The sequence below is a fragment of the Cryptomeria japonica genome, chromosome 7 (assembly GCF_030272615.1).
Source record: "Cryptomeria japonica chromosome 7, Sugi_1.0, whole genome shotgun sequence".
Classification (NCBI taxonomy): Eukaryota; Viridiplantae; Streptophyta; class Pinopsida; order Cupressales; family Cupressaceae; genus Cryptomeria; species Cryptomeria japonica.
This window is the reverse complement of record NC_081411.1, coordinates 579,504,714-579,576,802: the sequence shown is the minus strand read 5'-3', so window position 1 is coordinate 579,576,802 and position 72,089 is coordinate 579,504,714.

Below are 72,089 nucleotides of genomic sequence, written 5' to 3'. Positions count from 1 at the left end.
AAAACATGAAATGGGTCTGCAATATATATGCACTAAGCTCCTTAAATGATTATTCTTAATTACTATAGGAAAGGTAGGAATGGAAATCATAAAAGGCTAAATGAAAGCTTTACAAAACTCTGCTGAAAAGATTTAATAAAAATAACAGGAATCACACTGTTCTGCCTTGGCTGCAAGAATAGTCAAAAGATCTATTTCCAATGGCTACAAGAACAGTCCAATCATGAACTTCTACTACAACTAAGTTAAAACTAACTTTAATAATCATAAACATAGGATCACTCACAAAGTGGGCCCCCTTGGATGAGTGATATCAAACTCTCAACAAAGAACTATTAGTAGATCAAAATAATATATCTTTATTCATTTTTCTTGAAAGATGATTACATATTCTAAAAGAAAAAAATTCAGAATGCATGACAAAAACTTTGCTCAATCCCTTTCCATTTTGTCTAACTTAGAAAAGAAGGAAGAGCTTATTATAAAGAAAAGACAAACTATAATGGACAACTCCAGTTACGCCTAGAAGAAGAGGCGGATAGCTGTTAGATGAAGGGGATAACAAAGAGCTTGGCTGCAGGAACTGTGGATCTAAAACCAAACCACAGTCTTTGCACGCCAAAGAGATATTTTGCAAATTAAACATGCACCAGAGTTAAACTCCCATGGTGAAATACAACTGCTCCGATTATGTCATAGATTACACTCGCTTGAATCTCTTTCAATTTGACCTCCAGCTATCTGAACGTGATTCTCCAGTCCTTAGGCGCGAAGGAAAATTCTCCACCATGGCATCAATTATTATCTACACTAAAATAGAAACAATATACAAGGACATGCATATGCATCTTACTTAACTAATACATTCATTAACTAATATATGAAATCATCCTAAATAATCTGCATATCACAGGGACAAACCATTTGGCTGTAGGAATAAACTGGCATGGCTACAGGAATTAACAGACAAGGTTGAAACATGATTTCTTAAGTTTAGTTTTAAAACATGGATTACATATATTCAATTCACAATATTTTACTATCACAATGCAACCCAAAAGATACCAAAAACCTAAGAGTCCTGATAAAAATCATGTGAATACACCAACTTATCATGCCCCCAACTTTAAGGGTTTGCTGCTCCTACAGAAAAAGGAGAATTTATGATTTTTGCTGAAACTCTGAAATCACCAACAATGTCCTGTCCAGTTCCCTTGGAAGGCAAATTCCAATAAAATCCCTTCATCTTCTCCAACCTGGACCATCTAGTTGTTTCTTCCACATCTACATCATAATTTTGTTCTGTCGGTTGACATGCCAAAAGTGGCCACATAAGGATAGGAGGCTGAAAGATTAATGGCAACCAATTATTGGATTTCTCCCTACCTAGCTATATGTACTTGGAGGCTCTCTATATAGCTGCATGAAAATTTTGTAATGAGTAGGGTTCTCCCAGTTTTAAATGATTTGGTAGATGATTCCAGTGTTGAGTTAGTCCTTCTAGTGTTGTTGTCCTATGGGTATGAACCAATTGCTCATATGCTTGATAGACTTCCTCTCTCATTGGAAGTACTATCTTACTAACATTATCTCTTTTTAGCAACTTTTTCCAATCATAATACAGAACCCTAGGTGCTTCTGATTCCCTCCTTAATGGCAATGGATAGTCAAGTTCCAATTTTTCAAACTCCCTGGCTTGTGGTCCTATAATCATTTCATTTTGTATCCAAGACATTAGAGCTCTGAGATGGATATCCCCAATGTACAACAAAGGATTCCATTCTCTGTCCTGGGGTACAACATAATTATGTAAATATAATTCACATAATAGGTTCCTTACAGAATGTGGGGAGGTTTGATAAGCATGATAGAATTCCTCAAGTGTTTTCAAGGATGGATTAAGATCCCTTACTATGCGGTTTAATCTGAAATTCAAATACCGTTCTTTCAAGTGCACTGCATAAATTCTTGGGGGAGCCCTACACTGCATTATCTCAGAAATCATACCATAAATCTCTTCTACCTTAGTCTCCAATTCTTTAATTCTATTATCTTTTTTCTCAATCTCTTTTTTCTACTTATTAATTATCCCTTGCAACCTATCCTTCTCTATTTCCCATTGCCTAAAGAATGTTAAAGCAATTGATAAACTAGTTAGGGATGAAGGAGTTCTTATGGGTCCTACCTTAGACCGTGGGATTTCTTCAATAACTTCCTCATTCTGGATTGGCATATCTCCCACGTTTTCTTCAGGTTGTCGTGGAACATCATCAATAATCTCCTCACATTGCAATGCCACTAAAGCCAGATTTGCAAGCTTATCCATTACAATTTCTTCTTGAATTTCTTCTTCTACAAGGTTTTCTTGAATTTCCTCTTCTGTAGGGTTTTCTTGAATTTCCTCTTCTGTAGGGTTTTCTTCTTTTGAAGTTTCTACTGCAATCACCTCTGTTGAATTACTCACTAGTTGAGTCTTCTATGTCCTCCTTCTCATTCTCCTCACATACACTTTTGAAACAGACGTAGGAGTTTTTTTTTTTGTTCGACTCCTCTTCGCTGTAGGAGGGATATGCACTTCCTGCAACCGAATAACAAATTCTTCATCTGACTCCTCCTTTTCCAATTCTTTTCCTTCCCTCTGCAAAATAGGTGAACCTCCTTGAAGAGAGGTAGAGGGTTGTCCTTCAATTGACTTTGCTTCAATATTTTCTTCTAAAATAATTGCAGCTCCTTCAACAACTAGCAAACCCTCATCTTCACCAGAAAGACCTTCTGGAACTATCTCTTCTTGAACCGATGGATTATTTTCAATAGGGGCTTCATCTACCCTAAATTGTAGAATATCTTCAAACACACCCCATTCCATCTGTGAAACATCTCTCAGGGACCATTGTACCAGCAACTTCACCAGTCCATGATGGCTAATAGAGCGATTTCCATATTTTTTAGTCTCCTTAGCACTTATAGAAATGAGATGATACAAGAAATTTGGGACATTAACTCACTGGTCATGACGCAGATGACTAAGTAACTTGAAGTGAGGTGAATGGAGATTTGAATACCGTCCTTCACAGGTAATATATTTCATAATATACAGAGCTACCTGAGGCCAATGTGCTGGCAAAGAAACCCTTCTAGTCCCTTGCCTATCCACCATTAAGGGTCTATCAATAGGAACTGTGAACTTTGCCCTGACACTCCTTGCATCCTTCGATTCTAGAAAGAGTTCTCCTTCCTGTAGCAACCCTATGACCTCTACAATTCACTGCTCTATAGCAATTACCCTCAACCCCTTAACTGTAGCTTCTCCTTCATCAAAAAAATGCATAAAGTCTGCAGCTATTTGGTCATTGAAATCCCTGATTCTTAAGAAATAATCCAGCCAGCCATGGTTTTGGAAATAATGCACACAGACAATATCCTACAGCAACCCTTCATGGACAGTTGGTTCATGGCGAATCAGATCACCATCCATCTTTTACTCTGATAATTTCGCAGCTTCACCAAAATGTTTAACAGATTCACAAAAGCTAAAATCTACATATCTTAAATTTGGCAGCAGAAGTTATTATTCACTCGCGTGAAATAATAATCATCATAAGTAATGTCAATTCGAAAATCAGTTCGAGATAATAAATCTTACTGGGAAAAAGGACCATAAAGTACCCCCCCCCAACTTAACCTAGCACATGTCCACACAGGCTGACGAGATTTTAGGTTTGGAGTGGATTAAAATAGAATTAAAATCATAATGACCTAATAAATGCATAATTAAAATAAAGTACAATATACACATACCTGCAATTGGATGAAAATGATGGCAAAATGAAATGAAGTGATAGGTAAGAAAGTGGGATGGAGTGTAGTGGATGGAACTTTATGTACGGAGAACAATATTCCTCATGGAAATATTTTATTATGATACAGTCAATAAGTTCACTGTAGAGGCTATAGGAACATCACCTTTATCAACACGCTCAAATGCAACAGGAAGGTCATGAATTGATACTGAAGCATTGATATTTGCTGCAGGAACTTGTATTTCATTTTGAAGAGCAAACTGCTGCAAGAACTCTTCTCTAGTAGTTGGCTTGTGATAAAGTCGTAGCCGGTGTCCATTCACTAAGAGTTTAAATCGAACAGGATCTATTATGTTCAACCGAACTGCTCCATTGCGAAAAACTTCTTCTACCTCATAAGGACCCAACCACCTTGTTTGGAGTTTTCCCATAGCATCCTTATATCTAGAATCATACAAGAGTGCCTAGTCACCAACTTTGAATTTATTTTCTCTTATATATTTATCATGCCATCTGGCTCTTTGGTTTTGAATCAACTCTGTCTATTGAACAACTATCTTTCTCCATTCATCAACAGAATTTAACTGTTGAATGTGTTCCTTCTGTTCTTCAAACAATGTCATATTCAGTTGTAGAGTTGTTCTCAAAGTTTTATGCTCAAATTCAATAGGCATCATTGTTGTTTTGCCATAAACCATCTCAAAAGATGTGAATCCAATTGGTGTTTTCCATGTTGTTCTATATGCCCAAATTGCCTCTGAAAGCCAATTAGACCAATCTTTCTTGTGGATAGACATTGTTTTTGTAAGAATAGCCTCAAGCTCTTTGTTGGTAACTTCTACTTGGCCATTAGACTATAAATGACATGGAGTAGATTTCTTGTGTCTTATATTGTATTCATTGACCAAATCTTTTATCAATGTTAATGTAAATTGAGGTCCCTGATCTGAGACAATTTCCTTGGGTACTCCATACCTTGTAAATATTTCTTCATAGAGAAATTCAGCTACCTTATTGTCTCTTGCATGTTGCATAGCTCTAGCTTCTACCCATTTTGTCACATAGTCTGTACATACCAAGATATAAGATTTGCCATTAGAAGGTAGATCAATGGGGCCAACAAAATCTAATCCCCATTTGTCAAATGGTGTAACAGATATTTGAGGGTATAGTGGCATCTCATCAGATTTTGTAGGTCTGCCCATTTGCTGACATATGTCACATTTCCTTGTGTACTGAGCTACATCCTTGTGTAGTGTAGGCCAGTAATAATCAGTATTGAGTACTTTCAGTGTTGTCCTTTTGGCAGAAAAATGACCTCCACATGGCTCATCATGACATGCATGCAAGATGTCATATGTTTCATCCTCTCTAACATATCTTTGCATGACTTGATCGGGTCCAGTATAAAATAGACAATCAGCAATCCATGAAAAGTTAAAACTTTTTTCAACTAGCAACCTTCTTTCCTTAGGAGAAAAAGAAATTGGCATCTTAGCTGCAGCTAAATAGTTAGCAATATCAGCATACTAAGGAGTATGAGCCTGTATGAGAAACAAATACTCATCTGGAAAAGTGTCATCTATCATTGTAGAGTCTTCCTGCAATTAAAGATGTGAAAGATAATCTGCAACAACATTAGACTTCCCTGGCTTATCAACAACTATGATATCAAATTCCTGCATCAACAATAACCAACGAACCAGTCTACCGGTGATGGATGGCTTATTCATAAGATATCTAATTGTAGTATGATCTGTATGCACAAATATTGGATACCCTATAATATAGTGTCTAAACTTGTTAAGGGCATATATGATAGCTAGCATTTCCTTTTTAGTAACTCTATAATTCAATTCAAGTCCCTGCAAATTCTTGTTGATATAATATATTGCATTTTCCAACTTATCAACTTTTTGTCCTAGCACTGCTCCTATAGCATAATCAGATGCATCAGTATGGATTTGGAATGGTAGAGACTAATTAGGTCCTTTTAGAACTGGTGCTTGAGTCAAAGCATGCTTAAGCTTTAAAAAAGCTTCATTACATGCTGAGGTCCATTGAAAATCTGCATCTTTAGTAAGCAATGTATATAAGGGACTTGCAATTTTGCTGAAATCTTTGATGAACCGTCTGTAGTATCTAGCATGGCCAAGAAAAATTCTCACATCTTTCTACTTCATAGGGTTATTAATATGTTGAATAACCTCAATCTTTGCTGGATCCACTTGTATGCCTTGTACAGATATATGATGACCAAGGACTATTCCTTCTTCCATCATAATGAAACACTTTTCACTATTTAGAGACAAGTTGTAGTCTTCACACCACTGCAAAACTTTCTTCAAATTACCCAATGCTTGATCAAATTCAGAACCATAGGTTGTAAAGTCATCCATGTAAATTTCCATTATGTCTTAAAAAATATCAGAAAAAATATTGATGACTGCCCTTTGAAAAGTGGTTGGAGCATTACACAACCCAAAAGGAAGAACATGCATAAGTGCCCCATGGACAAGTAAATGTTGTTTTCTCCTGATCCTCAGGAGCTATTTGTATCTAATTATAGCCACTAAATCCATCCAAAAATGAAAAATATCTCTTACCAGCAAGAGAATCCAAGACCTGATCCACAAATGGCAGTGGAAAATGATCCTTCCTTGTGGCTAAGTTCAAAGCTCTATAATCAACACATACTCTCCATTTGCCTCCCATTTTAGGAACTATCACCAAAGGTGATACCCATTGACTGTCAAAGATAGGATAGATAAACCCAACTTTCAACAATTTCTGCAATTCTTCCTTAACTATCTCCTTCAGGGCAGGATTAACTCTTCTTTGAGGTTGTCTGAGGGGGCAACACTCATCCTTTATGTAAATGTGATGAGTACAAACTGCTGGATCAATTCCATTCATATCCTTGTAATCCCATGCAAAGGCATTTCTATGGAGTTTTAGCAAGTCCACCAGGCTATTTTTTTGAGCATCTGCTATATTCTTGTTGATGTTCAAATATTTATTCAATTCAACCTCTATCTTGATAGTAAGATCAATCTTATTTATATCAGAAACATGAGAATATGATAATTCCTGTGGCAACAAGGTATGTAAGATATTAGTGGTTGCAGGAAAGTCTAACCCTACAATATTCGGAACCAATTCCTACAATTCTTGGTCTTCTATTAATTAGTTTATCAAGACCTTATAAAGGATTGATTCTTCATCATATAACTGCATGAGTGGACTCGATTAATCATCATAAGGTGATTAATAGAGTCAATTTCTTCAGATTCCTCTCCCAAAATAGGCCAAATAGCTTGTTGTTGCTCAAGCTACGGTTTTGCCGGGGAATACAAGGCCAATATTTTTGTGGAACTGCCATCTGAAATAGTCATGTCTCCTCATCTACACCCAATATATTCATCAGCTGTGGCAAGCCATGGCCTTCCCAAAATGATTGGATATCCCCCCAATGTTGCTTTTGGGGATAAAATCATAAAGTCTACAGGATATTCCTAGGAATCTAGAATGACCACTATATCTTCTATCATACCATCAGGTCTTACTGCAGAGCCATCAACAAGTTGAAGAACTGTGGGTGTAGCCCTTAAACTATCTATCTCCAGATGTTTCATTACTTCCCTTGTCATTACATTAATGGCTTCCCCTAGATCAACTAAAACATTTTTTATTTGTATGCCATTAATGACTATACTCACAACGGGACTGCCTGGATCAGAATACTTTGGAATAGCAATTTTTCCTAACATAATATTAGCCAGTTGACCCATAACATGAACTGTTTGTGGATCCTTTTTTCTTTCTGCCAGGTTTCTTTAGGCATGCCTCTCTCATTGCTTTACCATATATTAGAACATCCTTTATTGCTTGTAGCAATGGAATTTTAACAACAAATGTGCTTCAGTTGATCAAGAATATCAAAGCTTTGTTGTTGATCAGTTGAAACATCTTTGTGTTTCAATCTTTGGGGAAATGGTGGTAATATTTGAGTCTGAGGTATTACATCATTAGGATCAGAGATTGGCTTCTCTTCTTGTACCTTAGTAATAACTGTCTGAGAGGCATTAGGTAGTGTTGTTCCAGATCGGAGGTGAATATCATCTAGTGATAAAGAATAGGCTGGGTATTGATTAGCATCTGATGAATAAGCTTGTTGTTGTTGCTAAGATTTGATATTTGGATTAGGCAACAGTTGAGTAGGCAGTTGTGTTGGCTTGGGAGGTGGTGTTGTGGCTATAGGAGGTGGCATTAAAGTAGGAGGTTGTGGCTACTAAGCAAGGGGCTAATATCCAGAAGATTGGGATGACCATGATGGGTTTCCCCTCCATTGAGAGGTAGGTTGCCAATTCCCTTGAAACTGGTTCCCTGCACCCTGAGGTGGATACCAGTTTCCCTGTGGCTGCTGCCACTGGGGTATTTGATTAGAAAATTGTTGTCCTTGGCCTTGTGATCCATATCAATGTGGATAATTACCAAAATTTTGAGAATACTGTGGTTGCCATTGGTTATTTGGTGCATAAGAATTACCACTATAACCAAAAAAGGAAAGTGGATCAGGTGGCATACCTTGTCTCTGAAAATTTGGTCTTCTCTGAGCAACATAGAAGACTTGTTTATCCTCCCCTTGAACTGGTTTGAACTCAGGTACTTCAACATTTGCAACCATCTTACATCTGCAATCTTTCTTCTGCTGCTTACAATGATGACAGAATTCTGCAAGAAATGCATCAACTTCCTCATGCTTCTTCTTGGCTGCCAATGTATCCAACTAAGTAGCCATATTGTTTATAATATCCTCCTTGAAATCTTTTAATAAATGACTAAGTTCCAACCTAGAAACTCCATTTCCATATGATGATGATAGTGCTCCTAGCTTAAATCTCCTATTCTTCTTAGAAGTGGATCTGGAATACTTTTTGCAAATTTGTCCTTTTTCAGCCCAAGTAGACTATGTAATGTCACCTCCCCCCATTAGATCTAAGGAATTGGTGCATTCATCACTGATACCCCTCAAGAATATCAATTTGAGGGAATCTTCATTCAGAGTACTATGCTTGGACTTCTTGACACTAAACAAAAACCTTTCTAGATAATCCTCAAGGCTCTCATCTTTAGTTTGTGTCATTCTAAAGATATCATCCCCATGACGATCAGTGCCTCTACAGTAATCTTTGTATTTTGCAAGAAACAACCATTTCATATCATCCCATGTATTGATTGTGCTACTACCCAAGCTCATAAACCATCTCAAGGATGACTCCTTCAAAGTGGCTGGAAAAATTTTGAGTCTATGAGCATCTATAGTATAGTCAAAACTCCTATAGAGAACATCAAACTCAAATAGAAATGTATCCAGATCCTCAGTAACCAACCCATAGAACTTAGGAAGTGAAGATGCTGGAATGTTCTTGAGGTTAGCATTATCATGCTGGTCAAAGATGGGAAACTCAAATGTTGGACTAGGTGGTGGTGGTGGATTATTTCCACCAGGAGGTGGGTTCCCTTGCATTGGACTTGTGGGGGTTATTACAATAGACAATTCTTCTTCTTGCAGACCAAAAAGGAACTAAAGACTACCTTCTGGAAATTCAGACTTAGGGTGATCCAAATTTTGTGGGACTTGATAAAGCTCAGAAAAAGGGTTTATATCTAGAAAACTATCTTCTACATGAGTAGTATGAGTGGGTAAATATCTACCTCTGGCATCTCTTCTTCTATTATGCATGCAGATTCATGAGATTCAAACAATTAACTAGAAACTAAAATAATCATAAAAGGCTCTTAGTTTGACACCATCCTCGGCAACAGTGCCAAAAATGTCTACCCCAACTATAATGACAATAATAATACCTCTAATTGAAATCTCAATCCAAAGTTTGGACATCCATATGGTAGAGTTTACTATTCTCATGGCTGGTGTTCATTTAGTTGTCAATCCAGGAACGTAAAACTTGAAATGGGTCTGCAATATATATGCACTAAGCTCCTTAAATGATTATTCTTAATTATTGCAGGAAAGGTAGGAATGGAAATCATAAAAGGCTAAATGAAAGCTTTACAAAACTCTACTGAAAAGATCTAATAAAAATAACAGGAATCACACCGTTCTGCCTTGGCTGCAGGAACAGTCAAAGGATCTATTTCTAGTGGCTGCAGGAACAGTCCAATCATGAACTTCTACTACAACTAAGTAAAAACTAACTTTAATAATCATAAACACAGGATCACTCACCAAGTGGGCCCCCTTGGATGAGTGATATCAAACTCTCAGCAAAGAACTATTAGTAGATCAGAATAACATATCTTTATTCATTTTTCTTGAAAGATGATTACATATTCTAAAAGAGAAAAATTCAGAATGTGTGACAAAAACTCTGCTCAATCCCTTTCCATTCTGTCTAACTCAGAAAAGAAGGAAGAGCTTATTATAAAGAAAATACAAACTACAATGGACAACTCCAATTACGCCCAGAAGAAGAGGCAAATAGCTGTCAGATGAAGGGGATAATAGAGAGCTTGGTTGTAGTAACTATGGATCTGAAACCGAACCACAGTCTTTGCACGCCAAAGAGATATTTTGCAAATTAAACATGCACCAGAGTTAAACTCCCATGGTGAAGTACAACTACTCTGATTATGCCATAGATTACGCTCACTTGAATCTCTTTCAATTTGACCTCTAGCTATCTGAACGTGATTCTCTAGTCCTTAGGTGCGAAGGAAAATTCTCCATCGCAGCATCAATTATTATCTGCACTAAAACAAAAACAATAGACAAGGACATGCATATGCATCTTACTTAACTAATACATTCATTAACTCATATATGAAATCATCCTAAATAATCTGCATATCACAGGGACAAACCATTTGGCTGTAGGAATAAACTAGCATGGCTACAGGAATTAACAGACAAGGTTGAAACATGATTTCTTAAGTTTAGTTTTAAAACATGGATTACATATATTCAATTCACAATATTTTACTATCACAATGCAACCCAAAAGATACCAAAAACCTAAGAGTCCTAATAAAAAACATGTCAATACACCGACTTATCAAGCAGGATGGAACACATATCTTGGGTTCTTGAAGATGGTATATGCAGATATATTGAAGCATGTAGAGATTTAATCCTCCGGTGAGTGTATATATGTATGTACAGGCAATTTTGGTGCACACCATATCTTTGGCGTTGTTGTCAAAGGGGGCGAGATGAGGTGAAAAATGTATAGTGTATAGTCTGATTGTATGAATGGAGTGTACAGTCTGGTGTATTACAGGGGGAGCCTTAAACTGCTTGAATTCTTTTATTCTTTCATCCAGTTGTACGGTTTTCAACACAACCATTTTTCACAGGTGTTTCCATCAATGCCAAAGGGGGAGATTGTTGGCAATTGACACTCATCTGGTGATTTCAGGAGACTTTTGGTGGTTGATTATTTATTTAGGGTTGTCATTGATGGTAACTCTTCATAGTGATTCAATTCAGCAGTCATGATCTAGCTTATCCACTAGATGAAGGTAATTGGTAGACAAATAATCGACAAAATAGGGTAAAACAAGGTATTTCAATAATGCTTTGATCTAGAATGATCTCCAGTGATTACGGTGTTTGTGGTGATTATTTTTGTGATCTCGATGTTTGGTAAGACCTTTAGGAAGCATGTGGTTATAATATTTTAGTCTAGTGCTATGGTGTACTTGATATTGAAGCCGACTTGAAGGAGGTTGTTTTTGTGGCAAGACCGGTTATATAAGGTCAATATGGTGGTTGATTTTTGGTGTGTTATGTGTATGGTGATCCATTTTGGTGTGATTGAGCATCGTTTCACATGCGCACTATGCTTTCAAATCAACCAGTAGATGACTGAGACCAAAACAGAGTATTTAACATTGTACTCTATTTCATTGTACTTGGTAAGAGTTCATTTGCATTTTCTCAAATTTCTCAAGCTTTCTAAGAGTTCATTTCATTGTACTTTCCTATTGTTATCTGAAAATACAAAATGAGTACTCAAATTTCTCAAGCTTTCTAAGAGTTCATTTCATTGTACTTTCCTATTGTAATCAAATTTTAAGTTAGTGAAACTTCCCTGAAGTTTGTAGCCTTCCAAGCAATTGTAATTGAGGAGTGAGCCTAAATGTAAGTGCATTCCCCATCTATGCAATATTTATGTACTTATAGCTATAGTATATGAATATTTTGGGTTCCATCCCCACCATGGTTTTTCCCTTTCTGAGTTTCCACGTAAAATTTTTGGTGTTGTGGATTTGTGTATTTATTGTTGCATGTTTATGTTCATAATTGTTATGTATTGTCAACTGGTGGATAAAGAATAAGTTTGTGGTTTTAACTTCCAGTAAATCACTTATTCACCCCCCCTCTCAGCGATCCCTGATTTCAACAAAGGGAAAAAACAATGGTGGGAAACTACCCAAATGAGATAATACCCTATTAGGAGTAAATGTAAATATCACAATGGGGAATGCATATGCATTTAGGCACACTACCTAGAGATCACTGCTCAAATACAAGAAGGGCTACAACCCTGAGGAAGTCTCACTACCTTACAAAGATCAGACAACAATTTGAATTACATGAACTATGAAAATAGCATCTCCATATGACTGGTTACAGTTCCGGTTAAGCACATATACTCAAACTCTACTCTATCACACTTCTTCACACCCTTTTGCACTTCTCCTCTACTACTAAAAGATTAAATCAATGTTAGCACTCATAGATACATCTCTCACACAAATATTACATATACTTATACAAATCATCAACCTATATTTCAAGGTTAGCTAAACCCTCAAAACAAATCACAAAATAATAACCTTACATGCTACAACAATGCATGCAAACCAAAACAATGTCGGCTAAGACATAGTCTAGACCCAAATCAATATCGCAACCAAGAAAACCCACCAAGAATTACACCTCAATCATCTACAACATGCTACAACCACCAATAATGTCGCATAACGTGAAGAACACCATCGAATCAAGAAAATGATCAATAATGCACACAACGATCAATGCGGGTCATCAACATGGATAGGATCTGATCTAGAAACATCCACAAGCAACGTGAATTGCACCAGAAACAACCACAACATTACCTCTTACTAGAATATTTATATTTATTATATTGAACCTCAAGAACACACGTTGAACTAACTATCAAACTGAAAGATTCACTTGCAAACTTCCAATCACAAACTAGCTGAATTGAGAACACATATGAACATCCCAAACACTCTACAAAATCCACACAAAAAGATAGAGCAATTTTGGAGCAATGCGAAGCACAAACCAGAGTACCGAATAACATGAACAACTGAAGAAAAAACCATGCTACTGGATCACACAACTTGACCAAATCATCATGCGGACCACTGAAACTTTTGTTGAATCAACTAGAGATAAATATCTCTAAACCCATTAAATCACGGCAACTCATCTGCAACACATTGACCAAACCAACTCATCCAATCTGACTGCAACACTGGAATATACAGAAGAATATGTTGACATCAATGACAACACATCATTCCAGAAAACTCTTCGTCAATATTCAACAATCTCCCCTTTGGCATTGATGGCAACATATGAATGTGGAAAATAATCAATTCAAAAAAAGAAATCAACAACCAACAATCTCCCCCTGAGATTATGCACACAACTCAACATATCTCTCTCCCCCATAGGTTTTTTCACATGCTTCTCTCCCCCTTTTACATCAATGCGAAAGGAACATACAACACAAATTATTAGTCTCTCACACTTACCAAATGATCGCTCCCCCTTAGGCACATACTCTAACCATTCTGAACATCTGAAACACACCACTGACTACACCCCCTGAGTAGTAGCCTCACTCATCAATCCAGATCATAATACATCTTTGTGAAGTCTACCAAACGGATGCAACTCCATGCATCTTATTTCTCATCAGGAGGGGCAATCACCCCTAGCTTCTCTCTGAGATACTCAAATGTATCTTTAGGGAAAGGCTTCATGAAAATAATTTCAATCTGTTCCTTTGTAGATACATACTCCAATACGACTTCCTTCGCATTTACCTTCTCTCTCACAAAATTAAACTTGATTGATATATTCTTGGTATTAGAATGCAACTCAGAATTCTTAGAAATATTAATAGCACTTGAATTGTCACAGTATGTAGTAGTAGGTACATCAAATGTAACTCTGATATCCTTCAACATATTCTTCATCCAAATCACCTGAGTGCAATTGCTAGCAGTAGTAATATATTCAACTTCTATAGTAGAACAAAGATATAGCATTTTGCTTCTTACTTGCCCATGAAACCAATCTCTTACCCAAGAAAAATGCACCACTAGTAGTACTCTTTCTGTCATCAACATCACCTACCCAATCAACATTAATAAAAGCACTCAAAGTAATGTCATCATCTTTAGGATACCACAAACCAAAATTCATTATCCCTTTCAAATATCTAAAAATTCTTTTCACATAAACAACATGAGATTCCTTGGGATTAGCTTGAAATATAGCAATAAGATACACAACATTCATAATATCTGGTCTAGTCTAAGTTAAATACAACAACCCACCAATCATAGATTTGTATCTAGTCTGATTTGCTTTTGGAGAATCACCATCCTTTGTTAACTTATATCTGGTCACCATAGGTGTACCAACAGGCTTTGCATCATTCAAACCAAACTTCTTCAATAATTCCTTCACATACTTAGATTGAGATATAAATACACCTTTATCCAATTGAGTAATTTTCAATCCCAAAAATAATTTCATCTCAGCTATCATAAACATCTCAAACTCATTTTGCATATCATCAGCAAACTTCTTGCACAAACTATCATTTCCACCAAAAATAATATCATCAATAAAAACTTCAACAATCAAGATGTTATTATTATCAGCCTTGAAGTACATATTATTGTCAACAATACCTTTATTTAATTCATTCTTCATTAAATACTTATCCAATCTTGCATACTAGGCTCTTAGGGCTTGCTTCAATCCATACAATGTTTTCTTCAACTTGGGAGTCTTAGGATTTTCATGATTTTCTTACTCTTGAACTCTTCCTTCTACACTAGATTTTCCCTCATTCTCAAGATTTTTTGGAGCAATCTAAACTTGATTTTGGGTCTACACTTTCTTTGCACTAACACTCTGATCATCTAAATCATATCCAAAGTATCTGGGTTGATACTCATTTCCTTCATCAACCTTCACATTAGCACTTTCAACAATCTTCCTCAATCTCTTGTTATAACATCGGTAGGCCTTACTTTTAGTAGAATAACCAAGAAAGATTCCTTCATCACTTCTAACATCAAACTTCCCTAGATCTTCATCTCTTTTGATATAGCATTTACTACCAAAAATTTTGAAATATAACTGTAGGAGCATGAGCAAACCATAACTCATAAGGATTCTTATCGAAATCACCTTTAGTATGCACCCGATCGAGAGTGTATATAGTAGTACTCATAGCTTCTCTATAATAGATATGTGGAACATTTCCTTCAATCATCATGGTTCTAGCAGCTTCCTAGACTATCTTGTTCTTCCTTTCCACAATACCATTTTGATGAAGGGTCTGCAAAGCAGATAACTGTCTCTTCACAAAAAGAATTGAACTCACCAAAAGTAAATTCACCACCTCTTTCAGATCTCAGACATTGCAGCCTCATACTAGTCTATGTCTCAACCATAGCTTTGAAAATCTTGAACTTCTCCAATGCTTCAAACTTCTCCCTTAAGAAAGTAACCCAAATCATCATTGAATAGTCATAAATCAGCAACATGAAATACCTGTCACCCTACAATATTCTCATTCTAGAGGGACCACACAAATCAGTATGCACAAGATCAAATATTTCATTTGAAAAATATATTGTTTACTTTTGAAATAAACTCTTGTCTTTTTCCCTAACTAACATTCTTTACATACCAGATTAGTAGGCTTCACAATCTTAGGAAGATCTCTTATATCTTGAGTGGAACTTACCTTAACCATGCAGTCAAAATTTGCATGACACATCCTTCTATGTCATAAGCAACTTTCATCAACCTGGGCAACTAAACAACTTTTACCACCAACATTTAAGTGAAAGATATTACCTTTAGTCTTTGTACCTGATGCAATTTCAATTCCAGAGATACTCAAGATCTTACATCTACCATCCTTGAATTGAAAGTCATATCCCTTGTCAACCATCTGTCCAACACTCAAAAGATTATGCTTTAGACCTTCAATATACAAGACATCATCAGTGCTATGCTTATTATCAAGAAAAATAGAACCTTTACCATGGATTATACCATCTTTGTCATCTCCAAATATTACTAAACCACCATCATAATTTTCTATACTCACAAATGTACTTACTCTTATCACAGGTATCATATGATAAGAGAAACCACTGTCAATAACCCATTCATCCTTCTCTTCAACTTTAGCATCTAAAACTTTCTCTTCAACAATGCAACTAGTAGAATCAACAGTCACCAAATCATCTTCCTTGATAGAAATGAACACCCACTCATCTCCTAAATTTCCTTTCTTGGACTCATCATCTGTCACACCTTCATTAGCATAAAAGTAGCACTTCTTGTGATATTTAGGCTTATATAGCTTAAATGTCTTCTTAGAATTTCTATCTCTTTTTGAACATCTTGAGGCAAAATATCATATCTTATTGCATGAAAAACAATTAAGAGGCAACTTTCCTTCATACTTACTAGCACATCTAATGTTCAACACAAGCTCATTCACTTTTTGCATAAAGGAGGTTCTCATCTTCGCCCATCTTCAGCATTTCATACTTTCCGTTCAAGCTCTGCAATTTAGCAACTTTCACATGGCTATCACCTTCATACAAAGACTCTATATTCTTCCATATCTCATGAGCAGTCTGAAAATCCATCACATTAGTTATCTTGGAATCAGACAACACTCAAAAATGCTTCCTTAGCTTTAATATTGAATTCAACTTCCTTAATCTCATCTGGAGTAGTAGGACCATTATGAGGAACATTATACACATTCTTAGTAATATTCCAATAGTCTTCAGTGATCCATCTCAAATGACATTCCATCTGGTTCATCTAGAGAGTGTAATTTATTCCATCAAATCTCAGACTATCCTTCTTAAAAGAAAAGGTTGTCATCTTGGATCTCCTCAAGTGGTCAAGCTTCTTCTGAAGTATCTAGCTTTGATACCAATTGTTGGAAACAATGCAGCAAATTGAGAGGGAGGGGTGAATCAGTTTTCTCACAAACTCTGCACATCTCAAACTTAAATTCATATTTGATAATAAATAGTAAAAACATAAATCAACACCACATCAATAACACACATAACACCAAGATTTCTTACATGGAAAACTCGATTAAGGGAAAAACCATAGTGGGAACCTACCCACAATGCGACAATACCCTATTAGAAGTAAATGTAAATATTACAATGAGAAATGCACATGCATTTTGGCACACTACCTACAAGAAGAGCTACAACCTTGAGGAAGGCTCACTACCTTACAAAGATTGGACAACGATCCGGATTACATAAACTATGAAAATAGTATCTCCATATGCCTGGTTATAGTTGCAGTTAAGAACATATACTCAAACTCTTCTCTATCATACTTCTTCACACTCTTTCGCACTTCTCCTCTACTACTGAAAGATCAAATCAATGTTCGCACTCGTAGATACATCTTTCACATGAATATTACATATATTTATACAGATCATCAACTTATATTTCAAGGTTAGCTAAACCCTCAACACAAATCACAAAATAATAACCTTACATGCTACAACAATGCATGCAAACCAAAAAAATGTCTACTAAGACATAGTCTGGACCCAAATCAATACCGCAACCAAGAAACACCACCAAGAATTGCACCTCGATCATCCACAACACACTACAACCACCAAGAATGTTGCATAACACGAAGAACTCCACTAGATCAAGAAAATGATCAATAACACACACAACGATCAATGTAGACCATCAACATGGATAGGATTTGATCTAGAAACATCCACAAGCAATGTGAATTGCACCAAAACAATTGCAGCATCACCTCTTACTAGAATCTTTATCTTCATTATATCTAACCTCAAGAACACATCATGTTGAACAAAATGTCAAACTAAAATATTCACTTGCGAACTTCCAAATCACAAACCATCTAAATTGAGGACACATATGAACATCCCAAACACTCTACCAAATCTGCACAACAGGATATAGCAATTCAGGAGCAATGTGGAGCACAAATGAGAGTACCGAATAACATGAACAACTGAAGAACAAACCATACTGCCAGATCACACAACTCAATCAAATCATCATGTGAACCACTAAAACTTATGCTGAATCAACTAGAGATAAATATCTCTAAACCCATTAAATGGCAACAACTCATCTGCAACACATTGACCAAACCAACTCATCCAATTTGACTGCAACACTAGAATACACAGAAGAATATGTTGACATCAATGACAACACATCATTCCAACAAACTCTTCTTCATATTCAATACCAAATAAAGTAATTTTGGTTGTGAAAACATAATATCCAACTTTTTCACATGCATACAATCAAATAAGGTTGTTGCATTATTCAGTCTACTAGAGGGTGAGACAACTACCTTTTTTAAGGATTCTTAGAGCATCGTGTGGTGTGTAGTTGAATTTTGATTCATTTTCCAAAAGGATACCTTAGATGGAGTAGTATGAATTTACTCAACAAGATCAGACTTCTTACCAACATGCAATGAAAGACAAGGGGGTGGATGAAAAAAAAGTTAAATAGGAAAAACATTTGAATATTGTTTATTGTTATGAGTGTTATATGTGTAAGCAATTGCATGAGGTTGTTGTTACACTTGTACATTAAGTCTACTACTTTGAGTGAGTTGTTTCACATAGTTTTAGTAGTAATTAGAATGTCTAAGTGTGCCTTTAATACCTTTGAAATTAATCAACAATTTAGTTTTTGGTTGGGGATTTGGGATTTCTCTAACAGTAATAACACTTTTTATTTTGAGGTTGAGAAAAATTAGGATGAAGATGGACAAAACTAGAGGTTTTATATGACCAAAAACATGAATTACATTGACTTGGATTTGATTGAGCTCTTTGTTCACCGAGTATTCATCTCTAAAAGGGAAGGATTGAGAAAAATTCTAATGATGTCATCCTCTTGCTCCAAAATATCCCCATGAGTAAGAAAATATTTAGGAGAGGCATTAGAAAGATTCATCAATAATACTATAAGTAAATAGAGGGTAACGTGATGTTAAGAAAAGTATTAATGATATCATCCTATTACACCAATATATACTCATTGGTAGTACATATATTGGGAGAGGGACACATGATTCATCAATGCTTCATCTCTAGAAGGGAGAACATTGTGAAAGATTCTAGTGATATAATACTCTTGTACCAAAATATCCTCATGAGTAGTTAGGAGAGGAAAATCATGATTCATTAATGCTTCATTTCTAGAAGAGTTATAGATAAAAGGAAGAGGTAAGTCATTATCATATGCATTCAATGGAATATCATGAATGTTTTGAACAAAACTTGAAATCAAACTACAAGAATAAGATAAATTCATTTATCGATAAAAAATATCCAAGGATTAAGTTTTCTTTCTAGACCATAACATAGGCAATTAATTAACTAATTAAGTGATATGTAATAACAATGATATGATTAATTAAACATTATGGAATATACAAGTTGTGATTAATTAGCTAATTGATTAAGTAATTTGATAGAGAAATGTTGTGATTAAATAACTAATGCAATTACATAAGTAATAAATTTTAGAAATGATTACATCTAAATCAAAAATATAAATTAAAAAAATATGGAAGTGTAAGACACATAGGGTTCACCAAAATGATATGTATGGAAATGGTATCCTAGGCCTATGGATGAAAAATAAGATCTCAAATATCCATTGTATATAATTGGAAACATAAAAAGGTTCAACTACAGGGTAAGTGCACCAAGATGGGGGACCAAAAAGATGTCACTTTACTTTTTGGCCCCCATCAGAGCATAGTGCACTAGCCAAATAATGTGTTATCCAAGTATAACCTGTGTGCTTACATTTGTCTGAATGATCAAGCCTTGAGATTAGTGATGAGGGGTAATATAGATAGAGGGGGATAAAGAGAGGTGGATAATGAGACATGGATGGAGAGGTAGAGAGGTGGAGAGAGAGAGAGAGAGAGAGAGAGAGAGAGAGAGAGAGAGAGAGAGAGAGAGAGAGAGAGAGAGAGAGAGAGAGAGAGAGAGAGAGAGAGAGAGAGAGAGAGAGAGAGAGAGAGAGAGAGATGGGAGGGAGAATGAAGAGGAGAGACAAAAGAACAAAGAGAGAGAGAGAGAGAGAGACAGATAGATAGACAGAGAGAGAGAGAGAGATGGGAGGGAGAATGAAGAGGAGAGACAAAAGAACAAAGAGAGAGGATTAAGAAGCGATGGAGGGAGAGGTAGACATTGAGGGAGTGATAGACCTAGGGAAGGAGGACATAGAGATGTGAGGGGATAGAGAAAAGAGAATCGGGGAGATCATATGGGGAGAGGGGTAAGTGGGGGGAGAGAGAGGTGGACAGGGAGGAAGACAACTAGAAAGGGGATAGATAGAGAAGTGAGGAACCTAAAGGGGGAGAGAGAGGTAAGCGACCTAGATGGGTAGAGAAATAAGTGAGATAGATAAAGGAGGATAAAGAGAGGTGGGTAATGATACATGGATAGAGAGTTAGAGAGGTGGAAAGAGAGGGAGGGATAAACCTAGAGAGGGGAGAGGGAGAGGGTGGGATGGAAAGGTGATGACCAAGACAATTGAGAGAGATGGAGAGAGAATAAGAGATAGTGGGGGATGAAGAGAGAGATGGGGATAAGGAAGGAGGGTGAGATAGATAGGGAGGGGTAAGAAAGGGAGGGGTAGACCTAGAGAGGGGAGGGAAAGAGAAGAGGAGAGATAACAAAAGAGAGAGAGAGAGAGTAGGGGGTGAAGGGAGACATAGATATGGAGGGAGTGAGAGACATAGGGAAGGAGGAGATAGGGATTTGAGGAGAGAGAGAGAGAAGATAATTAGAGAGTTTTTAAAGGGATAGGGGTAAGGGGGTATGGAGAGAGAGGTGGAGAGGGACAAAGAGAACTAGAGAGGGAGAAAATAGAGAGGCAGGAGAGCTAGAGGGGTAGAAAGAGGTGAGAGAGCTATATGGGAAGAGAGTGGGGTGAGTTAGATAAAGGGTGATATAGAGAGTTGGGTAATGAGACAAGGATGGTGTAATGCCCAAAAAAATACCCTACAAAAATTAAGCTAACTAACGTACAATAGAGATAATTTAAAAAAAAAACATCATCTAATACAACACATATATCCATTTACTCATATGCATATAATATCCATACATGTGATATAAACATTATTGGAAAGAGACACTGCATAGATGATCAAATGTTGTCATTGATGTAAACTCATGTTAGTAATCCCATATGTAGTTCTTAATTGGTTCATACTAGAAGAGAGATTAAGCTATGGTGAGGTCCGGTGAGTTTGAATAGGACATCCGATAGTGTACAGTGTTTTAGTTGATACTTCATTTTGGTTGAGTTTTTTGTGTTGTGGATCTCAAAGAAGCATTATGGATGTGTAATATACCTTATTCTAGGTTTGTTGCCTCCAGTGGTGATTCTTAAGTAAGTTGGAAGCTCCGATATACAGGTTTTTGGTTAGAATAGTGTTCATCAGTAGTAACGTGTGGATATTTGTTGTAGGGATTGTGAAGAGTAGTTTTGGTGGTTGTAATTTTGTTTGAGGATAATTTTCCGACATGTGGGAAGCATGTGGATAATTCTTTTTGGTTTGCATATGCATTTGAGGTTGGATTGAGCCAACTTGGTATACACATTTCATTTATGTGTTATGCATTTTTGGGCCGACATGTAAAAGATCTAATTTGATGTTGCATATATATAAGAGAAATTGATATGATCATTTTTGGTATTGGTGATTATGCATAGTTTCACATGCGCATATGAAGGATTTGTGCTCTAGTATAATGTATAAAAACTTAACATAGCAGTATAGAAGAGCATAGTAAGATTATGTGTTTTGTGCTTAACCGGAACTATACTCAGGCATTTGTTAATGCTCTTCAATAGTTCAAACCTTATTGTAATCTTTGTAATCATTTTGTAAGGTAGTGAGCGTTTTAGGGTTGTATCCCTATTGTAATTTGAGCAGTGATCTCTAGGCAGTGTGCCTAAATGCATGTGCATTCCCCTTATGTAATATTTTTTATACTTCTAACAGAGTATATTAATGGGTTTTAATCCCACCATAATTTTTCCCTTAACCGATTTTTCCACATATAAATCTTGGTATTATGGTGTTGTGGATATTTTATTTATGTGTTTGCATCTTTCTTTTGTTTAATTACATTATGTGGCTGAAAAATCAAATTAAGAATGTTAAAATTTGCATAACATTGATTCACCCCCCCCCCCCCCCTCTCAGTGTTCCTTGATTCCAACAATTGGTATCAAATCCTAGTTCCTTGAAAGATTCCTAACAACTTGAGGAAGATCCGGGAAAGTGAATCAATCCATTCCAGTAGTCTTAGACAACAACTTATTGTTGCACTTGAAGATCTTGATCAATCACAAGTCAAGGTTCAGAAAGTGAAAGTAAACCTTAGGGATGCTAAGAACTTCACTGAATCATTGAAAGATAAGCTAAACAAGTCAAGATAAAAGAGAAAGGAACTTGTTGATAAGCTAAAGGGGAAAGAAAGTCAAATCATTGATGAAGAAGCCTTGAAGGAAAATATAGATGAATGTGAGAGAGTTGTTAGAGATAATACTATCCAAAAGAATGAGATGGAAGCCATTATGATAAAATTGAAAAAGGAGATTGAGGAAAGGAAGAAGAATGAGGAAAATATTGCTCAGATACTGAAAGACAAATCTGATGAATGTTGCAAACTTGATTGTGAGAATGGACAACTGAAGCTTGACCTACAAGAAGCTAGAGAACATGAGGAATAACTTGGAAAGAAAATCCTACTTCTTAAATTTGATCTTGAAGCTACAAATGAGTATAAGGAGAAGTTTTGTATTAGCTCACCCAAGCTTGATGAGATGCTTGAAAGCAAGAAGAATGCTAATGACATAAGAGGTCTTGGATTTGAGAAAGGTGAAAGCTCCAAATCATCACAACAAAAGAACAATTCAAGAAGGCCTCTGATAAGGCAACCTAATGCTCATAAGTTCAATGGTAACTGTTTTGTTTGCAATAAATCTGGTCACATGGCTTTTCAATGCAGAAATAGGATGATTAATAATGGTCCAATCTTTCTCTAGTCAATGTTTTGAATGCAACAAGTTATGCATGTGGTAGGTTTGGACATGTTTTTAATCAATGTAGATCAAGAGGAAATCAAATGAATTTTAGTCCTAGACAAGGAAATGTTGTTTTCTATGCTTGCAACAAATCCAGTTACATTGCTAAGTAATGCAGAAGTAGAAATGTGAATAAGAGAGGTCTGGAAGACAAAAATAAGAATGTAAAGGTAGATGAGAAGGGAAAAGTGAAAGTTAAAGAGATAAGAGATCAGATGAAGAAGACATGGGTTAAAAACAGTGACTCAAAAGCACAAAGTGGCTCCACACCTGAATCTGGTGTTGGAACTTGTTGGACAGTTCAAATAACTAGAAGACAACTGAGAGGGGGGTGGTGAATTAATTGTCACTAGATTACCAGAACCTTGAGCAATTAAAACTTTAATATTAGAACACATAAGATCAATACCAGAATACATAAACCATTTACTGAAATAGCAGATATACCAATTAAGCACAAGCAACAATTAGAGAATAGATACCATTCACATGACACCAAGATTTGTACATGGAAAACCCGGTAAAGGGAAAAACCATGGTGGGAAGCCTACCCACAGTCAGATAATACTTCCACAGTAAGTATGTGACTACAAATTGAGGGGCCTACACTTGCAAGAAGGCCAACAACCTAGAGCACATTGCTCATTACAAAAGAAGTCTCACTGACTACATAGAAATCCAAACTACAATCCGGAAGAAAGAATGAACTGCAATAATAGAATCTCCAATGCCTAAGTACAGTTCTGGTTAAGCTCAATACCGAAGATCTTAAACCTCTTGCATAAACCCAACTCGATCACCAATGATCAATCAAATCCTCTGCTTGAATTATTATTAAAGTATTCGCTCCTATACCATTCCATCCATTATCCATCATGATTTACAATGACATCATACACTTATATATACAAACCCTCGACCTTAAACAATTAGGTCAGCCACGCAAACAATAAAACAATTACATAATTATAAAACATATCAGCCTGAGGCCAAACAAATATCATCCAATTCATAGGTCATCCTGAAAACACATCGAGGAGGCCAATCAACACGTTACATTAAGCTAGTCCATAACCTAGATAGAACTGAACCCAATTTAGGTCCACCAATGCTAAAGCAATGATCCCAATCAAATAAGTCTCGAACACGATCACCATCAGCATCCTGAATCCTTAATAGAAGCTGCACCAACACCACTTATGCATAGTATCAAAAGATCTTCAACAAAGTTCTATCGGTGAAACCCTCACCAAATCAACAAACCAAGCTTACCATTATACAAGATAGCATATGATCACTAGATCAATACCAACTGTCTAAACATGAATCTGAGTAGCATGAATAGGAGATCTAAGCCAATTCCATAAGACAAAGAAAACCAAAGTATACTGGATCATCATGATCTTGCCAGCCAGAAACCAAACATCCTACTGGGATGAAAAGGATACTAGTAAAGTAGCTAGTGTTGACATGAACGAAAAAACATCAATGCAACACATAATCAATTCCTCCAAATTTCTAACAGAACTACATCCGCTAATTGAACTAAGGCATTCGGCCTTGGGGGATGTTTTCATGAAAATTTTATAAATCCCTTGCTTGAGATTTGTGCCTGATTCTGGTAGGTTGCAGAAGCTAAATTTGATGATAGCTAATCTTTCTGAAGGATTTACAGAAGAGTAAGCAGATTTGAAGATCCAGAAAGGAATTCTTGAAGATGTAGAGTATCTGGAAGTATTAGGGTAAAGTGTATTTATTATAGTTAAAAGTTAGGTATGCTCATTTGTCACTTTGCACTCAAGGTGATAGTGTTTGAAGAACTCTCAGAGAAGATTGTCAAGCGAGATCAAGCATAAAACTGATTTCCATAGCAAAGATTGAATCCGGTAGTAAAGGTATTTATCGGAGAAACTCCTCAATTTGAAATTTTAAAATTTTAAAATGGCTACATCTGGTACTGCTACTCCATTGGTTTTTGACATCATGTCTAGAGAGCCCAACCTGATTTCAAAAACCATCCATTTATCTCCATGGAAATGACTTGAAGAGTGTGTTTTCATTGGTCCCCTATGGTGTGTTGCATATTGAAGATGTTAGGGTTTACACACATTGTAATATTGAGGAACTTGGAAGCATGCAGATGTTGAATCTCTACACCAAGAAGATGGCAAATGGGATTGACAACTTGAAACCATAATTTTGGATTTTGGAGAACAAGGGTTTTGTATAGTTTGTTAGATTCCTGATGTTTGATGAATGTGAATGGATCTGGTGCATGTTGAGCCAAATGAACGATGAATTTATGTGGTTGGATAAGCCATACAAGATCACAAAGAGTCCTATGAGGGCTATGATATGATTATGTTCATCCAAAGAGTTTCCCTCATTGAAGGCAATTAAGAATGAAATTGTTACAAACACAATCGGATCAAAGTTTGATCACAGAGCAATGACAATCAATGATATCTTGGAGCATGATGTTAAATTTTCCTTAATGGTAATTAGGTACAAGGTTTATTATTCTAGTAGGGAAAACTCTATTTCTGGAATAGCCATTTATGCTACATATGAAATGATGAGGGAAGACAAGAAGTATGACCTCTGTGAACTACTCTGGAGTGAGCTATTGAAAATTTTGAAGAAGTTAAAGGAGAACAAGAAACATTAGTTTAAGTATGTTACTCTGATCCTATGTTTATTCTTCTACTTCATGAATGAAGTACCAAGATTTAGTCTAGTATAGTATGACTTTGATAGACCCGTAGGTGTGCAGATCTAGGAGTATTTATATAGCTTCGGTGACTCTAAAGTCTGGAATGCTAACCTGTTGGGATACTTTAAGAATTTTCAGAAAGAGATGCATGAGAGGGAAATAATCCCTAAGTCAATTGTAGAGAAATATCAAGACACAATCTATTTCATGGTAGACATTGACCAGTGCTTGATGGAGGCAGTTGAACCAAGGACTTCATGGATCATGCCAATGGGATATGAAGTTGATGAATAGATTTTAGAAATTTATGCACAACACCTATTGAGAAAACCAGTGGATGCAACGGAAGAAAGATTCAGAACCTATGCAAGGAAAACCCTAAAACTGCACCAGCATTTCAAAAGACCAAAAATATAGAAAAAGATAAGGAAAGAGGTTGAAGCCTATGCAGAGTATATAGGAATTTCCAAGGAAGCGGTTTGGGAGGCAAGAAAAATAAATATCTTGTTAGAAGAACTAATGGTTAAGAAGGCCAAACCGAAAGCTACTACACCTAAGCCAAGGCAATCAAGAAGTACTGCTACCTCCTCTGATCCAACAAAACCAAACAAATCTTCAGACAAGCCATCCAATGGTGGTGTGAAGAGAAAGACAGTAAGATTTGTTTTTTGTGGATGATAAAGAGATTGAATTAGATGAAGTAGCAAAGAAGGTAAAGGCCAAAGTTGCTAAGGCCACCAAAGTCTCAAAGGAGAAGCCATCTATTGGAACTATATCTGGTAAGAAATATAAACCATCCGAAATTGATGAGGTGATAAAGAAAGGAAAATGTACTATTAAAATTCCCATAACATTAGATGAGATTGTGAATGAGGCTGTGAAGAATGGGAATTTGAAGCCATTGTTTGAGTGGTATGACAGTTTTGATGAAAACAGTAAGAGAAATTTGGAAGAAGCTATTGTATAATATCTGAATGTATATAGTTGTTGGCATGATTGGCATAACTGTTATTGATGGAGAATGTTGATGAACCAATATAAGATTATTTTTTATTAAGGAAAAAGAAGGTTTTGAAGGGGCCCTGAAACCCTTTACAAGCAGAACTTAAACAACAAAGCTATGAGAAACAGAACCACAAAAAACCAGCAGAAAACTGAAGAAAACCCAAAAAAGCCCCAAAAAGCCAGCAGGCCTTCAAGCATTCAGATTTTTTCCAGGGCTTTAGCTAGGGTGTTCCTGATTTCATACAGCTCTTTGATATTGTCTTTGAAGTTAGGGGGATCCTTTGTTGAAGTAGCCACAACTTTCTTGATACTGGCCCTGGTTCTCTTCGCAGTACCGCCCACTGGAGTAGCATCACCGCTTCCAGTCTGGATGGTCTCTTCCTCCAGGTCAAGATCCATGACCAGTTTAGGAGTGCAGGTATGATCAAAGACCTTGGCGATGTCCTCTAGGTTTTTAGTGACAGTAGAGAGGATACTTGGGATAACTCCCATCAGGTTTTTCATCGCTTGTTTTCCCTCTTCCAGCGATTTTACTTTAATCTCCATTTCCGGCTTCCAATTAATCTGCTCTTTGTTCTCATCCTCCCTCTTTTCATCCATATTTATCCCTTTCTTATCCAGGTTTTTCAGAGTCTCATAGGTCCATCTATCCAAATCCATTCTAGCCTCAGAGAGCTTCTTGAGGTTATCCAGGATAAGCCCTTTACCAGCACTTTCCTTGTCCTCGCTATCCCTATCCTCAGTCAGGTCCTTCTCAGAGTCTTTGTTCATTTCCTTCTCAGAATTCACTCTGGTTTCCTCATTATCCTTGGGATCCGCTTCTTACCAAGGCATTCGCTAAGGATAGGGCTTTCTTGACTAGGCTCATTATTGCCACTTTCTTCCTCGTTACCCAGCTCCTCATCTTTCCAGCTATCTTCACCATTGGAGTCGGTCGTCTCCATTTCGTTGCTTTCCTTAACAATGTCCTCTGTTTCCAACCCAGGGACACTTTTCCTTTTTTTGCTGGAGGAAGCCTTCTCCTTGCTAGTTTCTCCCTCTTCCATCTTTCTCTTGCCCAGAGAGGCAAAAATCCTCTTATTTTCTAGCAGGGCGGGGGTTTTGCAATGCTCATAGATGAGAAGTAGAAGCCCATAGTGGAGAATCAGGCTGGAAGGGTTAATCTTGTGTTTGTTGAGGGACCTAGAGAGGGACTGAAAAAGGTAGTAGGGCAGGGAAACCTTTTTGTCGTGTCTGAAATGGTTTGAGAGCATGAAGTGGTAGGTGTGGGCCCTGGAGAAATGGCCTTCAACTGTGTTGTACTCCATAATTGCATTCAAAACCCAGCCCCACAACTTGATGTTTGCAACTTCATAGTAGCCCCCAGTAGCCTTGCCAATTTTAGCCCTCTCTTTCTCTTTTCACAGGAACAGGTTAATCACGTTGTTGGAGACTTTAAGGTCTCGAAAGAAGTTAAGCCCAGTGTGGGGCATTCCGGTCACAATGGAAATGAGCCCAACATCCAGCTTAAACTTAACTCCATAAAGTTTAAAAGAGCCATTAGACCAGTTTTTAGAAATCTTGGAAATGGCTAAGTTAACCCTACCTTTGTCATGGTCCTCAAGCTTCTCCATGAAGTTGGTAAGAGCGCTCTTCTCCAATTTCGCCCAAACTTTTGGCATCACTTTCTAGGTCGATGTGTTGTCTGGTTCTTCCCACCTTAGGTCTCCTCCCATCTTCGGATACAGGCTATCTGCTCTGTTTCTCTACAAATTATAATCTTCTTTCTCGATGTTGCTCACATTTTCGAACTGAGTAACCCACAAAATGTGCGGCAATTTATTAGAGATAATAGAAGATCTACCGCAATGCCAAGTAATGATGGCCTTTCCAGCAAGGCATAAATGATCCTTTTTACTTGTCATGATTAAATTTTCCTTCTCTCCCCGTATAACGGTCCTTTCTAAGGAACTCTTTGATATTTAAATTGAGATCCTCCTCGTGCCAAATTATTTGAGAGTCCGAGTTAACTCCAATATTCGCTAAACAATCCGCAACACTGTTTTGCTCTCTGAAGGTATGTTGAATAATGATTTCTTTGAAACTGGCAATGATCTCCCTAGCTTTCATGATGATATTTTCAATAGACCAGGAAGGCTCTGATTCCCCCTTTAAGCACTTAATAATATTAAGTGAATCTCCCTCAAGCCATATTTTATGATAATTTAGATTTTTGGCTATAATTAAGGTATTCAAGGTGGCAGAGGCTTCAGCAAAATGGCTAGTTTGATTCCCCAGAGGAGTAGTCACCGCCTTAAGACAACTTCCAGCAAAATTCTTGGCAATGCCCCCATATCCAGCTTTACCTGGATTCCCTCTAGAAGCCCCATCAAAGTTAGCCTTAATCCATCCCTACGAGGGAAAACACCAGACTAGACCTTCTCTTCCAGTCTCCTTGCTAGTAGTAGTGGTAGAAAGGTTCCACCTATCTTTAAAATCATCTTTAGCAGCAAGTCCCTGATCAGTGCAGTAGAGGAATTCAAAAATACTCCTAAAGATTTTATCTGCAACCACTTCAGGAATAGCCCTTTTATCCCTAAAAATCTTGTTGTTGCGCTCTTTCCAGATATTCCAGATAACAATTGGCAGAGTAAGTTTCCAAGTCTCCACAATTTTAGGATTATAATTAGGCCAATGCCATTGAAGCCAGGTGTCACCAAGAGAGTTCGGGAAGACCCAACATAGGTTCCACCTGGTAAGGATGATTTTCTAGATATCTTGGCTAAAAGTGCATTGATTGAGAATATGGAAAGCTGTCTCTTCTTCCCTGCAGCAAAGAGAACACCTATTAGGAAAAATAATACCTCTTTTATGAATATTGTCCAGGGTCAATACCTTATTTTGGATGAAAATCCAGAAGAAGATATTGACCTTAGAAACTAACTTCTTGTTCCAGACTTTAGCCCAGATGGGAATTTCTTCCACCGGGACATTGTGTATAGCCACAGTAAAGGAAATAGAGTATTTCCCATCTAGAGTTTCCCTCCATATCAATCTGTCATCTTTGTTGTCTCTAGGGATTTTAGCAGAGAGAGCAATTTGAAGGAACTTGAGTACTAGACACTGCTAGCTAAAATCAATCCAGTTCCCATTTCTCTAGTAATCTCTTACCATTTCACCATACCTACTTTTGAATCGGTCTTTCCAATATTTAAGGATTGGGATTTCCTCCAGAGGTTTATCCAGGATCCATCTATCTTCCCAAAATCTTGTTCTCCTCCCATCCCCAAGGTTCCAAGATCTGCCAGCAGCAGCCCAACTTTTAGTTGATTGCACAACATTCCATATGGTGGATCATTCAACATTAAAAGAGTTGTCAAAGAATTCTTCCTCAGAAGGTTGCATATAGAGATATTTGTTTTTCCAGATAGAGTTCCATTCTCTTTCCTCCCCTTTGAATCTCCATATTTGTTTGGTTAATAAAGCTTTATTCATACAACCAATGTTCCTTAAGCCCAACCCACCTGAGGCCTTAGGGGAACAAATTTTATTCCAGGCAATAAAGGGAATTTTGTTTTTAACTTCCACTCCTGACTAAAGGAACTTTTTTTGGATTCTTTCAATGGCTTTCGCAAACTTTGAGGGGATTTTGAACAAGCTAAGAGCATACACAACTATGTTGGTAATGATATAGTGATGAAGAAATTGAGATTATTGGCTTAATGACTTTGATCACTTATTTGTGTTATCATTGATGGAAAACTATGTGGCAACTATGTTTTTCATATTTATTTTGTCATCTAAGTCTTTTTGGTCTACCAATAATGAAGATAGTGAACTGGGAATTAGGACATTAACTGGTAAATGTGGAAATGTTTTGATTGGTTCTAGAGATTAGTGATGAGTCAAGTGTTGAGGTTTGGAACATGTATTTGTATCATTGTAATGTATCTTTCACCATAACCGTATCATGCTTTGATTACCGAAAGTCATGTTTATGATTTCTATTGTATTTTTCGTAGGGTTTAAGAAGGGTTTTAGAACCGGTAACAAATTCTTTTAACTCGTGATGTTTTATGGTTTGGCAGTGATTTATATCATGTTCAAATGTTGATGGTGACATCGCACAACCCTTGTGAAAAGATAAGTTATTGTTTTGACATGATTAAGGATGGAATTTCTTGGGAAACAATGAAGAGCATAAAAGAGTGTTTTATGGGCTTGACTGCCTATCAAATTGAGTTGTTGTGATGAGTTACGATCATTCAACAATTGATATTGTCTTGAAAATTATTGTAATGATCTGAATGATGATCTACCTTGTAAATTCATTTGAATTTTGATGTATCTAGGGTTTTTTAATCGACTAAGATGCAAAGTTTATTTAGGTTGGTATAGTTGATTTTTGTTGTGTCGGTGATTTGAAAAAAGTGTGTGAAGCCAAACTAGTGTGGTGTATCTTCCAGAGTGTAGCAAATTGGATCTAAACAAGCAAGCAGTTAGTGCTATATCCAGATCATTCATATTTTATTCCCTAAAAGTTTCAATAGACAAAATCCCTTAACCGAGTAGGTTCTAACAGGCCTTAAAGTATAAATCCCTTAATAGGGTAGCTAAACATATGAGTCTTAAATCCTCTTGCGAGGTTGCTTCTAACAGGGCAAAAACTCCTAACATGGATCATCATAGCAATCCCTTAACCGAGTGACTCCTAATAGGGCATCATTGTACAAGCTCCTAACCAGGCTAGGCTCCTAATAGGGTGCATTCCGAAAGAGTGCACAATTCTTGTGGGTACCAATTCCCACCATGGTTTTTCCCTATTTGGGTCACTACGTGAAAATTCTGGTGTTCACATGGTCAATGTTTCTGATGTGTTGATTTGATTTACTTTCAATTGAGGAAAAGATCTTGAGAAAGATGATAAAGAAGGAGGGTCAAAGTTAACCAAGGACAACTACCGGATATGGAGTGATCAGATGAAGATATATATCATAGGAATGGGTTCTCAATTTTGGCATCATGTGACAAACAAGTATGTGCCTCCTTCTACCAATCCCTTGACACCTGGTCATATTAAGGAGCAGCAAAAAAACATCTAGACACTTGAAGGAATTGTAAGCACTTTATCTGACTCTGAGTATATATATGTTCATGGATTAGAGACTACATTTGAAGTATGGGAGAAATTAGGTTTGATTTATGGAGGTGATGAACATGTACAAAGGGCTAAGGAAGAAAGTCTTGGAGGTAAATTTGATGATATGAGAATGGTTGATGGTGAGAATATAGTGCAATATGGACAAAGGATTAAAGAAGTTGTAGGTGGTATCAAGAGTTTTGGGGGTAAAATTGAAGAAGATACTGTTGTTAGTAAGATGCTTAGAACTCTCTTACCACAATATATTATTAGGGTATCTGCAATACAAGAATTCAGATTTGTTTCTAAAGATAAAGTTATTGTTGATTCCCTTATTGGTAAATTTATTGCATTTGAATTAAACATCTTTGATAATAGTGTTTTTAATCCATCTGAATATGCTTTTAAGGCTTCTGTAACTGGTACATCTATGAAGAAAGGAAAGAATATTTGTCATAATTATGACTGCAGGTTTAGTCATGGCGGTAGCAGAGGAGATGGTGATGATGAAGATCATCTGGTGGAACTTGAGACACTATTGGCTAAAATATTTCCTAAAGGCACTGGCAAGTACAAAGGTAAACTTCCTCTGAAGTTTTTTTCCTCCAATAAGATTGGACACATTGCTGCAAATTTTTCTAAAGGTGATAAAAAGGAAAAGTTTAGGAAATCTAAAGGAAAAGGATAGAAACATTTCTATGTTGTAGTGGATGAAGGTGTGACAGATGAGGAATCCGAGGAAGAGGAAATTGTCTTTGTTGTTGTGAAGGAAGATTTGACTGATGAAAATCTTTGGTATCACACATAGATAGTAGTGATGAATGGATAATAGATAGTGGTTGCTTACACAACATGACCGGTGATAGAAACAAGTTCATATCTCTTGAAGAATTTGATGGTGGTGTGGTAAGGTTTGGTAACAACTCACCCTGCATGGTTAAAGGTAAAGGATCTATTTCATTGAATGGAAAAAGTAATGCAGATGATGTCTTTTGGGTAGATGGATTAAAACATAACTTATTGAGTGTTGGACAATTAAATGATAAAGGATATCATCTTGAATTTAAGAGTGGAGTGTGTAGGATCCTTGGAAGTAAAGGAGAGTTGATTGCTACTAGAAAGCAGACTACAGGTAATCTATTTCATCTGAATACTAATGTAAATAGTTGTTTGGTGTCTAAGATTGAAGACAACTAGTTATGGCATAAGAGGTTTTGTCATTTGAACTTTGACAATTTGATAAAGGTTAGCAAATCAAGTATCGTGAGAGGTATGCCCCATCCTGTGAAACCAGACAATGTGTTGTGTAAGGACTGTCAGATGGGTAAGATTACTTCTATATCTTTTAAGAGTAAAAAAAAAATTCTTCAGAGCATATCCTTGATTTAGTTCACACTGATCTATGTGGTCCTATGAGGACTAGAAGCTATTATGGTGATAAGTTATTTATGATTTTTATTGATGATTTTTCAAAGATGATGTGGGTAACTTTTCTGAGAGAAAAGTCTGAGGCTTTCAGTAAATTCAAGGCATTTAAATCTTTAGTTGAAAAGGAAACTAGGAGGAGTTTGAAAGGTTTGAGATCTGATCGGGGAGGTGAGTTCACTTGTGATGAGTTTGTGAAGTTTTGTGATGAATAGGGAATTAAGAGGCAAATGTCAGCACCCAGAACTCCACAACAAAATGGAATTGTTGAGAGAAGGAATTAGACAATTGTGGAAGCTTCTAGAACAATGTTGATACAAGGTTAAGTACCTAAGATGTTTTGGAGGGAAGGAGTTAGTATAACTATTTATATTTTGAACTGGGTACTTGTTAAGAAAGGTAATGATAAAACACCTTATGAACTTTGGAATGGTAAGATTCCTAATGTCAGCTACTTTAAAAATTTTGGGAGAAAATGTTTTATTAAGAGAGATGATGTTACTAGAAAATTTGATGCTAAGTGTGTTGAAGGTATATTTCTTGGATACTCTACCAAGAGTAAAGCATTCTAATGTTATAACAAGAGAACTAAGAAGATAGTTGAAAGTGTAAATGTTAAGGTTGATGAATTCTCTGAGAAACCTGATGAGACAAGCATATCTAAGACTGAAAATGATAAAGAAAACCTTGTGTTTATAGAACTGGAAGTGCAGAAGAATGATGAACAAAACAATGCAGAAATAGGTGCCCAACCGATAAATGAAGAAAGCAATGAAGAAGATGATGAACATGAAGCATAAGGCACAACACCAAAACCGGTAATACCAAGGTATGTTAGATTAAATCATTCAGAAGACCAAATTATAGGAGATAAGAATGTTGGTGTACAAACTAGAAGGAAAATCAGAGAAAACTCTTCTCTGATTTCTACTGTTAAGCCTAAAACAGTAAGAGAAGCATTGAAGGATGATGACTAGATTAATGCTATGAATGAGGAATTGGATCAGATAGAGAAAAACAAGACCTAGACACTTGTTCCCAGAGTGGAAGATGAGAATGTTATAGGTACAAAATGGGTTTATAGAAACAAGTTAAATGAAGATGGCAAGGTTGTAAGGAATAAAGCAAGACTTGTATGCAAAGGCTATGCATAAGAAGAAGGACAAGACTATGGTGAAACCTTTGCACCATTGGAAAGATTGGAAGGTGTAATATTGTTACTTGTCTTTGCTTCTTTTAAAGGATTTAATGTATATCAGATGAATGTTAAATCAGCTTTTCTGAATGCTATCTTGGAAGAAGAAGTATATATAGAACAACTGCATGGATTTGCATTAAGTGAAGATGAAAATATGGTTTGGAAATTACACAAGGCACTATATGGTTTGAAGAAAGCACAGAGAGAATGGTTTGAAAGATTGCATACACATTTGATCAAGATAGGATTCCAACGTACCAGTGAGGACATTAACATATATTTAAAGACTGATGGAAACATAATGTTGAGAGTAGAAGTTTTTGTTGATGATATAATTTTTGGTGGTGATGATGATTTATGTATGGCTTTTGCTAAGGAAATGAAGAAATAATTTGAAATGTCTCTTATAGGTGAGATTAAAATTATCATTGGGTTGCAGGTCCAGCAACTGGATGGTGGAATATTTATCTGTCAGACTAAATATGTAAAAGAAGTATTGATAGCTTTTAGCATGGAAGATTGCAAACTAGTTGGTACTTCGACGGTGACAAGTAAATTGTCTAAATAGGATGATTCACCCTCTATAGATGAAAAGGAATACAACTCCATGATTGGTAAGTTGCATTATGTTGTTCACAGTAGACTGGATATTTCACATGTTGTTGGATTGGTTGCTAGATTTCAGAAAGATCCCAAGGAGACTCACTTGGTAGTGGTGAAAAGGATATTCAGATATCTGAAAGACGCAATGGATTATGGCTTATGGTATCCTTATAAAGATGAATTTTCTTTGAAAGTGTTTACTGATGCAAATTGGGAAGGAAATGTTGATGACCAGAAAAGAACTACCGATGGAGATTTTCTTATTGGAGGTAGATTGGTTTCTTAGACAAGTAAAAAGCAAACATGTGTATCATAGTAAACAGCTAAAGCAGAATATGTTGTAGCATCTATGAATTGTACACAAGTAATCTGGATGAGACATGTGTTGGAAGGTTTTAAGCTAGATATGTTTGAACCGGTGATTATTTATTGTGACAATACTAGTGCTATTAATATTTCAAAAAATATTGTGTTACAAGCAAGGACAAAGCATCTAGAACTAAAATATCACTTTCTACAGGAGAGAGTACATGAGAAGCAAATCAGAATGGAATATGTCACAAGCAAAGAGAAGTTAGTAGACATTGCAGTGTCCATCCTTGATTTGATATATTTTGACTAGAGTTGACTTTTATATCATGCTCGATAGACTTATCTAGACTATATTTGATGATTTGGATGATGATTACTCATGTGCTTCAGTTACTTATTATTGATGTTAGACACTATTGGACATATGCTATTTTGATGATCAACATAGATGTTGATACTATCATTATTGTGATGAATAGTAAGAGGGGGGTGAATTAATATACCAAAAATTACTGAACTCAAACACTTTAACAGTCTAGCTGTAAATCGGTATAACAGTTTAACTAACAAACTGGTTAACACAAATGCAAACCAAATAGAAATTAAGTCATTCACCCACAGAAGCACGATCACCATAACACAAGAGATTTTGATGTGGAAACCCAAATGGAAAAAACCATGGTGAGATGAAACTCACAAGTAACTATCTGTAGAATAGTAACCAAACTGGTTAAGGTCATACAATGTTCTTTACCAGACCAGATCCTGTTAGGAATCTCAATCTCTGTTAGGATATAAGTTTGATTAAAGATTACCTTGTGAGAGGATTTTAGATCCACAGATGTGAATGACCTTGTTAGAGGATTTACAAAGACTTTTCTAGGCCTACCCGATTAAGGGTTTCTAACTTGTCAAAGATGTGAGTAATCAACAAGTGAATGATCTAGCAAATAGCATAGTCTGCTTGATTAGATCCATGATAGCTCATTTCTCATGCATTTTAGCATTACTTCAATCTTCAGTAGATCCACACTCTGTTACAGCACACAGACTTGATCTTTTCTGTTAAGATCGCACATACAAGAACTCATCAACCACCACAATCCCTAATAGCTACACACATATTAAAACCTTAGACATGATGTCCTTAAAAGGAATATGATTTCATGTCAGTCCAATAGGATTACATTGTAAGTTCCTAGGTTCATTGTATCTAGACACATTTGGTAACATGACACAAAATCACCGTCAAAGTGTTGGTGGATGGTAACTCATCACAAAGATATACCGGTTGGTAACTCATCATAGGGTATTACCGGTTTATACAACTTTACCAATTACCAGTTGGTAACTCAGAATAATACCGGTTTAAAAGATTACCGGTTGGTAACTCAGAGTAATACCGGTTTAACTATTAGACAGATTACCGGTTGACAAAAATGAAGACTGGAAAAATGATAACTGTCGTTTCTAGTTCTTTTGCTTTGTTCTGCTTGAGATCCTTGAACTGCTTGAGGTCCTCATGCCACTTGAGATCGGCAAACACCTTCTGCAAGACACCGATAGTCTAAAGGCTATAACATAATACCAGTTTGAAACAAATATCGGTTGAGCGTAGCTCATACATACAAAAAGTGATCTCATAGAAAGTGTGTGTCCATCTATGACAATCACAACATAATCATCAAAAATGCCAACAATCTCCCCCTTTGGCATTGATGGCAACACTTAGGAAAAATTTTGACGTCTAAGTGTTTTTACAAAAGAAATATGCAATAATAAAAAATACTCCCCCTAAGCATATACACTATCCCTTTGCAAAAAGGAAATGTATACTACTTCCTTACAGAGATAAACATGAGTATACATAGCATGCATCAAAATTTTAAATACCATAATACTTCTCCCCCTTTGCCAACAATGACAAAATATAGCTGAATAACCCTTGTTTCTATTAGTTGAAAAAAAAGTTTATAACAATAAAGAGTGAAACTTGTCAAAAACTAATTTAAAGTCCCCCATAAATTGCTTCATGGATAAGGACCATGACTCAAGTAATGAGGTAGCAACCTCACTCTCCATTTGCATCTTGGATACCTATTCCTCCATGATGTCCAAGGTACTCATCTCTTGAGTAACCGTCAAGGCATCCAGATTGAGATAGCACTTTTGAAGTATTTGCAGTCTTGGTAGTAGAACTACTTGTAGTTCCTGCAAATCCTTGGTCCGGTTGCTGATCTCCAAAGCAATTCTTGCAGCCTGAATTTGAAACCAGTGAATGGTTTGCCCATAAGCAGTAAAGGAATCATATGGGGTCTTGAAGGTGCTTATGAATGTCTGCAAATCATTTTGCAGTTTGTCTTTCTGGGCAAGCACATCATCACAGAATAGATTGGGTAGACATATCTTACTGAGCAACAATTTCCCCTCATCCATTGCATCTCTGATGTCCTTCTCTGCCTTATGTAGATCAGACCGGAGCTCATGTAACTTTTTCACCAAGGCAGTGTTCAAAGCCTTTTGATGCTCCTTCTTGGCATGCTCTTCGGCAACCTCTTCCAGGCTTTGTACCTAGTCCTCCACAACTGTGCATAAGAGTTTTAGTTGGGCCAGAGAGGAATCGGTACTGGGGAGGTTGGTACCAGGTATCAAATCGGTAAGAGTGTCCACTGCAGCTTGGATCGCGTCTTGCTCCTTCTTCCTCCTTATCACCTCTAAGCGTTCTTGAGCAAGCTTAATGCTTTGTAGTAGCTCCGTTTCATTAGCAGATTGGAGGTCAATGGGACTGGTAATGTCAGCCGATTTGACTTGACTACCAGTTGCCTTTGGGGTCTCCACCTGTGTGCTTTGTGTTGCTTCCTCCTTCTCTTTGGCTCTTAACTTATCTTCTTCTACCTTCTTTTTCTCCTCTTCTTCTTTCTTTCTTTTCTCTTCTTCCTTCTTTTTTCCACTCCTTTTCATCTTCATCCTTCTTCTTCTTCTCCTCTTCCTGCTTCTTCTTCTCCTCTTCCTGATTCCTCTTCTCTTCTGCCTTTCTCTTCTCCTCTTCCTTTCTCTTTTCTTCTTCCTGTCATTTCTCTTTTTCTTTCTTTTCTTCTTCCTTCTTCTTCTTCTCTTCCTCTTGTTTCTTCTTCTCCTCCTCTTTTCTCTTTTTCTCTTCTTCCGCCTATTTCTTCTTTTCTTCTTCCTATTGCTTCCTCTCTTTCTCCGCTTGCTCCTTGGCAGCCTTTTCTTTGTCCTGTTTTTCTTGTCCTTCCACTTCTGATGGTGTACCCGGAGTGACATTTTCACCATTCAAGGCATCAACATCAATAGGGTCCATCTGATCAGTGACCTGTTATCCTTCACTATCATATACCTCATCCGGTTTATTGGTTGTTGGTTCTTGCTTAGCTTTCCTATTGGCTTCAGCCACTTGATGCAACCTTAAAGCGGCTTGGGCATGAGAGTGGGTATCTTTTACCACTTCAGGAACTTTTCCTTCTAGCAACAAGAGTCTCCTTCTTCTCATGAAGAAGAGGCCCTTATATCTTTCCACTACTTCATAAAGTTCAGTTTTAGGCACATTGGGAAAGTATTGTGCAAATACTTCCTCTCTTATTTCATGTTCCTTCTCTATGGCAATGCACCACTTGTTATCTAAAGAATTGTACAAAGAATCAGGTGTCTGAGATTTACTTTTTGATGGCCACCGGTCATTAATACATAAATAATTGATGCCTTCCTGTTCAACTTCCTTCTTTTCATCATCATTAAAATCATCAAAGCACTCTTTCAAATCACCAAGTACTTTTCTTCTAATATTCTCAATAGTTCTTTAACAATGTGTCAAAGGTTTGTAGGAGGAAATATCAATATTTACCAGTGGAGATGTTGCCGGTTCATTCTTTGTCTTTTTCCTCATTTCCCTAGTCTTCTTAGGTTGTTCTTTAGACACAGTGTCCTTTGAGTCTGGTATGGTGTCTTTTGTCTTCCGCTTTCTGTCAAAGACTTTGACGGGTGTAGCTTTCAGTTTCTTCTTTGCTGGTGACCGTTTGGTCACTTTGGGACTTGCTGTGGTAATCGGTGTCGATATAAAAGGCACTGCCTTTCCCTTATTTACTAACGGTTCTTCAACCGATGTAACCCTTTCCAAATAGGTGTCGGTTCTCTTTGACTTTGGATCAAGGGATAAGGCAAGTAGGGTAGAGGCATACCCATCTAGCATGCCATACATTACCTCATATCCCATCAGTTCCACTTCTTCCTATCTAGGCTCAACCGCCTCCATTATGCACTCATCAACTCCGATGGTGAAGCAGATGTTATCTTCATATTTCTTGACAATATCACCTAATATTCTCACTCTTTGGCTCATTTTGCGTCTGAACTCATCAAAGTATTTGTTCAGAACTTCTGGATAATCGATTCCAACCGCTTGAAGGCTTTCCTTAATTTTCTTTGTAACCGATTGATCGGCAGACCACTGAATATCTCCGACTCCTAGGAAGTAACCTTGGAAGTAGAAGAGAAACCCAACCAATAGTTGTCCAAACTTAAATCTCAAGGCATTATCATGTTTAATTGACTTTAGGTTCACCAGAAGTTGCCTTTGCATATAGGTGCATAAGTCAAATGATGCATCTTCCATGATCATCCGGTAGGCAGCATTTACCACTGCAGCAGAGACAAACTTGATCCTGCTAGCATAAAATGTTTGGTAACCTATTACCATGCAGGCATATTTGACGAAATCATCCTTGATGGGATTGATGATCATTCCCCGTTGGTCACTCACAGAACCGGTGAGCTTGGTCATTTCCGTCTTGCTGATCTTCCTTAGGGCTGACACTTCACCGACGTTACAGAAACCAGTGAGGACATGAATCGCTTCCAGTGTGATGTCATGCATCTGCTCTAAGTACATTTTATCACCATGTACTCTGCTCAGAATGATGTGGATGTGATCATCTGAAAACTCTTCAAGGAAATAGACTGCATTGTGAAGCTTCTTCTTTTCCAGGATGCTAAATTTTGGTTTAATCTTCTTGTCCTTCCCGTAGAACAAACTCAACTGGGAATGGATTACAAGAGATCCTAAGTCTTCAATTTTACAGTCAATGTAATCAGAAATGCCTTCCTCCACTATAACACCAGCAGGTATTTGAGATAGGGCATTGTATTTTGCCTTTCATTGAATGAAGTCTACTGGATCAATGAGTGCACTAGGGCTAAAGTGTGATGCAAAAGCCATGATAAACAGAGAAATCTGAGAAATACCTTCATAATTCAAAATTTAGGGCTTGCAAATTACACTTCACCACACACTCCTTCGGTTGCTAAAATACTGCTTTGTGCTCTACACTTGACCGATTGATATTCACTTCTAATTCTTCTTCAAGATTTTGAGAATTCTTTGAATCGCAATCCAAATCGCTTTTCGTCGCTCAGTGCTTAAAAAACTTCTTTGCTCGAGAACTGATAAGTGAAAAATGACTTGAAAAATCCTTTTAAACAAGTTCTCCACCTACCATAATAAATGCTCCACTATTAGGGCATAAACCCTAATTTGCCTTTTACCATTTCTGGTCTTCTGCCAGTTGACAGGTATCACTTCCTGGTTAAGGTCTTTAACCGGTGTAAACTGGGGGTTTGATATATTTCATCATTTTCTCCCCCTAAGCTTTTATGATGCTTAGTTTTCCAGTTTAGTGACTTCCACACTAGGTGCAAAAATCTTCTTCCAAGTTTTCTTCATATCCACTTGAATGGTTTCAACATCTATCTTTCCTTCCAGAGTTACCGGTATATCATCCGATATATTCTTTCTTGCTCTGCAGAATCTTGATGTATGACCCAGTTTGTTGCAATGATAGCAAATCATTCTAGGTGCTCTCCAAGGTCCATTGTTCATGTTTCCATTCTTCCTTCTACATTTTAAAGCAGTGTGACCATTACCATGACAGATCAAATAGGTTGCTCTCCATCCAGTTGCCGCTTGATAGCCACTGCTTCCTAACTAATAATTATAGGTATTAAACCGGTTTGGGTTCTGGTTCCTAGAGGGTTCAGAAAAAGCTCCTTTACTCCTTTGAGGATACCTTTCGGTGTTGTGCATGACAGACTTGCATTCAAATGCTATATGCCCAAACTTGTTGCATGCATAACAATTACCATTGAATCTATTGGGTCTAGGCTTATCGTTTAGAAAATAAGGAAAGTTATTGTAAGCCTTACTTGTACATACATTAGTAGTGTGTCCTTCCTTGAGACAATTAAAGCAAATAGGTTTGAACTTTTGCTTACCTTTATCCTTTGGTGCCAGTTGTTTCTTTGATGCTACATCTTTTGTTCCAGAGGTCTCACCTTCCCCATATTCAGAGAAACCAAGTCCATTGGTATTCTTTACCGGTTTAGCTGATTCAAGCTTCTGCTCTAGCTTGACAGTGCTCTTATTGAATTTGGCAAGTATTTCCTTTGACTCAGTAAGTTCTTTGGTAATAGCAGCTTTGGATTCCTTCAAGGTTGCATTCTCAGAAATAGTCATGTGTAGTTCACCTTGCATTTCTTCCTTTTCCATTTTATTTTCATGAAGATGAGCAATAAGTGCATTGATCTCTTGCTTTAGCTTGGAGATCTCATGATCTTTGTCTTTTACCAGATCTTCGGCTTTCCTCCGGTTCTCAAGCTCTTGACACATTCTGATAGTTAGTCCTTCAAGTTCCCTTCTTAGGTTGGCATTGGACTCATTCAGTTTTTCAACTTCTTGAACTAGGGCTTCCATGTCTGCTTCATCATAAGAACTATTTTCAGTTAGCTCCATCAGTTTTTCAGCATGCTCTCTTCTTTTTGCCTGAGAGGCCTTATATTTGACTTTAAGTTCATCATAGGCTTACTCAGTTTGAGTGAGCCGATGAGTAAGTTCCCTCGTAGTGTATTCCCCCATATCTCTTTCCAAGTGGTTAGACTTATAGAAAGGTTGGCTCTGATACAAATTGATGAATACTAAGAGGGGGGGGTGAATTAGTATGCCAAAAATTACTAAACTCAAACACGTTAACAGTCTAGCTGTAAACTGGTATAATAGTTTAACTAACAAATTGGTTAACACAAATGCAAACCAAACAGCAAGTAAGGCATTCACCCACAGAAGCACAATCACCATAACACAAGATATTTTGACATGGAAACCCAAATGGGAAAAACCACGGTGAGATGAAACTCACAAGTAACTATCTGCAGAATAGTAACCAGACCGGTTAAGGTCATACAATGTTCTTTACCAAAATAGATCCTATTAGGAATCTCAATCTCTGTTAGGAGATAAGTGCGATTAAAGATTACCTTGTGAGAGGATTTTAGATCCACATATGTGAATCACCTTGTTAGAGGATTTACAAAGGCTTTTCTAGGCCTACCCGGTTAAGGGTTTGTAACTTGTCAAAGATGTGAGTAATCAACAAGTGAATGATCTAGCAAATAGCACGGTCTGCTTGGTTAGATCCATGATAGCTCATTGCTAATGCATTTCAGCATTACTTTAGTCTTCACTAAATCCACACTCTGTTACAGCACATAGACTTGATCTTTTTTGTTAAGATCGCACATACAAGAACTCATCAACCACCACAAACCCTAACAGCTACACACATATTAAAACCTTAGACATGATGTCCTTAAAAAGAATCCGATTTCATGTCGGTCCAATAGGATTACATTGCAAGTTCCTAGGTTCATTGTATCTAGACACATTTGGTAACATGGCACAAAATCACCGTCAAAGTGTCGGTGGATGGTAACTCATCACAAAGATATACCGGTTGGTAACTCATCACAAGGTATTACCAGTTTATACAACTTTACCGATTACCAGTTGGTAACTCAGAGTAATACCGGTTTAACAGATTACTGGTTGGTAACTTAGAGTAATACCGGTTTAACTATTAGACAAATTACCGGTTGACAAAAATGAATATTGGGAAAATGATAACCACCACTTCTAGTTCCTTTGCTTCGTTCCACTTGAGATCCTCGAACCGCTTGAGGTCCTCATGCCGCTTGAGATCAGTAAACACTTTATGCAAGACACTGATAGTCTAAAGACTATAACATAATACCTGTTTGAAACAAATACTGGTTGAGCATAGCTCATACATATAAAAAGTGATCTCATACCAAGTGTGTGTCCATTAATGACAATCACAACATAATCATCAAAAATGCCAACATATTGATCATGTGATTTGATGATATATGTACTCGATGGATTTCATATGCTCACTATGTGATGGATTATTGATAGGTTAGATTTATCATGGTTTTGATGATGATTATGATTACGCTAACCCTATTTCATGATTGCATTTGATGAGATGTTTATGAGATGTGTTTGACTATTGTTTGATTGTCTTCATGATAGAGACGATTCCACATCACTCATTGCGAGCAGGATGTGTCATCCTGATTCTCTATCACTTGCTTGTTCTATATATGTATATGTATATGTTGTATTGTCATTTTGTGGTTGAAGGACTTTGTAGGTACCAGACATTGACTCCACCTAGCTTCACAAGTCTGATCATGTCTTTAGTTCAAATGGCTTATGTGGTTTGGAGATGGCATGAGTTCCCTTTGCATACTCTAGGTATAAGTTGTTCACCGTGAGTTGTTAGCGTCTTGGCATAATTCGCCATGTCAGTTAGTAAGCTTGGTCTTCTTGGTGTTGTGAGTTCAGTTTATAACGGTGAATTTATTTTATTATGTTAGAGTGATTATGTGGCTCTTGATGTGTGGTTTTATATTTGGTAATATTTATTTTAATATATTTAATTCATTAATTTTGAATATTTAATTATTTGGTATTTATATTTATTTGATAATTAACGTTTATTGATTTTATGATTATTTAATATTTGGTAAGCTTTGTCATTGTTTTATATTTATTCTATATTTGTGATTTAATCTTTAATGGTATTTGATTGTTTAATTATTTATTTGATTTTCTATGGTTTAGTATTTATTTGATATCTAATATTTATTTGGTTCTTTAATTTATTTTATTAGCCTTTCGTTTATTTAATTTTAATCCCCATGTGGATTATTTATTTATCACTTATGTTTATTTAATAGTTTGACTTTTATTTCCTAAGTGGGGTGTATGAACACATTAAATTAAAATAATAATAAAACATTCCCACTTTGCTGGATAAGTATATTTTATATTTACTATACCTACCCTTTGCTCTCATTAGCTAAATTCAAAAATGGGAGAATAAATTATAATATATGGGGGGTTGGTAAAATATATTCCAAAATGGAATATTTTGATTAGCCGAGATTGAGGCTAGGGTTTTGGCTATTGTTTGCTTTTTACTTTCGTTCTCGGGATGTTTTGGGGGTTGGCTATTCTCTGCAATTTTTTCCAGCAATCATTTTTCCTTTCGCTTTGGATTTTACTCTTGGTTTTGGCTAGAGCTTGGTTGGATTTTGGCTTGGCTTTGTGGGAGCTCTTCTTCAGCTTCATTGCATCACTTAAGGTTGTAGGTTCGAGTTCTATTACTTTTGCATTTTGATTTTTAATGGGTTTTCTGTATGTTTCATGTCTGTACATTGTTTTTTGGGAGATGGGTTGAAATATTATGTTATTCTATAGTTTTAATATAGTTTGGAGATTAGTATTTGGGGAGGAAACTTTATGTTATTTGAGATTTTGTATAGTTGTTGGGAATAATATTTTTGATTGTCTGAGAATGTCATTTCATGGCTCTATAAAATTTTTGTATAAGATTGGGTTGTTGAATAATTTGTTTGTATGGGATTTTGAATGGATTTTTCCCCTTTGTGAGTCTTTTAGTCTCAAGGTGTTTGGATTTAGTTTCACTGGTTTTTCTATGAGGTTGAAGTGATTCTATATGCGTATTGTTGCGAAGAAAATTTGGTTGGATCTTGGTTTATAGCTAGAATTGGTTTACCTTGTTTATACCTTAATATTCCTTGTTTCTAGGTGTCACTTTTCATGTATTTTTTGAGCCCTTTGGTTAAGTCTGTATTTTTTATATTTTACCCACAAGATTTTTGAGTTTTTTCGTCTGATTTGGGTAAATACGTTGTTTCAATGGATGCATTGTCTAAACGTGTAAATGTGTTGTTTTGTATTGTGTTTGCGCTATTTTGCATAGCATAAGCATTGTCTTAGAAGATGTAAGCGCGAATCTGGGAATGTTTGCGTTGTCTCAGAGGATGTAAGCATGAATCTAGGAATGTTTGTGTTATCCTATGAAATTAAAGCGCTGTTATATTTTACAAAAGCATTGTTCTATACAATAAAAGCACTAAACTGTCTATATTATGTATTTTTTCAATTTTCATCATTTTTTAGGCATTGTCCCCAGTTGATTTTTGTACCAGAGGCTTTATTGAGGTTTGCTAATTTTTTCCAGTTTTCGGTTTGATCATTTTTGGTGTATTTTTTATTTTATTTTATTTTTGTATATTTCCCTCTCCATGTCTTTGTGGATATTTTAGACTCTCCATGGTTGATGAGAAAGTTATATTGTTGTTTTGCGACCAGCAAGTGGATTAGCATTTGGATGTCTTGTTATGCCTTGTATTTCATTGGCCAAGAGGTTCATTTTGTTATATTTGATGTTGTTATAGCTTTGCATATGTTGTGAGAGTTTGTGTTGAAGTTATTGGCTACATATGAGTGTTATTTTCATGTTTTATTTTGGTTAGAGCCTCTTGTGATGTATTGTTGGGTCATGTTAAGGCGATTGGGCTTCCTTGTGATGAACAGAGTCACAAGAGATAGGCTTGCATGAGGTTCCTTGTAAGGATGCATGAAGTCTAGGCCACTAGGGAACATTGGACTTTACCATGATTTGTAAATAAGTGATAACCTAATAATTGATGGGTTGGGTAGCTAGATTAATTAATAAGATGATAAATTGATTTGAGCCTCGTGACTTAGTCCTAGGGAGGATGTTTTAGGATAAGCAAGAGAAGTTTGTGAAGATAGTAAGCTAATCTCCCTTAGTATCTCATCAGTTGAGATGGCTCCACATGTCCACTAGGCTAGGGCCTTATGTTATTATGTTTGAGGATGGCATGTGATGACACTCCACTCCTGCATGTGTTCCCCCTTTATGATTTATGATTATGCCTTATTGGATGCATTTATGTCTTGATGAGTTATACACCTCTAGGAGTTCATTCGTGTTGTATTGTGTGAGTTCTTGCATGAAAGTCCTGTTAGGTCCCGGAGACAATTGAGAGGGGGGGTGAATCAGTTGTCAAATAAATTCAAACCAAAAACAACTTAACCAACTTAATGCTTAATATTGGTAAACCAGTTCAATATGCCAGTAGACAGTTTTAATAGTTAATTGCTATACCGGTAAGGATTAGTGCATGAAATAGAAAGACAAAGTCATCCACAACACATAACACCAATATTTGTATGTGGAAACCCTGTAAGGGGAAAAACCATGGTGGGAAACCTTATCCACAATCAGATGATACTACTGCAGATAGTAAGTGTACATAAATGGGGTCTGCACATGCAGAAAGGCCAAGCACCTAGAGCTCACTACTCAATCACAAAATGGGAGTCACACTGACTATAGGTGGATGGTTAAATCCAATAAGAATGTACTGCTCAAAATAGCATCTTCATATGCTGGATTCAGTACCGGTGTAGTTCTGATTGTCTTCTCTAAAACCCTTCTTCAATCTTCAAATGATGTATGCGTGTATAGCTCTGCTTATTCTCGCATATACCTTCACACAATCCTTTTTCGCATTCCACATTTGATCTTACAAATAAGATCTTACATTTATACCATACCCTAAGACCAATTTTAGTAGGTAGGCTCTACAAGATATTACAATAAAATTAATTTACCTATCAATCAATACCCGATGCAATAACAGATTCAATATGTCGGCTTAATGCATTTACAGCAATAATAAGTCATCTCCATAGCGTGCCATGCTGATCTAGAAAAGATAAACCTGTCGACGTAACCTAGACCTATTTGTTGGTAATAGCAAATATGCAAATATGAATATACCAATAACCAATTCTCTAAGACAAGATGTCCAAATGATGTCTTCAACATTACCAAGTGTTTTCCATGCTATTCCAAGTGTCGGTGATCATTATATCTTGCCAGTGTACCAGATATCGGTGACTATGCATGAGTCACTTGCTTGCCGATGAATGTTACGTATTCTCAAAAGTTCCAGAGTTGATAAGTGTTTAGTAGGTGTTGACATCAATGACAAAACCATACCAAAATACCAACAATCTCCCCCTTTGGCTTTGATGGCAACACAAGATGGAAAAACCATCAAAGTGCCAAAATAGAAATGCCAAATACCAAAAACCAATAATCTCCCAAAAAGAGATCATAACCAAAAATCAAAATATAGATACAGAGAGTAATAATCTCTCCCAAATAAAAATCTCTCCCCCAAATAACATGTGTTTTCCTTGTGTTTTTCTATACCAATCACTCCCCCTTTGACATCAACTGCCAAAGTTCTTACCAAGCCAAGTTCATATACAAAACACCAATCAATTTAGTATACCAACTACTCCCCCTGAGAAGTAGCTTCCTATCAAAGCCGGAATAAAAGAATTCTTTGTTAATTCTGTCGGTTGATGACAATCATCAACTTCCTAAGTCTCTACCGGTGGGGATATGACCCCAAGCTGATCTCTAAGATATTCAAAAGTCTCCTTAGGTAGAGGTTTAGTAAAGATATCTACAATCTGCTCTTTAGTATTCACATAAACTAGTTTTATTTCCTTTGCTTCAACATTTTCCCTTAGAAAATTCAGTTTGATAGAAACATGTTTGGTTTTGGAATGTAATACCAGATTCTTAGATATATCAATTGATGTGGTGTTATCACAATAGATAGTAATAGGTTCCTTGCATTTTACCTTTATGTCTTTTAACATTTGTTTGAGCCATAGTACTTGTGTATAGTTAGTTGCTGCTGCAACATATTTTGATTCTGTTGTTGATAAAGATGTACAACTTTGTTTCTTACTCAACCAAGAAACTAGTTTGTTTCCAAGAAAGAATGCTCCGCCAGTGGTGCTTTTTCTATCATCCACGTCTCCTACCCAATTTGCATCTATGTATGCACATAATTCAAAGTTTTCATCTCCAGGATACCATAATCCAAGATTTATAGTACCTTGTAAGTACCAGAAAATCCTTTTTACTGCTAATTCATGATTTTCTCTAGGATTACTTTGAAATCTTGAAACAATACATACTGCATTCATAATATCAGGTCTGGTTTGTGTCAAATACAATAAACCTCCTATCATAGATCTGTATCTAGTTGGATTAACAGGTGTAGATTCGTCCCTTAGTGATAATTTGTCATTTGTGGTCATAGGTGTGCTTACCGGTTTAGAGTTCTCCATCCCAAATTTCTTTAGTAACTCTTTTAAGTACTTGGATTGACTCAAGAATATACCTTTATCAGTCTGTGAAATCTACAATCCTAAAAAGAATTTTATTTCTCCAATCATAGACATTTCAAATTCTTGCTGCATTTTAATAGAAAATTCTTTACATAATCCATCTTCTCCTCCAAAGTTTATATCATCAATAAATACTTCTATAACCAGGATGTCATCATTAGTCACTTTATAGTATAAATTGTTGTCTGCATTACCTTTAGAAAAACCAATCTTCAAAAGATACTTATCCAATCTTGCATACCAAGCTCTTGGAGCTTGCTTCAATCCATACAAAGCTTTTCTTAACCTGCAAACCATATCTTTGTTATCTGTCAAAGAAAATCCATCAGGTTGTTCAATGTAAACTTCTTCTTCAAGATCTCCATTCAAAAATGCACATTTAATATCTATTTGATATACTTTGTAGTCCTTATGTGCTGCAAAAGCCAAAAATAATCTGACAACGTCAATTCTAGCTACCGGTGCAAAGGTTTCATTGTAATCAATTCCTTCTTTCTAAGAATATCCCTTACACACTAGTCTTTCTTTATTTCTGATAACGTTACCATCTTCATTAAGTTTGTTTCTGAATACCCATTTGGTTCCAATTACATTTTTATCTTTAGGTCGGGGAACTAATGTCCAAGTGTTACTTTTCTCAATTTGTTCTAATTCTTCTTCCATAGCTTTAATCCAAAATTTATCTTCACATGCCTCATTAACTGATGATGGTTCAATTTGAGAAATAAGACATACCTCTTCATTTTCCAATCTTCCTCTTGTCATAACTCATTTAAACTCGTTTCCAATTATGTGATCTTCAGAATGATTCAGTCTTACATACCGGGGTGTCTTTGTTTGTTGTTGTTCCTCAGTTACTGTGGAATCCTCAGATGATACCGGGGTAACTGGATCTTCATTCTATACTGGTGGATTTAGTGTAGGTTCATTTGTCAAAATTTATGTTTCCGGTTCAGAGTCTATATACCTTGAAGTTCCTCTGAATTGTTCATCAATCTTTACATTTTTACTTTCAATGATTTTCTAAAATCTTTTGTTAAAACATCTATATGCCTTGCTTTTAGATGACTAACCAAGAAATATTCCTTCATCACTTCTAGGATCAAATTTGCCTATATACTCATCTCTTCTGATATAACATTTACTTCCAAAAATTCTGAAATATTTAAGAGTAGGAGTAATACCAAACCATAGTTCATGAGGGGTCTTACTGGTTTCACCTTTGATGTGAACTTTGTTGAAAGTATAGACCGTTGTACTGACTGCCTCTCTCCAATATACATGTGGTAGGTTTGCTTCTGATAACATACTTCTTGTTGCATCCAAGATAGTTCTGTTTTTCCTTTCAACAACTCCATTCTATTGTGGTGTCCGAGGTGCTGATAGATGTCTTCTGATTGCATTTACTTCACAGAATGTATTAAATTCCTTAGATGTAAATTCTCCTCCTTCATCTGATCTTAGACATTTGATTTTCTTACCGGTTTCATTTTCTACCATTGCTTTGAACAGTTTGAACTTTCCAAGTGCTTCTTATTTTTCTCTGAGAAAAGTAACCCAACACATTCTAGAATAGTCATCAATGATTAGCATGAAATATCTATCACCTTGTAAGCTTTTAGTTCTAGCTGGACCACATAAATCAGTGTGAATTAAATCAAGAGCATTATTGGATTTTTCTGGAATACTTTTGAAACTAGCTCTAACTTGTTTTCCAAATTGACATTCCTTACATATTGTATTGTGAGGTTTGACAATTTTAGGTAAATCTCTAACTGCCTTAATAGTACTGATTTTCACCATGCAATCAAAGTTTGCATGACAAAGTCTCTTATGCCATAACCAACTTTCATCAATATGTGCAATTAAGCATGTCTTTTCACTATTATTTAAATGAAAGATATTACCTCTAGTCTGATTACCAGTTGCAATTTCCAAACTAGTTCTATTCATGATTTTGCATTTTCCATTTTTGAATTGTAACAGAAATCCTTTCTCAACTAATTGACCAACACTCAAAAGATTATGCTTTAATCCTTCAACATAGTAAACATTGTTAGTGTTATGCTTACCATCAAGAGATATTGTACCCTTACCTCGGATCAAACAAGCTTTGTCATCTCCAAATCTCACTAAGGCTCCATTGTATTCTTGAAAGTTCAAGAATTTACCTTTATCTCCTGTCATATGATGTGAGCATCCTGAATCAATGATACATTCATCCTTTACTTCAACTTTAGCTGCCAAGGCTTGTACTACTAGTTGAGAAGTAGGTGCCAGTTGATCTTCTGTTATAGCAACAAAAACCCATCCATTGTCTATCGGATCCTCATCAGAATCATCAGTCACACCTTCATCAGCAATGTAACAAGATTTGTCTTTATTCTTCTTGAATCTGTATCTATGATATTCAAGGTTAGGCTTGTATGTTCTTCTAGCTTCTTCTCTTAGTCTAGCATGTCTATCAGGTCATCTTGAAGTCATATGACCAATCTTATTGCAATTAAAACATTTAAAGGGTGCTTTACCTTCATACTTACTTCCAACTGGACCTTTAGGCATTTTCCTTGCAAATAGTGCTTCAAGTTCTTCAAGTTCTTCATTTTCTTTCTTGCTTTCTTCAAGTTCTCTTGCATAAAAGGCTTTCCAATCAGATTTGTCAAATGATGGAGCAGATGATGATGATGCTTTAAAGGCCAAATCTATCTTTATAGTAGCAACAGGACCAAATTCTTCAATTTCAAACGCTAAAAGTTTCCCAATCAATGTATCCCTAGTTACTGATGTATTAGGCATTGTTCTTAACTCATTTATAGTAGTGACTTTAATTTTATATGCTAGTGGCAATCCTCTTAAAACTTTTGAAACAATTTCATCCTCATTTAAGGTTCCTCCACAACATTTAATACCCAAAACAATCTCAGTTACTCTTTCCATAAAAGCAGAAATCCTGTCATCTTCTTCCATTTTTAAATCTTCATACCTGACCCGGAAGCTTTCAAGTTTTGCAATTTTGACTGTGGAATCTCCTTCATTCAGTGTTTCCAAATGATCCCAAATAGCTTTAGCAGTAGACCTATCTGATAGTCCCATGATTTGTTGATCCGATAATGCACTCAAAAGTGCTTCTCTTGCTTTGCAATCATTTTCTTCATCTTTTCCCAAGGTAGATGGATTAGGCTGACCAGAAGTAGGAGTAGTATAACCATTCTTTGTAACATTCCAGATATCCTTTCCAATGCAATTTAGATGTGTCTCCACTCTGATCTTCCATATGCCATAGTTGGTTCCATCAAGTTTAGGACTGTCCTTCCTGAAATAGTTAGTAGACATTGGATCTCCTCAAGTTGTTAAACTTATGCAAAAGAGGACTAGGCTATGATACCAATTGTTAGGTCTCAGAGACAACTGAGAGGGGGGGTGAATTAGTTGTCAAATAAATTCAAACCAAAAACAACTTAACCAACTTGATGCTTAATACCGGTAAACCAGTTCAATATGTCGGTAGACAGTTTTAACAGTTAATTGCTATGCCGATAAGGATTAGTGCATGAAACATAAAGACAAAGGCATCCACAACACATAACACCAATATTTGTACGTGGAAACCCTGTAAGGGGAAAAACCACGGTGGGAAACCTTACCCACAATTAGATGATACTACTGCAGATAGTAAGTGTACATAAATGGGGTCTGCACATGCAAAAAGGCCAAGTGCCTAGAACTCACTACTCAATCACAAAATGGGAGTCACACTAACTACAATTGGATGGTTAAATCCAATAAGAATGTACTGCTCAAAATAGCATCTTCATATGCTTGATTCAGTATTGATGTAGTTCTGATTATCTTCTCTAAAACCCTCCTTCAATCTTCAAATGATGTCTGCGTGTATAGCTCTACTTATTCTCACATATTCCTTCACACAATCCTTTTTCGCATTCCACATTTGATCTTACAAATAAGATCTTACATTTATACCATACCCTAAGACCAATTTTAGTAGGTCGGCTCTACAAGATATTACAATAAAATTAATTTACATATCAATTAATACTCAATGCAATAACCGATTCAATATGTCAGCTTAATGCATTTACAACAATAATAAGTCATCTCCATAGCGTGCCATGCTGATCTGGAAAAGATAAATCTGCTGGTGTAACCTGGACCTATTTGTCGGTAACAACAAATATGCAAATATGAATATACCAATAATGAATTCTCCAAGACAAGATGTCCAAACAATTTCTTCGACATTACTAAGTGTTTTCCATGCTATTCCAAGTGTCGGTGATCATTATATCTTGTCGATGTACTAGATACCAGTGACTGTGCATGAGTCGCTTGCTTGCCGGTGAATGTTATTGATTCTCAAAAGTGCCAGAATTGATAAGTGTTTAGTAGGTGTTAACATCAATGACAAAACCATACCAAAATACCAGCAAGTCCTTGTGTGGTTAGTCTCTTTGGTTAGGGTGTCATCTTAGGTTTACAGTGTGTGTTGGGACCTTGTGTCATCTCCTAGAACGGGGGGTAGTTCCTTTGGTTCCACATGGTCGGGAGGTTGGTGCTTTTTAGCCATTGGGATGTTCTCTTGGATTCTTCTTGTGTGGATGTGGATTCTTCTTCATGGTTGACTATGGATGTACCTTGTAGTAGATTTATGTAATGAATAAGATGGAATGCATGTAATGTAATATTCTTGTATATAGTAAATGAATTCTTGCAATAGAAAGAGCTATGCTCATGATATATTTAATGTACTTGGATTTATAAGAAGAATTGTAGTTGGAATTAGAATTAAGTCATATTTTTAATGAAGCATTAGGGATGAAATTGTACTATTGTAGAGATGTGATCTTATGAATCATGGAAATAAAGTGGATTACAATTGGAATATAATTGGATTTGCATTGTAGTTCAGTTGTATTATTCCATGGAATGTTTAGGAAGTAAGTTAGAATGTAAATTAATCTTGAAATAGGAATATTCATAGATTAAGAAATGAATATGTTAGAAGATCTTAATCAGATCTAGTGAAGATGAATGATTCATATAGATGCATTGGTAGAAAGGAAACTATGCATATCATGAGGGATAAATAATGTAGTAGGTTGCATATCTTATGGTTAGGGATTTAAAATATGATGCATTAAATCAAGATGGAATATGCTTATCATGTGTGTAGGATGTCATTATGGTAGTGAATTAAGTAATGATGTTGAAGTTACCCTAGGGAAAGTTTAATGATGTTATGTTATTTCCACTTGCATTATTTGATGAAATGAGAAATGATGTGTGTTCATATTGGTTAAACGATTAATGAATGTAATTAGATGGAGATGTTATGTGTTGCATTAGTTGTTATTAGATGTTAATAAAAAAATTTATCTCCATTTGCATGTTAGTTGTTTAGTTTCTCTAGGGTATTTTGGCAGGCATTACATTTGGTATCAAAGCCCATGTTCAAACATTGTGTACTTTGGCTTCAATTGATCCCATTGTACATGTTAGCATTTAGCATGGGGTAGCCGAGCAGTTTTATCCCTGCTATTTATTCTCTTGTTATAGTTTCCCTAGATGATTAGTTTATAGTTTCCTTTCTGTCTTTCTTAGACAAGATGCCTTGTAGGAACCCTCACCCTGAGGTTTCTGAAGAGTTACACTATGAGGAGCAATAGCAAGAGTAGCCTAGAGATGATGTGATTCTACAGTTGGTGAACATGCTTCAGGAGCTTCTTGGTTGCCTAGAATCGAGATAAAAGGAGGGATCTCGTCATTTGAAGCATTGGGAGAGAGAGCATGTGCATTCTCCTAGGAGGAGAATGAAGGTGGATTAGGAGGTGCTTGTAGCTAGTCACATGAGAGATCTAAATAGGACTCATCCTCCTACCTTTGATGGCTTAGGCAGTGGCATGGAGGTAGAGATGTGGTTATTGGACTTAGGTAGGTGTTTTTCTATGCACCAGTGTTGCAGTAACACTAAGGTGATGTTACAAGTGTGGTTGTCGTTGCACCAAAAGATCGACTTGTTAATGCTCGATACAACCACTAGACTTATAGAATCCACAAGAGGTAGTTAAGCCATGTCACAAACCCAAGAGTTGTGCTGCACAGCACAAGGAGACCAAGGGCACACACCTTGCAACAATCCCCCCCTTAGCGCAAGCGAGGGGTTTGAACCTGTGACCAAGCTCTGATACCACTTGTTACAAGTGTGATTGTCGTTGCACCAAAAGATCGACCTATTAATGCCTGAGACAACCACTAGACTTATAGAATCCATAGGAGGCAGTTAAGCCATGTCACAAACCCAAGCGTTGCACTGCATAGCACAAGGAGATGAAGGGCGCACACCTTGTGATTATGCATCTTCATGATTTTGCGATGACATGGTGGCACATGGACGAATAGAAGATGCATCTAGACATAGCGACTATATCTTGGGAGTTATTCTTGGAGCAGTTTCGTGCTATATTTCTTTCAGATCATTGGAGGCAAAGGAAGGTCAATGAGTTCCATGATTTGAGATAGAAAAGGATGACTATGGAGCATTATGAGCGCAGGTTTTTTGAACTAAGACAGTATGCTGGGTATGTAGATGATGAGCCGATGTCGATTCAACACTTTGTGAGAGGTCTCGATGATTTTATCAGTGGAGACATTCGAATGCACGAACCTAAGACCTTGGAGGCAGTCGTGGAGAAGGCAAGGCTAGCAGACGAGAATCATTCCTTAGCATTTGGAGGAGCGACTAGAGGACAAACAATTAGTGCACCTGTTACGGGATCTATTGTGAGAGGATCACAACAACAGTCTTCAGGATATGCTAGGAGCCATCCTTCTTCTTTCCGTGGTGGTTAGCAGTTGAAGAAGTTTTCTCCAGGGCAAAGATTTGCATGAGGTGTCAGGTTTCAGGTTGATAGGAGTCATAGTCGTCAGCGTGATAGGAGATCTACTCCTTCTTAGCGAGCACAGAGTTCTTAGCTAGCTTCTTGTAGAGGTAGTGTTTAATAGTCGAGTACAGCACCAGGTAGCATTGTGTTTGGAAGGAGAGATTGTTTTGCATGTGGACAGCTAGGTCACATTGCCATTCATTGTCCTCAGCATACTTCTCAGATGTCAGAGTAGCAGAAGCCAGCTACTTTTGAGCCTACAATTGGAGATGCAGGCAAGTCTCATCATGTTTTTGTGGCAATTGATAACTGTCAGGCTAAGCATCAGGCCACCATTGTGGAGACATCAAGTGTGATAGGTGGTATCTATTGTTCAGTTTTATTTGATTCTGGAGCGTCAGACTCTTTTATTTCTCCTTTTTTAGTAGAGCAATGCGGGCTTGCTACAACAAAGCAAGATGATAGGTGGCAGGTAGAGTTAGCTGCAGGGTCCAAAGTGGTAGTGGATTCCCTTGTGCTCAATTGTCCTTTAGTTTTAGGAGATTACCATACTTCTATGGATCTTCATGTTATGTCCTTGGGATCTTATGATGTGGCTCTTGGTATGGATTGGCTTGGATCTCACCAAGCGTAGATAGATTGTAGAGGTAAGAGAGTGCAATGGGCTGATGATAGTGGGAAGAGTATGGAGATTGTAGGTATTCAGAGACCTATCTCTCTTTGCATGATTTCTGCTATGTAGATGAAGAGGTGTGCGTGTAAGGGTTGTCAGTTGTTTGTAGTTAGAGTGAAGGATGTGGATGAGGGAGTTAGTTCAGAGGATTTATTGCAGTAGCATCCCATTCTTCAGGAGTTTGCAAATGTTTTTGCTAGTGAGATTCCAGGTATGCCCCCTCAGCGAGATATTGATTTTAGGATTGATTTGGTGCCATGAGTTGAGCCTATCTCTAAGGCTCCCTATTGAATGACCACATAGGGCTTGAACGAGTTGAGGGTTCAGTTGGAGGAGTTGTTGGCAAAGGGTTTTATTCATCCTAGTATGTCCCCTTAGGGTGCACCTGTGTTATTTGTGAAGAAGAAGGATGGATCTCTTCGATTATGCATTGATTACAGGTAGCTTAATAAGGTGACGGTGAAGAACCGATATCCCTTGCCTTAGATAGATGATTTGTTTGGTCAGATTAAGGATGCCAAGGTCTTCTCTAAGATTGACCTTAAGTCAAGGTATCACCAGTTGAGGATTCAAGAGGTAGACATTCATCACACAACTTTTCACACTAGATATGGTTGCCATGAGTTCACAGTGGTACCTTTTGGTTTCACGAATGCACCATCAGTTTTCATGAGCTTGAGGAATGGTGTATTCAGGTTATATTTGGACATATTTGTATTGGTACTTCTGGATGATATTTTGATTTATTCAAGATCAGTTGAGAAGCATGCGGATCATGTGAGGCAGTTTTTGCAGTGTCTTAGGGAGAATCAGCTATACACCAATTTGGAGAAGTGTGAGTTCTTCCAGACAGAGGTGAGATATCTTGGGCATGTGATTTCTAGAGAGGGTACCACAGTTGATCCCTCGAAGATTCAGGTGATTGTTGATTGACCAGCACCCACTAATGTGGGAGAGGTGAGCAGTTTCATGGGTTTAGCAAGATATTATCACAGCTATGTTCAGGATTTCTCCAAGATAGCTCATCCTATCACTTCTCTTTAGAGGAAAGGGAAGAAGGTTGTTTGGATAGAGTAGTGTGAGGGAATTTTGGATCCTTAAGGAGCGTCTGACTAGTGCACCTATTTTAGCAGTGTTAGATCCTTTGGGGAATTTTGTGGTGTGCACAGATGCTTCTTTGGAGGGTCTAGGAGCAGTGTTGATGCAGGATGGTCATGTGATTGCATATGAGTCATGAAAACTTAAGAATCATGAGAAGAATTATCCCACCCATGATCTTGAGTTAGCGGCGGTGGTTCATGCTTTGGTTAGATGGAGGCACTTCCTTCTTGGACATAGATTTGAGTTGCATAGTGATCATCGCAGTTTTTAGTATATCTTCATGCAGCCAAATCTGAATGCTAGACAAAGGCGTTGGATGGAGTTTTTATGTGAGTATGACTTTGAGGTGAGATACATTTAGGGTAAGGAGAATGTGGTAGTAGATGCATTGAGTCATAGGAGGCATGATATTTCAGCAATGTCTCTTAATGTGGATTTGAGGAGTCGTATTCTTAGTGCCCTTCCTTCAGATGTATGGTATTAAGAGGTTATAGCAGTGGTTGCCACGGGTAGAGCACTTAAGGGAAGATATGTGGGTTATTCAATTGAGTCAGATGGACTTCTTAGACATTTGGGATGCATTTATGTTCCACCATCAGATGGTCTTCGAGTTTTGATCATGTCAGAGCCACATCATGCACCTTAATCGGCACATTCAGGTATCAAGAAGATGCACACAGACTTGAGACAAATATATCATTGGTCTGGTATGAGGAGAGATATTGCAGATTTTGTGTCATGTTGCCTAGAGTGTCAGCGAGTGAAGGTAGAGCATCAACATCCCGCGGGATTATTACAGTCGCATTTGGTTCCAGGATGGAAATGGGATATTATATCTATAGATTTTATAGTTGGATTACTCGTGTCTGCACATCGTCATGATGCTATTATGGTCATGGTAGATAGATTGACCAAAGTAGCGCACTTTTATCTGATCAGATCTTCAAATACAGCAGCGATAGTAGCTCAGGTTTTCTTGGAGGGAGTTGTGAGGTTGCATGGTATTCCTTGGCAGATCATATCAGATTGCAATCTAGTGTTCACCTAAGCGTTTTGGACAGCTCTTCAACATGATTTGGGCATGCAGTTGAACTTTAGTTCAGCTTATCACCCCGAGACAGATGGACAAACAGAGAGGGTGAACCAGGTTTTGGAGGACATGTTGAGGTTGTACGTGTTGGATCAGCAGTCTTGTTGGGAGGATTACCTCTATTTGGTTTATTTTGTGTACAATAATGGTTACCATAGCTCTATTGGTATGACTCCTTATCAGGCATTATATGGTAGACCATGTCACACACCCCTAAGTTGGGACCGTTTAGAGGACAGAGTGTGTATTGGATGAAAGATGTTGCAAGATATGGAGGAGAAGGTGGCTTGCATTAGAGAGAATTTGATGGTCGTACAGGATAGACAGAAGAAATATGTGAATGCTCATTGAGTGGACAAGCAGTTTTCTGTTGGTGACAGGGTGTTTTTGAGAGTTAGCCCACGAAAGAGTCTAATCCGTTACGAAAAAGGCTCTAAGTTGGCGCCTTGATTTGTTGGACCTTTCGATATTTTGGAGCGGATTGGTCCTGTAGCTTATCACCTTGCCTTGCCACCAAGCTTCTCACATCCATGATGTCTTTCATGTTTAAGTTTTGAGGTAATTTCATCCTGATATTTTGCATGTGTTGGATTGGAATGCTTTACAAGTTGAGGACGGGCAGCTTTCTATGGATCCCATGCGCATTCTTCAGCATAGAGAGATGTCCCTCAAAGTTTGGAGCATAGAGTAGGTAAGGGTCCATTGGGATCCAATTGATGATTCTTCAGCTACTTGGGAGGATGCAGCATGGATGAGAGAGTTATACCCCTATTTGTTCTCAGGCTTCTAGGAGTAAGCATAGGCAAAGGGGGGGAGGATGTAATGTCCACCCTTGATTTGATCTATTTTGACTAGAGTTGACTTTTATATCATGCTTGATAGACTTATCTAGACTATATTTGATGATTTGGATGATGATTACTTGTGTGCTTCAGTTACTTATTATTGATGTTAGACACTATTGGACATATGTTATTTTGATGATCGACATGGATGTTGATACTATCATTATTGATCATGTGATTTGATGATATATGTACTCGATGGATTTCATATGCTCACTATGTGATGGATTATTGATAGATTAGATTTATCATAGTTTTGATGATTATTATGATTACACTAACCCTATTTTATGATTACATTTGATGAGATGTTTATGAGATGTGTTTGACTATTGTTTGACTATCTTCATGATAGAGATGATTCCACATCACTCATTGCGAGCGTGATGTGTTGTCGTGATTCTCTATCACTTGCTTGTTCTATATATGTATATGTTATATTGTCGTTTTGTGGTTGCAGGACTTTGCAGGTACCAGACATCGAGTCCACCTTGCTTCATAGGTCTGAGCGAGTCTTTAGTTCCAATGGCTTATGTGGTTTGGAGATGACATGAGTTCCCTTCATACTCTAGGTCTAAGTTGTTTAGTGTGAGTTGTCAGCATCTTGGCATAATTCACCATGTCAGTTAGTAAGCTTGGTCTTCTTGGTGTTGTGAGTTCGGTTTATGACAATTGATTTATTTGATTATGTTAAAGTGATTATGTGGCTCTTGATGTGTGGTTTTATATTTGTTAATGTTTATTTTAATGTATTTAATTCATTAGTTTTGAATATTAAATTATTTGGTATTTATATTTATTTGATAATTAACGTTTATTGATTTTATGATTATTTAATATTTGGTAAGCTTTATTGTTGTTTTATATTTATTCTATATTTGTGATTTAATCTTTAATGGTATTTGATTGTTTAATTATTTATTTGATTTTCTATGGTTGAGTATTTATTTGATATCTAATATTTATTTGGTTCTTTAATTTATTGTATTAGCCTTTGGTTTATTTAATCTTAATCCCCATGTGGATTATTTATTTATAGCTTATGTTTATTTAATAGTTTGACTTTTATTTCCTAAGTGGAGTTTACGAACACAATAAATTAAAATAATAATAAAATATTCTCACTTTGCTAGATAAGTATATTTTATATTTACTATACCTACCCTTTACTCTCATTGGCTAAATTCAAAATAGGAGAATAAATTATAATATATGGTGGATTGATAAAATATTCCAAAATAGAATTTTTTGATTGGCCGAGATTGAGGCTAGGGTTTTGGCTATTGTTTGCTTTTTACTTTCATTCTCGAAATGTTTTTGGGGTTGGCTATTCTCTAGAAATTTTTCCTGCAAGCATTTTTCCTTTGGCTTTGTATTTTACTCTTGGTTTTGACTGAAGCTTGGTTGGATTTTGGCTTGTCTTTGTGGGAGCTCTTCTTCATCTTCATTCCATCACTTAAGGTTGCAGGTTGGAGTTCTTTTACTTTTGCATTTTGATTTTTAATGAGTTTTTTGTATGCTTCGTGTTTGTACATTGTTTTTTGGGAGATGGGTTGAAATATTATGTTATTCTATAGTTTTAATATAGTTTGGAGATTAATATTTTGGGAGGAAACTTTATATTATTTGAGATTTTGTATAGTTGTTGGGAATAATATTTCTGATTGTCTAAGAATGTTGTTTCATGGCTCTGTAAAATTTCTATATAAGCTTGGGTTGTTGAATCATTTGTTTGTATGGGAGTTTGAATGGATTTTTCCCCTTTGTGATTCTTTTAGTCTTAAGGTGTTTGGATTTAGTTTCTTTGGTTTTTCAGTGAGGTTGAAGTGATTCTGTATGCGTATTATCACGAAGAAAATTTGGTTGGATCTTGGTTTACAGTTAGAATTGATTTACCTTGTTTATACCTTAATATTCCTTGTTTCTAGGCATCACTATTAATGTATTTTCGAACCCTTTGGTTAAGTTTGTATTTTTTATATTTCACCCACAAGATTTTTGAGTTTTTTCCATGTGATTTGGGTAAATGCGTTGTCTAAACGTGTAAATGTGTTGTTCTATATTGTGTTTGTTCTATTCTGCATAGCATAAGCGTTGTCTTAGAAGATGTAAGCACGAATCTGGGAATGTTTGTGTTGTCTCAGAGGATGTAAGCACAAATCTGGGAGTGTTTGTGTTGTCCTATGAAATGAAAGAGCTATTATATTTGACAGAAGCATTGTTAAATGGGATAAAAGCGCTAAGGTATATGTATTATGTATTTTTTCAGTTTTGATCATTTTTTAGGCATTGTCCCCAGTTGATTTTTGTTCCAGAGGCTTTATTGAGGTCTGCTAATATTTTCCAATTTTCAGTTTGATCAGTTTTGGTGTATTTTGATTGTTTTCTTTTTTTATATTTACCTCTCCATGTCTTTGTGGATATTTTAGACTCTCTGCATGTTGATGAGCCATGGTTGATGAGTAAGTTATATTGTTGTTTTTGGACCAGCAAGTGGATTGGCCTTGTTGTGATGTTATCTTCTTATCTATTGGCATTTGGATGGCTTGTTATGCTTTGTATTTCATTGTCCAAGAGGCTCATTTTGTTATATTTGGTGTTGTTGTATCCTTGCATATGTTGTGAGAGTTTGTGTGAAAGTTATTGGTTGCATACGATTTTTATTTTCATGTTTTATTTTGGTTAGAGCCTCTTGTGATGTATTGTTGGGCCATGTTAGGGGGAGTGGGATTCCTTATATGACCGGGGTCATGAGAGATAGGCTTGCATGAGGTTCCTTGTAAGGATTCATGAAGTCTAGGCCTCCAAGGCACATTGGAGTTTACCATGATTTGTAAATAAGTGATAACCTAATAATTGATGGGTTGGGTAGCTAATTAATAAGATGATAAATTGATTTGAGCTTCATGACTTAGTCCTAGGGAGGATGTTTTAGGATAAGCATGAGAAGGCCATGAAGACGGTAAGTTAATCTCCCTTAGTCTCTCATAAGTTGAGATGGCTCCACATGTCCATCAAGCTAGTGCTTTATGTTATTGTGTTTGAGGATGGCATGTGATGAAACTCCACTCCTACATGTGTTCCCCCTTTATGATTTATGATTATTCCTTATTGGAGGCATTTATGTCTTGATGAGTTATACGCCTCTAGGAGTTCATTCTTGTTGTATTGTGTGAGTTCTTGCATGAAAGTCCTTGTGTGGTTAGTCTCTTTGGTTAGGGTGCCAACTTAGGTTTAAAGTGTGTGTTGGGACCTTGTGTCATCTCCTAGCATGGGTGGTGGTTCCTTTGGTTCCACATGGTCGAGAGGTTGGTGCTATTTAGCCATTGGGATGTTCTCTTGGATTCTTCTTGCATGGATGTGGATTCTTCTTCATGATGGACTATGGATGTACCTTGTAGTAGATTTATGTAATGAATAAGATGGAATGCATGTAATGTAATATTCTTGTATATAGTAAATGAATTCTTTGCAGTAGAAAGAGCTATGCTCATGATATATTTAATGTACTTGTATTTATAAGATGAATTGTAGTTGGAATTATAATTATGTCATATTTGTAATGAAATATTAAGGATGAAATTGTACTATTGTAGAGATGTAATCTTATGAATCATGGAAATAAAGTGGATTACTGTTGGAATAGAATTGGATTTGCATTGTATTTCAGTTGTATTATTCCATGGAATGTTTAGGAAGTAAGTTAGAATGAAAATTAATCTTGAAAGAGGAATATTCGTAGATTAAGAAATGAATATGTTAGAAGATGTTAATCAGATCTAGTGAAGATGAATGATTCATATAGATGCATTAATAGAAACGAAATTATGCATATCATGAGGGATAAATAATGTAGTAGGTTTCATATCTCATAGTTAGGGAGTTAAAATATGATGCATTAAATCAAGATGGAATATGCTTATCATGTGTGTAGGATGTCATTATGGCAGTGAATTAAGTAATGATGTTGAAGTTACCCTAGGGAAAGGCTAATGATGTTATGTTATTTCCACTTGTGTTATTTGATGAAATGAGCAATGATGTGTGTTTTATTGGTTAAATGGTTAATGATTGAAATTAGATGGAGATTTTATGTGTTGCATTAGTTGTTATTAGATGTTAATAAAAAAATTATCTCCATTTGCATGTTAGTTGTTTAGTTTCTCTAGGGTATTTTGGCGGGCATTACAAACATATTCATAAACCTTTTCCTAAGACAACTTTTGAGTGCCTCAGAGGTAAATTAGGGGTCAGACCCCTACATAAGATCAACTAAGATATAGGAGATGCATCAATCCAGTGGGCTTGATGAATATTTTTCACTGTGGATTGATGGTTGGCTACTCCGGAGGGGGAGCAGCGTAGATAATATTTGTAGAGATGTTGGAGACAATAGCAACAAGAATGAAGACTGGTGATGCATTTGCACCTTTGGCATTGATGTCAAAGGGGGAGAAGTAATATGATCCAGAGGAGAAGAATTAGAGCAAGTGAAGAAGTGCAACCAACAAATGAAGTGCAACAGAAGAAGAGCGAGTGAAGGTAGGAGAGAAGATTAAAGTTGACAGTTGAATATGTTGGTGTTGCCATCAATTCCAAATGGGGAGAATGTTGGCATTATTGGCATAACTATTACTGATGGAGAATGTTGATGAATCGATAAATAACTGTTGATAATGATATAGTGATGAAGAGATTCAGATTATTGGCTTAATGACTTTGATCAGTTATTTATGTTGTGATTGATGGAAAACTATGTGGCAACTATGTTTTTCATGTTTATTTTGTAATCTAAGTCTTTTTGGTCTACCAGAAATGCCTTACTTGTAATGAAGACAGTGAACTGGGAATTAGGACCTTAACCAATAAATGTGGAAATGTTTTGATTGGTTCTGGAGATTGGTGATGATTCAAGTGTTGAGGTTTGGAATATGTATTTATATCATTGTGATGTATCGTTGACTAGAACTGCATCATGCTTTGATTACCAAAAGTAATGTTTATGATTTATGTTGTATTTTTTGTAGGGTTTAAGAAGGGTTTTAGAACTGGTAACAAATTCTTCTAACTAGTGATGTTTTATGGTTTGATGGTGATTTATATCATGTTCAAATTTTGATGGTGACGTGGCACAACTCGTGTGAAAAGATAAGTTGTTGTTTTGGCACGATTAAGGATGGAATTTCTTGGGAAAAAGCAAAGAGCATAGAAGAGTGTTTTATGGGCTTGACTGCCTATCAGATCGAGTTGTTGTGATGAGTTACGATCATTCAACGACTGATATTGTCTTGAAAATTAAAGTAATGATCTGAATGATTATCTATGATGATCGATATTGTAAATTCATTTGACTTTTGATGTATCTAGGGTTTTGTAACTGACTAAGATGTAAAGGTTATTTAGGTCAGTATAGTTGATGTTTGTTGTGTCATTGATTTGAGAAAAGTGTGTCAAGTCGAACCGGTGTGGTGTATCAGCTAGATTGTAGCAAATTGGAGCTAAATTAGATCTGAACAAGAAAGAAGTTAGTGCTATTTCCAGATCATTAATCTGTTGTTCCCTAACAGTTGCAACAGAAAACATCCCTTAACCAAGTAGGTTCTAACAGGCCTTAAATTGTAAATCCCTTAATAGGGTAGCTCAACATCTGAGTCTTAAATCCTCTTGTGAGGTTTCTTCTAACATGGCAAAGCTCCTAATAGGGCTCATCATAGAATTCCCTTAACCGGGTGACTCCTAACAAGGTTTTCTCCTAACAGGGCGCATTCTGAAAGAGTGCACAATTCTTGTGGGTACCAATTCCCACTGTGGTTTTTCCCTATTTGGGTTTCCACGTGAAATTTATGGTGTTCATATGGTGAATTTTTCTGATGTGTTGATTTGATTTACTTTTAGTTTATGCATGTTGATGAACACGTAATGAGCAGTTCTGATAAATCAGTTTAACAGTTGGATATCAGTGATTACCAATACTGGTAAATAGTTTATTACTAGTTTGTGATTGATTTGGTGAAGTTTTATCAGTTTAAGTTTAAGTTATGAATTGTTGTTAATACTAATTCACCCCCTCCTCTCAGTATTAACCGGATCCTCTCATATTAATAATATTAAAGCTTTAATAGAATTAATGTATGAAATCCCTAAGAGTTTGTATGAAGTTTTGGATATGAGGAGAGAGACAGCAAAAGCAGAAGAAGAGAGATTGAGAGAGTGTGTATTAGTTAACTTATGCTCTGTAATTTCTAAGGAGGAGATTTCAAGATTACTTAAGTTAGCTAAGAATGAGTTCCAAAGTAAAACCAGAGTGAATAAGATAATGATAGGGAAAATTGATGAAGTTATTAAGGACACAAAGACAATTTTGAGAAAAAGTTTTTTTACAGAACCAATACAAAGTTAATCCTGAAAAAAGGACAAGATGATACTCATCGGAAATCACAGAACATGCAATCACAAGAAGAGAAGAGAAAGGATGATACTTCCATTCCAAATATGCAAATAAATAATCAGGGTGAAGTAAATGTTTCGGAAGATACTAGAAATGAGGATGGAGTAAACAAGGAAGGAGAAGTAGATACTCAGAATCCTCTAGTAGTCACTGTTGAGAAGGATGATGAACCGTCTAAGGCTGATGATGAGAAGGAAGCTGAGAAAGAGGAAGTTGAGGTAAAGGTTGAAACTATTTTGGTGGCAAGAGACACTAAAGAGTCATTGAAGGATAAGAAAATTGTGGATGATCCTAAATTCATCCAAGGACCTATCAACCTAGCCTCTCTATCCCCCATCCAGAAGCTCCAATTAGCTACATTTGCTTAGGCCAAGGCTAGTGAGGACTTGATGAAATCTCACATAGAAGATAGTGAGCTACTCACTCAAGCATCTGGTATCCTTGAGAAGCTAATCCCATGATTTCATAAGGGCACATAAGTTACTACCTTTAGTCAGCTAAGGAATTTTATCAAATCAGTGCATACTCATTTTGAGTCTCATGAGAAGTTTGTAGAGGAGAAGTTATGCAATGAGTTCAATGCCAAGAGGATGAGAACAATTAAAAGGATGATTGTTGATGATATAGCTCTATTGGACACCTGCATTAAGAGCATTCAAGATACACTGGCTAAAGGAGGTAATATCTACAAGTCATACCTATCTTTGTCCAAGTAAAATGATGAAATTTTGAAAAAGCATAAGGAGCACGAAGAGTAGCTGGCAGGTATATCTCTACCCCTTGATCCTTTGACAATCTTTGTAAGTAGAAAGGTAGACCAAGTAATATCTCTAATTGATAAGATTAGAAGCTTGAGCCATGAAAAGGAGAGGATCATTGGTAGGGTTGGAGAGCTTCAAAGTCTCATTACTCCTAAGTTATATACATTACTTAGTGGACTGCAGGATGCTTAGAATGCCATGACTTCCAAAGAGCCTTCAGATCTAAGGTCAATAGAGATGCAAGCCTACCTATTTAGTGGCCTTATATTAAAGAAGGGTTGGGACATAAAGTTGGAGTCATTGAAAAACATTTTTGTAGATATTTTCAAGTTTTTGTAAGGACTGTATATGTCTGTGTGTGTGAGAGTTGTTGATTTTTTGAGTCTGGTTGTTAGATTGCAATGTATAGTATCTTGGTTTTGGTCCGACACAGTAATTTTTCACTAAGCGTTGCCATCAATGCCAAAGGGGGAGATTTTTGGAAAGATACACTGCATAGATGATCAGATGTTGTCATTGATTACAACTCATGTTAGTAATCCCATTTGTACTTCTTAATTGGTTCATACCGGAAGACATATTGAGTTATGGTGAGGTTTGGTGAGTTTGAACATGACATCCAATAATATACAATGTTTTGGTTGAATGTTTTGTGTTTCAGATCTCAGAGAAGAATTGTGGATGTGTAATCTACCTTATTCCAAGTTTGTGGCCTCTGGTGTTGATTCTTGACTAAGTTGAAAGGTCCGATATACAAGTTTTTGGTTAGAATAGTGTTCATCAGTGGTAACGTGTGGATATTCATTTTGTGGATCATGCAGAGTAATTTTGGTGGATGTAATTATGTTTGAGGATAATTTTCCAACATGGGGGAAGCGTGTGGACAATTATTTTTGGTCTGCATATGCATTTGAGGTTGGATTGAGCTGACTTGGTATACATGTTTCATTTGCATGTTATGCATTTTTTGGTTGACATGTAAAAGATCTAATTTGATGTTATGGATATATAAGAGCGATTGATGTGATTATTTTTGGTATCCATGATTATGTGGGAAATGGTTGTGAGCGATCGTGCATATGAAGGATTTGTGCTTCAGTATAATGTAGAACATCAGAACAGGGCACTATAGTAGAGCAAAGTAAGATTTTGTGTTTTGTGCTTAATCAGAAGTATACTTAGGCATTTGTTGATATTATTCAATAGTTCAAACTTTCTTGTAATTTTTATAATCATTTTGTAAGGCAATGAGCCTTTCAGAGTTGTAGCCCTATTGTGATTTGAGTAGTGAGCTCTAGGTAGTGTCCCTGAATGCATGTGCTTTCCCCTTATGTAATATTTGTATACTTCTAACAAAGTATATTAATGGGTCTTAATCCCACCATGGTTTTTCCCTTAACTGGGTTTTCCATGTATAAATCCTGATGTTATGGTGTTGTGGATATTTTCTTTATGTGTTTGCATCTTTCTTTTATTTAGTTGCATTAAGTGGTTGAAAAATCAAATTAAGAATGTTAAAAATTGCAAAACATTGATTCACCCCCCCTCTCAGTGTTCCTTGATTCCAACAAACATATCCAACATGAACATAAGCATAAAATAATATTCATATAATCTCATAATGCAAGCGGGATAAACACAACTCAATATCTAACTATCTTCCCTAGGGTATCTCAACGTCATTACTTACAACATCACCATAAACAATATCATCATGATCACTACTATATCCAATGCAATCTCACACAATTTTCATCTAATCTTTTCATACATAAGCATATGATCATTTTCTAATCCACCTATCATCAATGCAAATCACCAATGCTACAAATACCATTAACCCTTCTAAGGTTCATATTAAAACACCAATCCAAATGTTCCTAACCCCAATTACTTAATCATCATCTAACATCATTAATATTTTCCATATGATCTATCACATTGCTAACCCATCTCTTTTAACACAACAAACATCCATATGATGCTAAGTGCACTCAATAAACCAGTCATATTATTCTCATTAACAATTCAATATTCAAGATACAACATGATACATCAATATGTCCTTTTACAAGAGTCATTTTCATACCCTAATTCATCATCTATCATTACATTTGCATTATCCATTTACATCAAGGAGCATAGCTCTTAACTATAAATACTGTGACCTCATGAAATCTACAAATACATATGTCATATGAATCATGTGCATCCATCTGCTACAATATCCATCATAGGCTGAAGAGATAAGAATCCACATCCAAGCACAATAGAATCCAATGAAGAATATCCCAATGGAAGAAGATCAAACCACTTGACCATGTGGAACCAAAAGAACCACCTCTCGTGCAAGGAGATGATAGGAGGTCTGACACACACACTCTAAACCTAGGCTAGCACATAACAACCAAAGAGAACTCAACAACTCAAGGACCACAAACAAGAAGTAACACATAACCAATAAGCCGACCACATTACAAGGCTAAAAATAATACATAGAAACTCCCAGAGGAATATCAGCAACCATAGCATAAGGAATAAGGACACATAAATGAGTGGAGTGTCATCACATGCTATCCTCACACAGAGGAGAAAAACCACACCCTGATAGACATGTCATTGCACGTTATCCTCAGAAAGAAGATGAATATCAACCTTGATAGACATGTGAAACTATCTCAACCTATGAGAGATTCAAGGGAGTTCGATTTTCCATCACTGTGGCATTCCCAAGCTTATCCTAAAACATCCTCCCTAGGACTAAGTCTTGGGGCTCACATCAAACCATTATTATCATGTTTAGATGAATCCTAATTACCCAACCCATCTAATTAATTATTAATGTTATCACTTATTTAAACAAGGAAAACTTTCAATGTGCCCTGGTTGTCTAGACTGTAAGCATCCTTACTAGGGACCTCTTAGTAACCTATCTCTCATGACCCTGGTCATCACAAGATAACCTACTCCCCCTAACCATGTTCCAAGACCTTAGGGTAAACATAGTCAATTAACACAAAAAAGATTGTACCAATGCATTTACAAGAAACATCTTCATACATGAAGGTATGCAATCCATCCAATATACATAAAACATAATGCCAAAAGAATAAAGCAACCAAGAGCCTCAATCTTAATTCACAAGAGAAAACATAATACTATCCATTGCTCAACTATATATAAACAGTCCTCCACAACAAGGCTTCTCAACTCGCTGGAGCATAAAACAACAATAAAACAACCAAAGATGAACTTTATACAATACTGAAGATCACATAAACATCATTAAAATCCTCTGGTACAAAGATTGGAATCGAAAAAAATAATCATAGAAGACTAAAAACATCAAAATATCACTGATAAAGTAGACTAGTGCATGCACAAAGTAGTGTGGTGCATCTGACCATTGTTACAGTGCCTCTACCTAACAGAGTAGCACTTCTGACAAATGAAATAGTGCATATACCCATACTAACAACACATACACCCATCCTGGTAGCGCATAGTGCAAACAGACTGGTGCATACCCCTGAAAGGATAGAAAATAGACAAAAAGAAACAACACATACAAACAAAGAACTAATGCATTCATAACCTAGTTCAACGCATACATAGATTGTCAGATATTAGAGTTATTGGAATGTGTTGTTGTCATTGATGTCAACATATTCCTGTGTTGCAGAGAAATCATTTGGGTGATCTATTGTAGATGTGTTGATGTGGATTAATGGGATTTGAGATACTTATCTCTAGTTGATTCAATACGAGTTTCAGTGTTTTAGATGGTGATTTGGCTGAGTTATGTGATCTGGTGTTACAACAAGAGGTTGAGAAAGATAGTGGAAAGTGTGAATGTGAAAGTTGATGAGAGTCATGAGAAGAAAACCAGAGCATGTGGATATGAGAATGATGATTAGGATGTTACTTCAAAGAAAGTGCAAACTCCGAGCATGAAGCACAATGATCTGGAAGAGATAGTAAATTAGGATATTGTTGGCAATGAAGAAGTTCAAGAGACTGAAAACCTGAATCATCAAAAGACCCCTAGGTATGTAAGATTAAAACATTTAGAGAATCAAATTATTGGTGATAAAAATAAAGGTGTGATGACTAGGAGAAGGATTGCTACTAAAGAAACATGTTTGATTTCCAAAATTGAGCCTAAAGATGTTGTTGAAGCTTGTAAAGATAAAAATTGGGTAAAAGCTACGGAAGAAGAGTTAGATCAGATTAAGAAGAACAAAACATGGGAACTTGTTCCAAGACCTAAGGATAAGAATGTAATTGGTACTAAATGGGTGTTCCAGAATAAGTTGAATGAAGATGGAGAAGTTGTTAGAAATAAAGAAAGACTGGTATGTAAGGGATATTCAAAAATGGAAGGTATTGATTTTGAGGAGACTTTTGTTCTAGTAGCTATAATTGAAGCTGTTAGATTTTTCCTTGCATATCCTTCTCATAAGAAATTCAAGGTATATCAGATGGATGTGAAGTCAACCTTTTTGAATGGTGAATTGGAAGAGAAAGTCTACATTGAGCAACCAATTGGATTTTCATTGACAAATGAAGAAGACATGGTGTGTAGATTGAATAAAGAATTGTATGGACTTAAACAAGCCCCTAGAGCTTGGTATGCCAAATTGGACAGGTTTTTGATGCAGTTGGGATTTTGTAAAGGTATTGCTGATAGTAATTTCTACTTCAAGATTGATAATAATAATATTTTAATTATTGAAGTCTTTGTTGATGACATTATTTTTGGAGGAGATGATGATTTGAGTAGGAAATTTTTTGTTGATATGCAAAAAGAATTTGAGATGTCCCTAATAAGTGAGATGAAATTCTTTCTAAGATTGCAAATTACACAGATTGATAAAGGCATTTTCATATCTCAATCTAAGTATGTGAAGGAATTACTGAAGAAGTTTGGGTTAGATGATTCCAAACCTGTTGGAACTCCTATGGTGACTAGATGCAAGATGACAAAAGATGATGAATCTTCTAAATCTAACCATACCCTATATAGATCTATGATTGGTGGACTTCTATATTTGACTCAGACTAGACCTGACATTATGAATGTTGTATGTCTTGTTGCAAGATTCCAAGATGATCCCAAG